The sequence below is a fragment of the Artibeus jamaicensis genome, unplaced genomic scaffold (genome assembly GCF_021234435.1).
Source record: "Artibeus jamaicensis isolate MK-2021 breed Jamaican fruit bat unplaced genomic scaffold, CSHL_Jam_final contig_1028, whole genome shotgun sequence".
NCBI lineage: Eukaryota > Metazoa > Chordata > Mammalia > Chiroptera > Phyllostomidae > Artibeus > Artibeus jamaicensis.
Genome location: NW_026521201.1, coordinates 1,477,208 through 1,549,296, shown reverse-complemented (window position 1 = coordinate 1,549,296; position 72,089 = coordinate 1,477,208). Strand labels below are relative to the sequence as shown.

At 38.6% G+C, this 72,089-nt stretch overlaps 1 protein-coding gene across 4 annotated transcripts; it reads right to left on the bottom strand.

Annotated features, from left to right (window-relative positions):
* Window positions 1-39,630: 39,630 nt before the first annotated feature.
* MRPL42 (mitochondrial ribosomal protein L42) lies at window positions 39,631-71,859 on the bottom strand. 4 transcript variants are annotated; one of them, XM_053662149.1, is made up of 6 exons: window positions 71,774-71,859; window positions 69,674-69,757; window positions 64,416-64,479; window positions 62,686-62,770; window positions 52,729-52,892; window positions 39,631-39,881 (listed from the first exon to the last, which is right to left on the bottom strand). In XM_053662149.1, the coding sequence occupies exons 2-6, from the start codon at window positions 69,741-69,743 to the stop codon at window positions 39,836-39,838; spliced, it is 429 nt and encodes a 142-aa protein (XP_053518124.1). In that variant the 5' UTR covers window positions 69,744-69,757; window positions 71,774-71,859; the 3' UTR covers window positions 39,631-39,835. The 4 variants fall into 4 exon arrangements, with proteins under 4 accessions (XP_053518124.1, XP_053518113.1, XP_053518132.1 ...); XM_053662138.1 differs by having other exon boundaries at window positions 69,674-69,839; window positions 71,774-71,852; XM_053662157.1 differs by lacking the exon at window positions 71,774-71,859 and adding an exon at window positions 71,569-71,745.
* Between the last annotated feature and the right edge of the window lie 230 nt (window positions 71,860-72,089).

Below are 72,089 nucleotides of genomic sequence, written 5' to 3'. Positions count from 1 at the left end.
AGAGGGGGTGTACAGGATAGAGGGAAGTGAAGGGGGGAGATGGGGCAACTGCAATAGCATAATCAATAAAACATATTAAAAAACTGGGCACCATAGCCTAGTCAAGTTGACATATGAAATGAATCATCACACTAATTTTAAAAAGCAAGTATTAAAAAAGCAAATATAATGGACATAAGCTACTTTTCACCCAGCAGGCATGCAAAGACTGAAAAGAGCCACATCCAGTTCTGTAACGAGGTAACAGAACACTCATACACCTTTGGTGAGGGCACAGGTACCAAAAATTTTTCTATAGGGCAATTTGGCAGTATCAAAATGTCAAATGTGCATACTCTTTGACCCCACATTTCTAATTCCAAGAGCTCACCCTAAGGGGATATTCAAACAAAGGAAAACTGTGATTATATACGTAGGCGTTCCAGCGATGTTGTGCACAATGAAAACTGGAAGCAGCTTCAGTACCCCCTGCTGGGGGCAGGCTCAGTATGGCAAAGCTGGGAGGCACCGTGGGTTTGGTTCCGGACCACTGCAACGAAGCGAGGATGGCAATAAAGCAAGCCCTAACCTTTTTGCTGGTGCAGGGTCTTACCTTTAATTTCTGCAAAACAACAACTGTGAAGCTCAGTAAAGGGAAGTGTAATAAAATGAGGTGTGTCTGTACATCTGTCCAGTGGAATACATTCTGATGTTAGAACAAGTGAGGATGGTCTATGTTCCTAGATGTGAAATGATCTTTACAATATCATGTTGTGTGAAAAAAAGCAGGTTTCAGACACTAGTAGAATTTGATCTCATGTATGCACAATTGAATAAGTAAATTGATCTGTTTCTTAGAAAGTACATTTACCAAAATCTTTTTTTTTATACTTTAATTAAATTTATTTATTTTTTTGAATTGATTATGCTGTTACAGTTGTTCTATTCCCCCCTCCATTTCCCTCCACCCTGCCCCCCCAACCCCACCATTACCCCCCTTTAGTTTATGTCCATGTGTCTCAAGTCCTTTAGGTTCTATATTTCCCAAACTATTCTTGCCCCCCCCATCTATTTTCTATCTACTGTCTATGCTACCTGTTTTCTGTACCTTCTCCCCCCCTCTCCTCCTCCCATTCCCCTGTTGCTAACCCTCCTTGAGATCTTCATTTCTGTTTCCACTCCTGCTCTAGCTGTCCTTTTAGTTTGCTTTCGTTTTAGGTGTGGTTGTTAATAACTGTGGGTTTGTTGTCCTTTCACTGTTCATGTTTCTTTATCTTCTTTTCTTAGATAAGTCCCTTTAACATTTCATATAATAAGGGCTTGGTGATGATGAACTCCTTGAATTTGGTCTTATCTGAGAAGCACCTTATCTGTCCTTCCGTTCTAAATGAAAGTTTTGCTGGGTAGAGCAATCTTGGTTGTAGGTTTTTAGATTTCATGACTTGGAATATTTCTTTCCAGCCCCTTCTTGCCTGTAAGGTCTCTTTTGAGAAATCTGCTGACAGCCTGATGGGGACTCCTTTGTAGGTGACTGTCCCCTTAGCTCTTGCTGCTTCCAGGATTCTTTCCTTCATTTTAATTTTGGCTAATGTAATTATAATATGCCTTGGTGTGTTTCTTCTTGAGTCCAACTTTTTTGGTACTCTCTGGGCTTCTTGGATTTCTTGGAAGTCTATTTCCTTTGCCAGATTGGGGAAATTTTCTTTTATTATTTGTTCAAATAGTTTTTCCACTGGTGGTTGTGTCTTTCCCCCTTCTGGTACCCCTATAATTCGGATATTGGAGCGTTTAAAGATGTCCTGGAGGTTCCTAAGACTCTCCCTCATTTCTTTGAATTCTTGCTCCTTGACTCTTTTCTGCTTGTCCATTATTAGCTTTCTTCTGGACCCTTGCATTGATTTGAGTCCCAGTTTCCTTTTCATCTCTATGGGATTCCTGTGGAATTCCATTCATTTCCCTTAATTTAGCCTCCATATGTTTCTCTAATTCGAGCAGCCCACCGGGGGAGCGACACAGTGGGGAGGCGGTGGCAACGAATTGACTCTGGTTGCGCGCGAGTGAGGGAGTAAGCGGTTGGACCAGCCCGGCGGCGGCAGCGGCGGCGGCAGCGGCAGCGACGGGGGCGGAGGCGGCGGCGGCGGCCATTTCCCGCTCTGACCACACCCCCACATACAGCGTCACAACCCAGCGACCTGGGACTCCAAGGCGCCGCTTGTCCCACTTAAAGGGCCAGAACAGACCAAAAATGTCGCAGGCAGAACTCAAAGCCCCAGAGATAAATCTAAATGACGAAGAAATAGCAAAACTCTCAGATGCACAGTTTAAAACACTGGTCATCACCTTTCTCACAGATTTGGTGGATTACATTTACCAAAATCTTAATGTTGGTTATCTTTGGGTGGTAAAATTTCAGGGTTTTTTTTTTACATTTATTGAGGGATTGTTTTGTGTCACGCATTCTTTTAAGTACTTTACACAGATTAAATTCATGTAATAATGTATACTATCTGCATTTTTTAAAGAACAAAAGCATGTATCATCCACCCCCAAACTGCAAAGCTGTTTGTAAGCTCTCCTTTCTTTTCTCATCTGAGGGCAGCCCTTGTTCCCTAAAGCCCCACAATCTGGGGACCACTGAGAGTGTGGAACTGCCCTACACAGGTCCCACCCAGCATTATTATTGGGAACCTCCCTGTTTCACAAAAAGTGGACATTCCCCCTTTGCTGTTGGAGTGCTTTGGTTGTTTGTTTTCATGGCCCCTCTCTTGTTTATCACTTACATCAGCGAGTAATGTGTTCTCTTCTAGCTCATTCTTACTCCTAACCCTATCTCATAGACAGCCCTTCTACTGTATTCAATTTGTCTCCTTTTGTTACAATGCATTCTTATACAATATGCAATGTTTAATAAGCTTGTATGTTTAATTTACCTAAAAGGTTTGATCTTGTATTTCATTCAAGGGTTCTCCCTACCTCCCCTTTACCCAGCCTGTGCCACTTAATGCTCTCACTGGTTCTGTTGTTGCTGACCCGGGATTCCCACAGCAGGAAGAGTGTCCTCTACCAGCCCTCCACCAGCCACTCGCTCCCAGTCATGTGGCTTGCCCCAGTGCCTAAGGTTCATTAAACCACCCAGAAGACAACCTTGGCTCTCGTTTCTGTTTGTCATACATGCAGCCCTCTCTACTGAGAAACTTGGGACAAGTTCCCCATTTGCCAGCTGGGAGGAACTGCAAAGCTAGCAATGAGTGCCCAGTCGAAAGCATTCCTTGTAGATCCCAAACTTAGGTGCCTGGAGAAGGCTCTGTCTTCCAGTTCTCTCACTTCTGAGCAATTCCGCTGCCCTCCTCAGTCACGTCCTCTTCTCTACTGGGTTCCCAGTTTGTGCCAATGTTTACATCGGAAGGCCTGATCTTCAGCCCAAGGCTCTTTTATTTTCTGGAAGACCTAACATGTCCTTGGTCATCTCCCAGTTGAGAACTCAACATTTGCAAAAGGGATAGGAATGTACAATGTGTGATGAGTCCCCAGTGTGACCTTTAGAATGTTTCCAATCCCACTGGCTGCCTTTAGCTTTAGTTTGATTTAATCTGCAGAAAAATGGTAGCGAGGGGCATGGTCAGAGCAGGGTTTATCTTAAAGTTGACAAAGCTTACGTTTCAAGGCCCCTAACTGGTAAAGGCCTTAGGAGAAGTCTTAACAATGTGTGCACAAGAACACGTTTTTGTTAAATTTGCAAAACGAAGACATTTTGGCCACGATCAGTTAAGACCTCTGTTTCTGCTCTCTGAGTTTCCTTCCATCACCGTCTCCCTCATGCCAGCCAGCTTTGGAGGAGCCTTGAATGGTGTGGGGTCTGGCCAAAGCCAAGTTTGCTCAGGGATGCACATACTGGGGGATAGTGGACACATTCACATGTTTTTAACCACTAATGTGTTTTCTTGTTATTGCATTTTTATCCTAAAATTATATTGTTTTCTTACAGAGTGTTTTCCAAAATTATAACACTTCCCTCGAACTCCCAAAGCTGGGTCTTCCCATACAAAGAAGCGGTGGTGTTTGCTTCAGAGCCCACAGATCCCGAGGGCCAGCCGGACCTCCCCGGCTCTGTCCTGGCTGCAGTTTGGGAGCCCTCCTACTGTAGGTGGACTCCTAGCATCTACTTATCACATGAGCTCAGAGTATGGCTTCCAACCCACAGCTCTTTGTTGGTTTTCTCTCTATGCCTCTTCCTGCTGTTCCCCCCACTGCCCACCCCCCGCTCCTGTATCTGGTTCAGTTGAATTTTCTATTTATGTACAAGAAGCTGAAGTGAAGATGGGCGAGAAGCCAGTTTTTAAAAATGAGCTCAAATGTACCAGGCCAATACTTTCAAGGGTGCCTGCAGTTGCCAGTCTTCAGAGCACAAGGGCAGGGATGGGGACTATGTGGCGGGTGTTCTGTCTGGGTCTTTGGAACTGATGCTGTTTAATTAGGTAGAAATATTTCCAACTCTTCACCTAACAAAAGAGTAAAAGGACAAAATTCCTTTAAGTGAGAAAGGGCTCACAAACCGACATCTCAGTAAAAATTTTAGCACACAAAAACAGTGCTGGAGAATTCTTACATTAACAGGATCTCATTTTAGAGGGAAGCACTCCATACTGCTCATGGACTCTGAGTTCATCTAAAATATCCTGAAAAAGAGGTCTTCCATTGGCCTTTGTTCGAGATCGAATTCGTAAAGTTTTTTAGGGGGCGGGTGGGGTGGGAGTGAATTGTTTTCATTTCCTTTCCCCCTGTAAATTACCTTTCCAGAAGTATTAACTCTTTCAAAAAAATGTTATCCTTTATCTTTCCGGCAGATTGTTAAATCATTTTTTCTAGTTATAAAAGTAATCTATTCATGTATTGATTGAACAAATATTTACTGAGTGCTTACAATATTTCAGAACCTATTCTAGGTGCTTTGTTCACTAGGAAAATTTTTCATGTTATTAAGTAATTTTGGAAACATTTTTAATATGTTTTATGACAAGCAGGCTCAAGAATTTATTAGGCATTCATTCTCTTTTGTTAAATGTTGAGACCATTTCCAATTTCTTCCTCTTATAAATAATGTAGCAGTGACCTTCTTTGTAATAGACTCTTGTGTAGATCCATGATTCATTTCTCAGGACAAACATCTAGGAGTGAATTACTAAATCAAAGTGTATGAACACTTTTAAGTGTCTTAATAAATATTCTGGCAAACTTTCTAACACATATTATGACCTGGACCTCCTCAAATCCTCATCAAGCGAAGAATCACTCACTCCCATTTAAAGACTATATTCCTTCTACAGAGGTTTGCTGAGCCCTAAAAATAACTTCATTTTCTGATGGCAATAAAAGTAACCTGGTGGTGATAAAATGAACATTGTTTTCTTGAACATTATGTACGCACGACACTCCCCTTATGAGGACAACATTTCTGCATTCTTTCTGCAAAGGCAAAACGCTTAAAGAAGAAGGAACATCTACACACTCATCTGCACATCATTACTGCTCCCAGCAGACAAGAAGCCAACCTAGGAAGGAAATTACCCATGAAGATACAAAGTATTTGCAGGGTCATGTGAAGGTATGCAAGAGCATAGTAATCACCTTCACTGTACTGTGGGGACGGGGGGCGGGAGGAGGGTGTGTAGCCAAACACGTTCCCAAACAGTCTCACTCAGAATAAGAGCACAGTGAGTAAATGAGCCTTCCTAGCTCATCGGCACCTCTGCTCCGGCCAGTCAGTGGGAAAAATGCTTCACGGAGGTGCATTTCAACATAGAAGCAGGCTTTACTGCATAGCATTTTATCCTCTTTTTTTTTTTTCCTGGAACTTCATTCCCTGACTCTCTACTAAGAAAAAAATTCTGTTTTCCAAGAAAACCAGTGCACCTTGAGGATGCCCCAAGGTCTTGTTGCTCAAGAAGAAAAATAAAGAAAAACAAACAAAACCAGGAGCCAGTCTTGGCCTAGTCCAAGGTGGACTATATGCTAACTTCATTGCCTCATTGTCCTATTTGAATCTGAAGCACTTTCAGTGAGAATTTTGTTCATATAATGATCTTCTTAGGACAAGACCTATTAAGATTGAAATTCAGCTTTTTTCCTTTCCTGGAAGCAAGGCAGCCTGAGAATAACTGCTGGCCTGGCGTTTTTTTCTTCCAGCTGAGTCCAGGCCCCAGAGAAACCCATGGTAAGAACAGAGTTTATTCTTTGGAAAGAGATTTTACTCTAGTGGAGAACAGAATCTGTGGAGGGGCCAAGAATAGCCATTGTTTATCTATCCAACAACGACATACTGCGTGCTTAGTATCTGCCAGAAGCCAGGCTCGCCACCGTGTAGATAAAACAGACACATAACCTGCCCACATGGAGCTTGCTGCTGAGTGAGAGGCAAACATTAAACCAGTCCTTGTGCCCATAAATATAAAAGTGCAGTCTTGGTCTGTGCTGGGGCATAGGAAACACAGCTGTGCAAGCCTGTTATAAGGAATTTTACCTTCATAGGCAAGGCAGGCATAGGCCGGTGGTTAGGTGTGAGAAGGGAGCTGCAAAGGAGGGTTCTGGCAGAGGGAAGAACACTTACAGAAGGGCTGGAGTTCAGAGAGTGAGGGTAAAGGGGGGAGTGTGCGGGACCACCCCAGAGATGTGCATCCTCCGTGGGTGTGTAGGCTGTGAAAGCTGCTATTGCTTGACAAGTCCACTCTTAGGTATTTACCCCAGAGAAATGAAAGCATACGCCCCACAAGAAGTAATATGAACATTCACAATAGCCTTAAAATAGCCTAAAGCTGGAAACTATGAAAACATTCATCAATAAGAAAATGTATAAATAAATCATGGTATATTTGTACTCAACTGAAAGGAATGAATACACTTCAACATGGAATACTCTCAGATTATGTTGAGTACAAATAGCTGGTCACCAAAAGATTCCTGCCATGTGACGGTATTTGCCTCAAATGCAAAAACAGGTGAAACTAATCCATGGTAATAAAAATCAGAAAGTGGGTGCTCACCCTCCAGCGGGCACGCCTGCGCCTTTCCCTCCCCCCTCTCCTTCCCTCTCAAGCACGAACTTTCTCCTAAACTCTAAGGGTCCCCACGAGACTTGCAACAAGGGAACAACGGGCAGCAGCAGCTCGTCCTGTACTACCACCCCCCCAACCTGTCCCCAAACCCCCCCCGACTCTCCAGTGAGCTTGCAGCAGCCCCACTGTGCCCCACTTCTTTCCCACAGCACTTCGAGAGCCAGAGCAGCCCACCCCGGCTCTCTCCCGTTGCTCCTTCTGTCCTAGGCCCTTCCCTGTCCCACTGTCCCAGCTTTAATAAAAGGACTCTCAAAATTAAAAAAGAAAAGGAAAGTGGCTGCCTCCAGGTATGGGAGCCAGGCAGGGCACAAAGTGACTGCAAAAGGACAGCAGGGAGCTTTCCGAGGTGACAGAAATCTTCTCTGTCTTGTTTGGGGTTGTGGTTTCACAGGCATACCCACTCACCCAAACTCCTCCAACGGTCCTGAAGATACGTGCGTTGTACTATTTGTATAACTATATCAAAGTTTTGTTTAAAACCACACTACACACAGTAAAGTGTGTTAAACATGGGAATGACACCAGATTTGCAATGCGAAAAGAGCCGCCTGACTGTGGCGTGGAGGGTAAAAGGCCAGATGGAAGTAGGTGTACAGGTTCCACCACTGTTTGTCGGTGGCTCGGAAGCCGGAATACCCCTGAGCATCAGTGCATGTGAGCCCCTCACCTGCCCAAACTATAGGAGAATGCAGACCTCACCTTGGCCAGCCTGCCCGAGGAACTGTGCAAAAACAGTTGGCGATGGACTGTAAAGGGAATTTAACTGGAGAAAAAAAAAAGCCAGGAAACTGTGGTAAAGGAACCAAGGAACCCACAGACAAAGGGGACAGATTGCCACACTTCTACAAGGGAGAATCTTTCAAGGCAGGATTAAAGTGGTCATGTTTGTTTTTAGTATTTTAAATCTGTCAAATGCCTTCTTAGGTTCTCTTCCCCACACCTACAGTTTTCTTCTGAAATTGAGAAATCTAACAGGCTGGACTGGTAGAGGCAAGAGGGGGGCAAAAATTATCTTTTACCCAACTGAAATGAATAGAATTAAAATGAGGTAAGATAGAGTCAGGTTATGTCTCAAGAAGAATGTGGGCAATATATTACAGTAATGAAAAAGGTTCTGGGACGAGAGGATTGGTTTGCAGACTCAGCTGTAGGATCCTAGAGGATTTGACTTAGACACTAACACAAAGTTGGAAAGGTACTTGCCTGCTGAACATTTAAAAAAACCACAGAATTGAAGTGTTTTAGAGCCAGAAAGGATTCTTGGAGGCCATTTTAGCATACACATTTCATGGATTAAATATGGAGGTAAAGGGACCATATTACCCAGGCATATTCCTAACTAACATTTGATTAGCTCTTTACCAAGTACTTTCATGTTTATTGCCTCATTAAGTTTTTATAAAGTACCGGCACGTAGCAATTATTAATTCTATTCAGAAGAAGAAATTGGACCTAAAAAGTAAAGCAGAAGAAGCTAATTCTCTCCAGTGCTGGAGTTTCTCTCCTTGAGGCATGCCATAGACCACAGCTCCTAGCTCTCTTGCAGTTGAAGGGCGGGGGGTGGGGGGGTGGGGGCAGAGTCCTGGCCAATGGAATGTGGCCACTCTAAACTTGCATATGCAATCCATTGTTTGCCAGATTTCTCTCTTCTCCTTTACCTGTTTTCCAGACAAACAGAATCCAGTGTATGAGTCCAAAGTCCCAGAGATAGTGAAGCCACCATTTTGCAGGAGCCTGGATGCCTGAATGACTTTGTACAGCAGAGATGGTCTTTCCCTATTCACTGACCTGAGTTAAACTGCAACAGGAGTGAGAAATAAACCTTTATTGTGTCCAGGCACTTTGGTGGTTCTAGTATCATTCAGCCTAACTAACTTAAAAAGGTTAAGGAAGTCATGCAAAATCCATGTATTCACTTATTTAACAGAAATCTATTAGGCACATCGCGTTTGTGCCAGAGGCACGGTGTGCCAGTGTACTTGGCATTGAGTATATGTCAACAAATTAAGATAGATCTGGGCCAATGCCCTCAAGGAGCTGACATCTCGTAGCTCACAGTTATGAACAAAGCTAGGATCCAAATGGAAATCTGCTAACTCTCAAGTTCTTCTATCTCCTACTCTGCATGCTTCCTTCCAACTATCTGAATAAAAATGTACGACTTTCCTCAAAGGTTACTTTGGAAAAAAAAAGATCCGTCCCTCCATACGAGTTATAGGATAGAGAGAAATAGGTAGGGATTCTTTGTTAAGTTTCTATGTTCCTCAAGACTAGGAAGGCCAACCCATGGTAAAATTCCCCTGTATTATAGAATCTCTGTTAATAAAAAGAATTGGAAAACCAGTTTTCATGTATTTTAGTTTCTAATTAAGGATTAACCTAAAACATGTTATTTCAACTTATTGTTGAAAATGGCTGTATTAGTGAGCATGGTAGGTGATTTTTAACTCCTGCAGATCAAAACTTCTATGAGTCTATGAACATTTCTCTCTGAAAACTGGCTTTCTGTCATCTCCTCGTCACCACTCAGAAAAACTATCCTCATTATAGTGCATTGTTAAGGGCCTGGGCTAAATCTCAGACTCAAGATATCCCAAGCAACTTGTCAGATTTTTAGAATAACCAAGAGCCTAGTTTCTTATGCTTTAGTCTCTTTTCTTGACAAGTAACTCTGGCATATAGGACAAGCTGACATGGCCAATAGATTCTGAGTTTTCATTTGTTTCTCAGATCTTGCTCTTTAAAATAGTCAGATATATATGTATGTATACAAGTTTTCATTGTATTCAACTGAATTTCCAGTGATCATTATTACATCAGTTAAAACCCTTTGTTTATAAGTAACAGAAAGATCAGTTCTAATGGGCTTAAGCAAAAAATAAATTTTGGTTCAAGTAACTAGGACCTGGTTCCTCTTTCTTCCTCTCTCAGATCCTCATCATTGGGCTGGCTCCATTCTCACACGGACAAGTATCACCTCATGATGATAAAATGGCTGCAGGAAGGCCAGCCGCATAGTCCCTCAAGTTCATATTAAGTGAAGAGGAAAGACATATCTGCTGGTGGCATTCATAAACATCTCAAAATGTGCTCTGGCTGTACTGTTTGGTCACGGAACCTCAGGACCATGTGTGCAGTTGGCTGGGGGCTGGGTCATGGATCCTCTTGATGTGGAGATTAGAATGCCACTGAGACCTTGCAGAGTGATAGTGGGGAAAGGGTGAAGCCCCAGAAGGAAATGGGAGGCTGATTCTGTCAGGAGGCGGGGCAGAGAAAAACCACAGGATGCAGTGGTCAACACTGCATTGCATGATTATAAACTTTGAACAAAAACCAGATTCTTTTTTAAAGAACAAAGTTAATAACCAGCTTGATTAGCTGTCCTTGAACTGAGCGAATGTCTGGGCACGCACAGGATTAGGATTTCTACTTAGCCTTAAGGGGCAGAAAAGCTAAAAGGGTAAATAGGGACAGTAAAACCTCTTTAAGAAACTCTCACTAAGAGAAGGTGTAAGCTTGAGTAGGCACTTAGGAAATTGTTTGTAACTAAAGGAAGAAAGATAAGAAAGCATACACACTTTGTCTTACAAATGATTTATTTCATGTTGCTTTAGAAAGGAAGCACTGAATAAACAGACAAGATAATACACCTTTGGAGAAGTTGTGTGGTAGGGGAGGTGAGGAATGGAAATATGGTGGGAACTAAGGTTGTTAGAAAGATCCTTGGGAGAGTACCTGGATCGATGTGCTAATATTAGACACAGATAGAAAAAAACATTTTGAACAACTGCTGCTTTTATTAGGAAAAACTGAACAGCCATTTATGTCCACTTTATTTCTTATTATTTTGGGTGAGATATATGAGATGCTTCTCAAAATGAAGTTAGCTTCTGACAACCTAAATTAAAACCAGATGTACATGAAGTCACCATAGGAGTGAGGTCTCTCTCTTTCTGTAAAAGGGACTGAACTGGCCCTGGCTTGTGTAGCTCAGTGGACTGAGTGCAGGCCTGTGAACCAGAGGATCGTGGTTCGATTCCCAGTCAGGACACGTGCCTGGGTTGCAGGCCGGTTCCCAACAGGGGGCATGTGAGAGGCAACCATACATTGATGTTTCTCTCTTTCTCTCCTTCCCTTCCCCTAAGATAAATAAATAAAATCTTTAAAAAAAAAGGACTGAACTGAAACCCAAGTCAAATCAGCGGAGCAAAGAGGATCACTGTTGGAAGGCTCCTGTAGTTCCCAGTAGGCCGGGCAGGCCTGGGCCTCGTGGATAAGGAGTCAGAGGTTCAAACACCACGTGGAGTCTTCTTTCATCTCTTATCTCTGCTTCTCTCCTACTAGCTTTCTTCTTAGGAATTATGCCACAAACAAATCAAATGTCCCACCTCTTCACTTGTCTTACAGAGGGAGTAAGCCTCTTTGCCCAGCTTCACTTTTTCAAGCCATGAGGAAGGATTCTTATTGGCCTAACTTAGGTCATGTGCTCACTCAGGACCGAAACAGTGTGTTTCAATCAGCCCTCGTGTGTTAGTCATCCCTCTAGTCCCATTAACTATGGCCAGGAGTTGGGACTCCCCACAAGATCTGTTTGTAGTAAGAAAATGGGCATTTTCCAGAAGAAAGAAGGTTGAAACGCCAAGTTGACAAAATCAAAAATGTTAACACCAAACATAATAAAGACTATTAAAGCCCATAAATATAACTATCATTTTAATATGCAGAGTTACAATTACAATGCTAAAGCCCTCATGCCAGGATAAAATGCTTGGCACAGGTAGATTATCCCACCCATTTCACAGGCGGCCTCAGGCTTTGCTTAGATTCAGTACAGACGTCTTTTTAAAGCTCCAGAGCCAAAAATCCATACAATTGCCTATTGGGCACGTCCCCTAGTTTGACCCAGACATTTCCTTTCTCTCATCTATTACTCACTGGTCATTTCCAGTACTGGTACTACCACCACAGGACTGTCCAAGCAAGGAACTCGGGGGTCGTTCTTCACATGGATGCCCTTTAGCCCAAGATCCCCAGGAGCACACCTCTAGCTGAAGTTGAGTTTATTACTCATTGCACTGAAGGAGAATGCACAACCCAGGCAGCCATGAGACTCAGTACGAGAGTGTGAGAAAGAATTTAGGGGGTTACAGAATTTGACTGAGTGCTTTGAGAGAGGGACTGAGAAGCAGAGGTGTGGTGTAGATTGGCTGTTGTCAGAAAGGAGCCTTTTGGGATTAAGATCTCAGTACGTCTTATCTACAAGAACAGTTCAGAGCAAGGATAACAGTGTAATTGGCAAGGGAGGTTAGCCACAAGAGGGGGTATTTGACTCTTTGTAGATGGCAGAGTGAACCTGGTTTTGTCTGCACTGAGACAAAATTGTGATGTTCTCAGACAACTGTGTGGCGATAGCCTGAGGAATGGGGGGGGCAAAAGCATCTGTAATAATGTAAACAATAAAAATAAAGTTAAAAACAAGATAAGTTTTATTACATTTGAAAAAATTATGAGGTAAAGTTGTTTTGTGACCTGTTATTATTATAATCGCAGAATAATCTTTTCTGACATTGGCATTCTGTGAGATTTTTATGCCCAATGGGAAAAATAATATGGTCTAACTGTGAATGCTGCATTGGCTTCTGGAAATAAAGAGCTGCTTCCTCCCCCTTTTTCATTCATTAATGTCATTCCCATAAAAATTAGTTATGAAGTCCTATTAATTTTACTTCCTACATATGTCTGAATGTGTTCCCTTCTCTCAATCTTCTGCTTTCTCCAGACCACTGTCATTTGTCATCTGAATGACTACACCTGTCACTTAGCAGTTCACCCACAATCCTCTGCCCTCTGCTCTCCAGCCAGAATGAACTTCTGAATATGACCTGCCTGCTTAGGGTCATCTTGGATTACATTACTGGCCATGTTGCTAATCTTTAAGTGGTAAAATTAAAAATCAGTGAGGTCAGCAACAGAAATAAACTTTTTTTCTTTTTTCCCCCAAAGGAACCAGAAGAGTGGGAGAATGTGTTTACACAAGGATAGACAAGGAATAAGCTAGATTCAGACACCATTTTGATATCCCGATTCCCTCCTGAGGAAGTAGGACTTGATACAAATCAGCTGAGTGACACGACTGCTAAAATACTTCATGCAGTATTTGCGCCATTAGCAGAAGTATATTGTCCAGAACAAGAAACTTATGTTCCGTTCAGCTCAGGGTAACATGTTTTAAGAAAGACATTATTTAAAAACTGTATTCAGAAGAGGGGGACCAGTACAGGGAGGTTGTGGAAACTATGCCATACTGATTATCAGAAAAAGTAGAACTTAAAGAAAAATAAAGAGGGATATGACAATTGTTGGAAAATACCTGACAAGTTGTCATATGTGAGAGGGAGTAAATTTATTTTGTAGAGTTCCAGGGGCAGGATGAAGTCTGAGGATTAAAAACCATAAAAAGATTAATTGCTACTCAATATAAAGAAAAAGTTTAGCCCTGGCTGGTGTAGCTCAGTGAATTGAGCACAGGCCTGCGAACCCAAAGATTGTGGTTCGATTTCCCATCAGGGAACATGCCTGGGGTGCAGGCCAGTTCCCAGCAGGCGACGCACGAGAGGCAACCATACATTGATGTTTCTCTCCCTCTCTCCTTCCCTTTCCTTCCAAAGATAAATAAAGAAAAAAATTTGAAAAAAAAAAAAGTTCATAATAATCAGAACTGCCTAATAATGGAGCTAGCTTCCTGGAAAGCTAATGAACTACTACTTTACTAGAAGGGTTCAAGCCAAAACTGAATAATCATGTGGAAAGTATATTGTAAAACAGAGGTTTTTAAACCATCTGTGATAAAGGGACAGTTCTGTAATCCATCGTGGCCCAATAGTTTTTATAAGTTACAATACATTAAATTAGAATAAAAAGAAAAATATATATAAGCTCAAAATTTTCATTATCTGATTCAATGAACATAAAGTTAAATTTCAATAAATAGCTTTAGAACAAACAGAAAATGGAAGTAGAAAATAATGGTTAAAAACTATTCATTACAAATGTACATTTAACATGAATATGGATCTATAACTCAATTTTTTGTTCTTCAATTGTAATCAACATTGTGAGTGAATTAGTAATTCTCTAGATTAGACCATTTCATATGCATACTTGAAATAAACACCATGCACATTAATATGTTTAAGTTTTTAATGTGATAAATGAGCTTGTTTGTTTCTTACCTATCTAATCCAGATTGGGTTGACAGCAATGCTACTCTCAGGGAATGATGTCTATGTAAACTGCTTCGAGGTTTGGTTTAATGTCATTCACAAGAAAGAACTAGGGCTACAAAGGAATTATTCTGCAAATGGAGATTTTAAAGTAATATTGATGTGCTCAGAATATTCATTTTCTTAAAGTTTTGTCCAAAATAAAGTAATGCGTAGTTTCAAGATTCACTTTAGACTTCCGCCAAGATGGAGGCGTAGGTGGGAACACTTTTCGTCCTCCCACAACCAAATCTAAAAACAACAAAGTCTTAACAACAATAAACATAACCAAACCACACAGAAAATCGAATACGGAGTCTGGAAACAACGCACCACTCAGCTAAACAGGTGAGAGGGGTGAAACCAGCAGCGGAGCCAGTCGGGCAAAAAAGATTCGGACCAGTGCACAGGCAGCTGGGGCGCGGATCCCAGGTGTGGGCTAGCTACGGGCAGAACCCAGGGAAGAGGCGCTGCTGTCTGTCTGCAGTTGGTCGCACATTTGCACGCAGATAAACCAGTGAAGAGGCAAGCGTTGAGACAGATCTCGCAGGCCCAGGGTGGCAGACTCGCATATTTGCACTCGAATAAGCAGGCAGGGGCCAGCGGTGAGGCGGACTAGGCAAGCGGAGAGGACCACCATTGCTCCCTCTCTGGCCTGCCCCCACATACAGCGTCACAAACCTGTGACCTGGGTTGCCCTGCCCTGGTGAACAACTAAGGCTCTGCTCATACGTAACAGGCACGAACAGATCAAGACATGGCTCAAGAACAAGTCAGAGCCCCAGAGCCAATAAATCTAAGCGATGAAGAAATAGCCAAACTTTCAGATGCACAGTTCAAAACACTGCTGATCAGGATGCTCACAGAACTGGCTGATTTTAGTCACAAATTGGAGGAACAAATGAAGGCTAAACTAATTGAAATGAATGGAAATGCACAGGAAACCAATAGTGATGGAAAGGAAACTGGGACTCAAATCAATGGAGTGGACCAGAAAGAGGAAAAAAATGACCAAACAGAAAAGAATGAAAAAACAAGAATTCAAAAAAATGAGGAGAGGCTTAGGAACCTTCAGGACATCTTTAAACGTTCCAACATCCCAATTATATAAGAGGAACAGCCACCAGTGAAAAACTTATTTGAATAAATAATAAAGGAGAATTTCCCCAATCTGGCAAAGGAAATAGACTTCTAGGAAATCCAGGAAGCTCAGAGAGTCCCAAAGAAGTTGGACCCAAGAAGGAACACACCAAGGCACATCATAATTACGTTGGCCAAGATTAAAATGAAAGAGAGAATTCTAGAAGCAGCAAGAGATAAGGGGACAGTCACCTACAAAGGAGTTCCCATCAGACTGTCAGCGGATTTCTCCAAAGAGACCTTACAGGCAAGAAGGGGCTGGAAAGAAGTATTCCAAGTCATGAAATCCAAAGACCCACACCCAAGATTGCTCTATCCAGCAAAGTTTTCATTTAGAATGGAAAGACAGATAAAGGGCTTCTCAGATAAGATCAAATTCAAGGAGTTCATCATCACCAAGCCCTTACTATATGAAATGTTAAAGGGACTTACCTAAGAAAAAGAAGATAAAAAAGATGAACAGTGAAAGGACAGCAAACTCACAGTTATTAACAACCACACCTAAAACAAAAGCAAACTAAGAGGACAGCTAGATCAGGAGCAGAACCATAGAAATGAAGATCACATGGAAGGTTAGCAACAGGGGAGTGGGAGAAGGAGAAGGGGGGAGAAGGTAAAGAAAATATGTAGCATATACAGTAGAGAGAAAATAGTGGGGAGGGTAAGAATAGTAGGGGAAATATAGAATCTAAAGAACTTGAGACACGTGTTCATGAACTAAAGGGGGGAGAATGGTGGGGGAGGGGTGTGCAGGGTGGAGGGGAATGGAGGAGGGGAAATAGAACAAATGTAATGGCATAATCCATTTTTAAAAAGTTAAAAAAAGATTCACTTTAAATTCTTCATTAATTGTTAGTTAGAATAATGTTAAGTTTATATTTAAATTTAAACCATTGTTTGATTAAAACAAGATTCCATATCTAAGAATCTGTTAAATGTGGACATACTTTTAGTAGAAAATAAATTCAAACATTCTATCAAACTCATAATGGTTTGATAACTTTTTGCAAATGTGCAACATCAAAATAATTATCTTACTTCACTGGCGTGTGTTGTTAAGTTGTGGAATGTGAAATAACGGTCTATAGACATCTTGTTCTTTTAAGCATCTAACTTTTGTTTTTGCTCTTCAGTTTTATCTGCCAGGAAAAACAAGTTGCATTCCTGCCTTTCATGGAAACATTCTAAAGATAAAAGTCCTGACTATATAAAAAATCAATAACTCAAACTGGCCAGTGTATATCTTTAAAAAGATGAAGCCAAAGTGGTTTCATGCAGCAATGCTAAGTTCAAATATGCTCAGAAGAACTTTCCCCTAGATAACCATCACATCTCAGCATGTAATCGAAGTTGTCGTTTATCACTATCTTCTGTGATAGCACATAATAGAAAGAACAATATCAAATTACTGCATTAGCCTTTATATAATTTATAACCTTTACTAAGGCACTAAGCACACTGTTTAGATCAGTTGATAGGCTTTTTATATCAAGCCTTTATCAGTGAAAGAAGTAGTATGTTGATTTATGCTCTGGAACAAGGTCCTCAATTTAGGTCACTACTCCAGCATGTTTCATTGTCACTGCAGCTGTTCCTCCAATTTTATTACCACCCAAAACTTCAAACCTCATTCGTTGACAATGTAACTTCTCATAGTTTTCTGTTGTTTAGAGTTGGCTACATTTATAGGCAATGAAGCAGAGATGAAGAGAATTCTTTACATTACTACTATATCCAGATAGCATATGAACTAAGAGAACTGCCATATTAGCAATATGTATATATTCATGCCCATCAGTCAGGTGCAGATGAAAGTGCATTACCTTTACTTATTTCTATGAGTAATCTACTTGCATAGTTCAAGCTGCGTTGTTGGTAAGTGACAACTGTGTTAACTTCTTTGCCACAGATGCTCTCGACTTTCTTAAAACAGAACCTTCTGCGGCTTTCACTGTCTGGACAATTGTGTGTGTATGTGTACACAATATTACATTATATTTTTAAAGACGCATTGTTTTAATAAGAGGTTTCTTGGAGAAAAAACATACTATATTAAATTGTCCATTGATTTTAAGATCCAATCCCGGTTTTACAAACATTAAAATGCCACAGTTGTGCATCTTAGAATCGAAGAAGTACAGCAAGCTACAGCCACTAACGGCTCTGCTTGATTCTTCTACTGGGACTCAGAATGGACCTTCATTTGTACTGGTCCCTTTTGCCTTTCATATGTATTCTTCTGTGAGTCTCCCATACTTTTAAAGATTCACCCATGTGGGCGGTATTGCTACAGTTTGCTCATTTTCACTGTCCATGGTGTGCATCTACCACAACTTATTTACACAGTCTCCCCAGGAAAGCTCTTTACTGAGACTAGGGTGACTTGGTCTGTCCCCACTTCAGGCCTGCCAGAAGTCTACCTGAACGTACACTTAATGTTTTCTTGCACATGTGACTTCATATTTGTTCACAAGAGATTTCTCCTTCCTGAAATATATCCTGAAACATATTCAAGGCACTACTTCTCCAGCCTCATTTCTTCTGCTTCTCATCACATGCTTCATACTCCAGGCATGCTAAATTAGCACAGTTCTGAAAACTGTGCTCACCGTGCTCTTCTGCCTCCACGCTTTTTCTGCCCGGAGCGCCCATTTTCTGACCAACTCTTACCCACGCATCAGGACACAGCTGGTTGGAAAAGCCTTCCCCTGCAACATTCTAGTTTGGGGCTTTTCCTTGAGCTAACAGAGGGGCTTCCTGAAGTCATCTCAGGTTTTGTCAGTTTACTCAGGCTTTTCCAAAGTATCCACTGCATTACCATAGTTGTGCTTGGTGCCTGGAAAGATGGTAAAAAAAGGTCTGTTTTGTGTACTAGTAACTGTAAAGAACAGGAAACATGGAAATAACCTTAGAATGTCAGTACCCAACTTGTTAAATGTCCTTAGGTTAGGGGTAGGGCACAAATCACATCCTTGTTAGTAAAAAAGAGGTGGATATATACATACTATTTTCATTTGCCTTAGGACTTTACCTAGATTCCAGAGGACTTTCTCCAAGAGCAACAAGATAAAAACTCTTTACCCTGAGCTAGTTCTCTGGCATGGAAAATAAAACCTATCATTTGTCTCCCTCTTCATGTTTTTCTTTTCTTTTTATACAATTTATTTAAACTTAAAAAAAACCCAAAACCAAAAACCAGTTTACCCATTTCTTCCACTCCCAACTCCACACTTCTGGCAACCACTAATTTATTCTCTGTATTTGAGTTTGGTTTGTTTGTTTTTTTAGATTCCACATATAAAGGATCATATATTTGTCTTTCTCTGACTTAGTTCACATTTTGTAATGCCCTCAACATTCATCCATGTTGTTGCAAATGGCAAGATTTCATTTTTTAAGACTAATATTTCATTACATATACATGATTTCTTTATCCATTTATTCAGTGACGAACATTTAGGCTGTTGCTATACCTTGGGTTTTGTAAATAATACTGCAATAAACATAGGGGTGCATATATCTTTTCAAGTTATTGTTTTTGTTTTCTTTGAATAAATAACCAGAAGTGGAATTGCTGGGTCATACGGTGGTTCTATTTTTAATTTCTTGGGGAACTTCCACATTGTTCTGCACGCCGGCTGCACCAGCTTCCACTCCCACCAACGGTGCACAAGGGCCCCCTTTTCTCCACATTAGTGTCTTGACAACTGACAAGGTTTAGCAACTCAAAGTTGTTTATTTTATATGGAGCCTGTAAAGCATTAGTGTTTATTTGAGAAATGTTAAACATCTGCTTTTTCCAGTGTTTTTCATTAGTCTTTCTTTAAAAGATGTCTTTGGATTTTGGGCTTATCTTTCTGATTGTTTAGGGCAGTTGTTGGGGAGAACTGATAGCAAAGGGTCATAAGATGATGATTTTGGGAAAGTGATAAAAATATTTTATGTCTTGATTGTGATAGCAGTTATCTGGGTATATATGTTTGTCAAAGCTCATGAAACCATATATTTAAAATGTGTGCGTTTTGTTACATGTAAGTTATACCTTAATAAGGTAGATTTTAAAAATGCTTCTCAATGAAGCAAACTCCTCCAGCTAATCTAATCCCCAGTGAATGCTTTTTCTGAGTGTGAATAGTAGCACACAACTTACCAATTGACTAGTGAACATCTTACTTTGGTCTCTAGTTGCTATGGAGTCCATACTGCCTTTTTGATATGGACTCCCTAACCCCACCCCACGCTTAGCTAACGGGTGTGAGTGGAAAAGAGATGGAATTAAAATATGTGGCTTAAATTGATAAGAAAATTATCAGTTATTGAGCATATCAACGAGTGATCATGAAAAATTGATATTAAAGAGATGCTAGCGGGAGAGATGGTGCAGGGCAGGGGAAGATAAAGGGGAGGAAAAAATGGGACAACCGTAATAGCATAATCAATAAAATTGAGATATTTATAAGTAAAAGTTATGAGTTTCTTTTGGACATTGGGAAAGAAAACTCCAATCAATTTCTGATTGAGAGCCTCTGGTATCATGTGTATTCATCCCAGTCCAAGAGAGACGTGACCATCTAAACCCATAAACAAATCAGTTAAGCTTCAGTGATGCCTATTGTGAAGGAATGGCCACAGAATTTGCTGCTTCTCCCTTCAAAAGGCAAAGTCTACCTCCCACACCTTGAACCTGGACTGCCTTATGGAAATGGTGTTGTGCCAGTTCAGAGACTAGGCCTCAGGTAACCTTGTGGCTTCCAGTGCTGCACCCTGGGAACCCTGAAGCCATGTGAACAAGGCAGAGCTGGCTTGCAGAATGATGGGAAACACACAGTTCCCCTTATTGCCCCAGTTGACAGTCACTCATCACCAGACATCTGAGTAATACAATCCAAGACCAACCAGCCTCACCAACCCATTAATGATCTCAGACGCAAAGGCAAACCCAGTCAGAATCAACCTGGGTCCAATCTAGACCAGAGAATTATCCAGAAGATCTGTGAACTAAATACAGGGTTATTTTAATTTGGGAGTGATGTGTAACTTAGCAATAGGTAACTGATACTCAAGAATTCATCTAAAGTTCCCTTAAAAACCAGACCCTACAAGTAATTTTATTTTACTTTTTTTAAAAGAGGGACAGAAACATGGATATGTGAGAGATACATGGATCTGTTGCCTCTTGCACACCCCCAACTGGGGAACCAGCCCGCAACCCAGGCATGTGCCCTGACTGGGAACCGAACTGGCAACCTTTTGGTTTGCAGGCTGGCACTCAATCCACTGAGCCACACCAGCCAGGGCCCTCTAAATAGATTTAAATACTTATTAACTAGTCATTAAATCCTTAAGAGAAACTGAAAGTGAAGGTTGAAGTTGACATAAAAGGAATAATTTATCTCTCCACAAAAATATTAATAAAAAATAACATAAAGTGCCTCTGAATGGATAACTAGAATGAGTGAAAAAATAAGCTAATGCTTCAATATTAAATGTATAATTTCAGGGGCACATCCAGTGAAATGCTTGTTTGTATACACCAACCTGTGAGATCCAGTTATTAATATCAGGAATTTTGTGAGCCAGTTGTGAAACTGTTTGTATCTTCAGTCAGCTATGATGAGAGTGTCTACACCATGGAAATGGGTAAGCAATACCAATCAGAGCCAGCTTTTAAACCTTTACCAGTATACCATTAGGTACATGTGTTGTTAGAGGTGAATTTCATTGGTGTGTGTACATAAATATACATATGAAAACATCCTTAATATTTAAAGAAGACACTGAGTGGTTCTGCTAATGGGAACTTAAAGTCGATCAGTCTCACTGAATCTCAGTTCTCATATCTATAAAATCAAACTCTGTGCCCCAAAATCTGTTTTTCATCTCAACTATTCTATCTACTATGACCCTACTGATGATAATTATACCTGGGTAGCAAAAACTGAGATCAATGGGATCAATCCCAATTGTCACACTGACCGTATTACTAACCATGAACTGCTCTCATTCAAGACAAATCGAAGTGATATGATAGTAACTCAATGTGCATAGAGTATGGCAGAGTAAGAGGTGAATTCTTTACTAGAGGGGAAAGAAAGGAAGGTTTGAAAAGATATTTTCTCAATCGGGAATGAGGTCTCATTTTTAAATCCACAGTGGTTTGAACGCTATAGGTGCTTAATGAAATTTCCTGAAATGATTAACTGCCTAGAGACAACATAAGAAATATATTCCTGTTAAAATGAAGAGTTCAAAGAAATTAAGATTCTATTGTACTTGCAATTTCCAGATATAATTGTGAGGCTCATCCTCAGTTTTGCCATCTAAAAACAGGTGCTAATTTACAAGCAATATTATAAGAATCCAGGCAATCGTGTTTGTGGAGCATTTTAGACTTCCTGCAGGAAGGTGCTTTATAAATGAGGTAATGTCACTAAATCGAAGTGAATGCCTTGGTGCAGAACGTGTACATTACATGTTCTTCCTGAGCACTTCTTCCCAGTAAATTAAAAATATTAGTTTCAGAAACTGAAACATTAGAAAATAGTAGGTTTGGAAAAATTGGCTGAGCTGTAATTGGGAATATATTTTTTTGGCATGAGAATATTTGCAAATTATTTTGGTAAGAATATTAGCAAGTCATTTTGAACTTCTCAGAAAAAAATCTAAGCAATCAATACCTTTGCCTGTAAGAAATGGAGACATCTATTTATGCCTTCAGTGAAATTATTTATGCCTTCAGAGTTTGTGCACTGATATTCAAATTAACCCATTTCTGGAAATCAAAGAAATACACATCTGAAACTGTAAAAATGTTTGCCTAAAATGCTTGAGCCATCCGAAGCAAAGGCACATGTCTTGTTTTCTTCTTTTCTTAAAAAATAACACATGGACTCTAATTAAAGCTGCTTCTTAGAATACGTGGAAATCACACTTTCTATCTCACATAGCAATATCATTCCTGTACTAATATCATTATGTGCTTAGCTGCAGGCAAATAAGAGCTAGGGCGTGAGGTGGTGACACAGCATTTTATGAACTGATGAAAAACCACAGACCTATCCCCCTAGGAAAACACATAGACACATAACTTCTCAGACTTCAACACAATTCCAGGAGTTTCATAGATACCTCAACCCCAAATCCCAGTTAAAATCCTTTGCACTAGAGCAATTCCTTCCTCTCTCTCTCTACTTCTCCCTCCCTCTCTCCCACCCTTCCCTCCTTCCTTTCTTTTTTTTATTCTTATTTATTCTATCACAGTTGTCACAATTTTCCCTCTTTGCCCTCCTCTGCCTAGCCCACCCCCTGCTCCCACAGTCCATCCCCACATCATTGTTCATGTCCGTGGGTCACTTGCACGTGTTCTTTAACCAATCATTTCCCTCCTTTCCACCAGTCCCCCCTTCCCCTCCCCTCTGGTAGCTCTCAGTCTGTTCCATGTGTCCATGTCTCTGTTCTGTTTTTCTCATTGGTTTATTTTGTGCATTAGATTGCTTTTACAAAATCACATTTAGATGCTTGTGGTACAATGAAGGTTCCAGTCCATATGAGGCACCAGGGACACAGTACTACACTTGATCTAACTACAAACTTTGGTCAAGTGCTGTGGAGATAAGAATTACACCCCACATTTCTTTAAGTGGGGTTTAAGAATGGACTGAGCATTTCTTTAAGAATGGACTGAGCATTTCTTTAAGAATGGACTGAGCAAGAAGAGAATGGACTGAAATAATTAAAAGTTGAGAGCCAAGAAAACACTCACTTAGAATTCAGTACCCTACGAAATTATCCTTCAAAAGTGAAGGAAAAAAATAAAGACTTTCTCAAACAAAAATTGAGGGAATTTGTTGCCAGTAGCCCTGCCTCACAAGAATGTTAAAAGAAGTTCTTTAGAGAGAGGGAAAATGATATAGGTCAAAAATGCAAATCTGCATTTAAAAAAAGAAGAACAGTAGAAGAAATAAGTGAATAAAACCTTTTTCTTATTCTTCATTAATTGAACATACAATATTGTTCAAAATAGCAACAAGCATTTGATTTTACTTATATGTTTATGTGTGTATGGTTATGTTTAAGAGAAATAAATGACAGCAATGATACAAGAGATGAGTATGAGGAATCAGGATGATTTTGCTATTGTCAGGTACTCTGCTAACCACAAAGTGGTTATAGTGTTATTTGAAAGTGAGCTTGGCTTAGTTGCAAAATGTATATTACAAACTCTAGAGCAACCAATAGAAAAAAATTTTGGTATAACAGATATGCTAAGAAAGGAGAGAAAAACAGAATCACATAAGATGATTAATGAAAACCACAAAGGCAGAGGAAGAGAAGACAAAAAAGGTAACAAAAAACAGGGCATAAAATAGAAAACTAACAAATATAGTAGACAGTAAATCTAACTGTTTTAATTATCACTTTGAAGGTCAATGGTCTAAATGCACCAACTAAAAGAAAGTGATTGCACAGTGATCAAAAGACAAGAACACAACTATATGTTGTCTGCAAGAAACCTACTTTAAATATAAAGGCACACACAAATTAAAAATAAAGAAATAGAGAAAGATATACCATATTAATACCACTTCAAAGAAAGCAGGAATAGCTATATTAATTTCGGAGTGTACTTCAGAACAAGAAAGTTATCAGGAAAAAGAAGGGCACTACATAATGATTATAGGGTCAATTCTCCAAGAAGACAAAACAATCCTTAACATGTACACACCCAGCAAAACAATGTCAAAACACATGAGGTAAAAAATGATAGAACTGTAAAGAGAAATAGAAGAATCCACTATGATAAGTGGAGACTTTAACACATCTCTACCAGAAATGTGCAGATCCAGCAGGCAGGAAATCAGACGAAAGGATATAGCTCAACTCAATAACACCATCAGTCGACTAGATATAATTGACATATATAGATTACTTTATTCAACAACAGCAGAATACATATTCCAACCTCACGTGGAACATTCACCAAGATATAGCACATTCTGGGTCATGAAACACACATTAACAAATTTAAAAGAATAGAAATCACATGGTGTCTGCTCTCAGTCCTCAATGGGCTTAAGTTACAGATCAATAAAAGACAGTTGGAAAGTCCCACAATACTAGGAAATTAAACAATATGCTGCTAAATAACACATAGGTCAAAGAAGAAATATCAGGAGAAATTAAACAGCATTTTGAACTAAATAAAAATAACAATTTTTCAAAATTTGTGAGATGTAGTTAAAGGAAATTTTAGCACTGAATGCTTATATCAGAAAAAATGAAAGAATTAAAATCAATTATCTTAAGCTTCCACCTTAGGAACCTAGAAAAAGAAGAAGTTAAATACAAAGTAAACAGAAGAAAAGAGATACGACTTACAGGCGAAACAAATAAAAACAGAAAATGAATAGAAAAAAATATCAACAAAATCGAAAGCTGGTTCATTGTAAATATCAATAAAAATCAGTCCTGGCTGGTGCGACTCAGTGGATTGAGTGCTGGCCTGTGAACCGAAGGGTCACTGGTTCAGTTCCCAGTCAGGGCACATGCCTGGGTTGTGGGCCAGATACCCAATGGGGGCACTGGAGAGGCAACCACATATTGATGTTTTTCTCTCTCTCCCTTCCCCTCTCTCTAAAAAGTAAAATAAAAATCTTTAAAAAATAATCAGTAAAGCAGTAGCCAGGCTAACTAAGAAAAAAGGGAGAGAAGATACAAATTGCTAATATAAGAAATGAAACAGAACATCACTACAGATCTCATTTACATTAAAAGGATAATAAAAAATATATGAACAACTCTATACCCACAAGTTTGGTAACCTAGATGAAATGTATCAAGTCTTTGAAAGACACAATCTGGCAAAACTCACTCAAGAAGTAGACTATTTGAATAGGCCTATATCTATGAAAGAAATAGCATCAATAATTAATATTCTTTAAAAACATTAAGCACCAGGCCTAGATGGGGTCACTGGTGAATTCTACCAAACATTTAAAGAAGAAATAATAGCAATTCTCTACAATCTGTTTCAGAAGACAGAGGTAAAGGAAATACTTCCTAACTTATTCTATGAGGCCAGCATTACCCTAATATAAAAAACCAGCCAAAGTCATTACCAAAAAAAGAAAACTAGAGGCCAGGATCTAAAATGAAACAGATGCCAAAATCCTCAACAAAATATTAGCAAAGCAAATCCAAAAGGGTATGAAGAGAATTATATACCACAACCAAGTGGAATTTACTTCTGGTATGTAAGGCTGGTTCAACACTTGAAAATAAATTAATGTAATCAATTAATATTGAACAAAAGAACAAAGTTAAATGACAGACACTACCCGACTTCAAGACTTCCTATAAAGCTACTGTCATCAAAACAGCATGGTACTGGCAAATGAATAGACAAATAGGTCAATGGAACAGAACAGAGAACCCAGAAAAAGACCTACATAAATATAGTCAACTGCTCTTTGACAAAGGAGTAAAGGCAATACAATGGAACAAAGAAAGTCTTTTCAACAAATGGTACTGGAACAACAGGACATCCACATTAAAAAAAAGGGGGGGAATCTAGAAGCAGCTCTTAAATTTTCCACACAAATTAACTCAAAATAATTTATAACATCAATACATTAAATGTTTTTAAAATTTAAAAATTAACTCAAAATAGATCATAGACCTAAATGTAAAAATACAAAACTTTAAAACTTTTAGAAGTTAACATAGTAGAAAATCTAGATGATCTTGGGTTTGGTGATGACTTTTTAAATATAACACCAAAGACATGATCTGTGAAAGAAATAATTGATAGGCTAGACTTTATTAAAATTAAAAACTTCTCTTATTTGAAAAGACACTATCAGAGAATTAAAAAGGTAAGCCATACACTGGGAGAAATTTGCAAAAGACATCTGATAAAGCACTGTAAACCAAGATATACAAAGAACTGTCAAAACTCAAAAATAACAAACCAGATTTAAAAATGGGCCAAAGGCCTTACCAGACACCTCACCAAAGACATACAGATGGCAAATAAGCATGTAAAAAGATACTCCACATCGTGAGTCATTGGAGAAACACAAATTAAAACAGGACACCATTTCATACGCTTTAGAATGGCCAACATCCGAAACACTGACAGCAGATGCTGAATGAGGAGGATGTGGAACGACAGGAACTCTCATTCACTGCTGTGTGAACGCAAATGGTCCAGCCATTTTGGAAGACAGTCTGACAGTTCCTTACAAAACGAAACATGTTTTTACCATACAACCCAGCAATCATGCTCCTTAGCATTTACTCAAAGGAATTAAAAACTTACGTCCACACAAAAACCTGAACATGGATGTTTATAGCAGCTTTATTCGTAACTGCCAAATTTGGATGCAACGAAGATGCCCTCAGTATACAAGTGGATAAACAAACTATAGCACCTCCATATAATGGCATATTATTCAGCACTAAAAAGAAATGAGTTATTAAGCTACGAAAAGACATTGAGGAATCTTAAACACATATTAATAAGTGAAAGAAGCCAACCTGAAACGTTACATATGCAGCCGTGGCTGGCATAGCTCAGTGGATTGAGTGCGGGCCTGCGAACCAGAGTATCGCGGTTCGATTCCCAGTCAGAGCACATGCCTGGGTTGCAGGCCAGTTCCCTGCAGGGGAAGCAGAGAGGCAACCATACATTGATATTTCTCTCCCACTCTTTCTCCTTCCCTTCCCCTCTCTTGGAAAAATTAATAAATAAAATATTTTTTAAAAAGTTACATATGCATATGCTATGATTCCAACATATAACATAATGGAAAAGGCAAGACCATGAATACAAAAAAGAAAAAAATCAGTGTTTATCAAGAATTAGGAAGGAAAGGGGGATGAAAAGGTAGATCACACAGGAGTTTTAGGGCAGTGGAACTACTCCGTATGATACTCTAATGGTAGATACATGCCATTATACATTTGCCCAAACCCACGGAATATACAACACCAAGAGTGAACCTAATGTAAACTATGGACTCTGGGTGATGATGTGTTAATTAATCAATTGTAACAAATGTATCACTTGAGTGGAAAAGGTTGATAATGAGAGAGGCTATGTATGAGTGGGAGACATGAGAAATCTCTTCCACTCAATTTTGCTATGAAACTAAAACTGCTCTAAAAAATAGTCTGTTTTGGAAAGAAAAAGTATCCACTAGGTTGTTAATAACAGCATTATTTATAATAGTAAACAAACAAAACCAATGATTATGTCTAACAGTAATTTAACTAATTATGACAAGCTAGATGATAAAATAATATACATTCATTAAATCAGAATATACAAAGAAACGGCAAAAAATCATAATAATCAACGAAAAAAGCAAGCTGTGAAACAGCGTGCATAATATATACTATTTTTACTTTTTGAAGCATACTTATATAGTGAAACAAAGTTTAAGAGGTAAGCAAAAATATTAGTGTTATCTTAGTATAGGACAACTGTGGGTAATTTTTATTTTCTATTTAGTCTCCAATTTTAAAAAACAATTATGAATTATATGACGCTCATGGCTAAAAAAGGTCATTAGAAATATTAAGTATCTCAATAGATACTATTTAAGTAGATACTATCGTCCCTAAAGAGGGATTTTTTTTTTACTATTGGCCTACCAAAAAGTATAATACCTCCTCACATGCACTAGGAGTTTAATAAATGTCTGATGACTGGATCAAAAGAATGAATAATGGTCTCCGAATATGTCAACCCTTAATTTTACTTCTACCATTTACTCCACTTGTCAACTTACCTAAAGAACATCAAAATAGTCTTCGCTAATTAAGCTAATTAAAAGTGACTACCTTTGGTTGTGGGATGTTCCAACTGAATTCATGTTAGAGTGCCCTCTGGTGGTTTCACTGACAATGCTCTTTATCAATTGGAGGTGTGCTAATCCACCTCACCAATGGAAACATGAGAACGAGAACTGGGTAGTAAGTTTTTCATGAAACAAAATTCATTCCGTTTAGATGACCACCCCACTTTATGTAATTTTTAATTTTCTTAAAATAACAGAGAAATATGTGGGTCTTTTAAAATGACAAATCATGGTAGTGATGGTGGTAAATAGGAGGACCAGAGGGGTGGTGATGGTGATGAGGGAATATGTACTTATTTAGCAAAATTAAATATCAGCAGCCCAGGAAAACCAAAATCCTAGGGACTACAATGTTAATCTGCATTTCCAGTACAATAAAATCAAAGTTTATTCTCCAAAGCATTGACATATGAGTGTGTAGTTTGGGCAACTTAAAATCAAACAATTTCTATTTAGTACTCTTGGTACTTGAAGAAAAGAAAATGTCACTTAATTATATTTTATTCTCTCTACTATAACGTGGCATAGCTCAATCTGTGTAAAACATTAGATATAAATCATGCTAAAAAATTATTTCTCAAAGATACGTCATCAAACATGCCTGGTAAATATTTCTAATTATCAAGTTCCATCAACTTTTTTCTTTGATCTTTTTCCAAAATTAGTAAGATTAATGAAACAAGTAAATTACTTAAATATTTTTTTTTCAGTAACAGTGGCCATTATTTCTTTCTGTATTCATTATTCCTTACATTTGAACACTTGAACCTCAGCTAGACTTTTATTTAAAGAACTAGCTTAAACAATAGATCTTGAATGTAAAATCACTTCTCACACCAATTTTGAAAACATCACAAGTATTTTAGAAGTTTAAGTAAAGTATCTTTCATCCTTTCGAAAGATTCCTCATGTCCTATACAAAAATCCCAAGGAAGCAATGCTATTAAGGAATGTACACAGGGTGAGGCAATAGTAGGTTTACAGTTGTATGTGAAACACAGGATTTATTCTTGTATTATCATTTATCTTATTTATTATTTTAAAAGACATGTTTTAACATTTCTTAAATTTTTATTTTTTAACATTTTTAAAAGATTTTATTTATTTACTTTTAGAGGGGAAGGGAAGGAGAGAGGGAGAGAAATATCAATGTATGGTTGCTTTCCCTGCTGGGAACTGGCCTGCAACCCAGGCATGTGCCCTGACTGGGGATTGAACCTGCCACTGTATGGTACACAAGCCAGCGCTCAATCCACTGAGCCACACCAGCTGGGGCCGGGGTAAGGATTTATATTTAGACCCACATGCCCATGCTCATGCTCAATCCACATGCCCATGCTCAATCCACCGAGCTACACCAGCCAGGGTCTATTTATTATTTTTTAATGTATTGATTTTGTTTTTAGAGAGAGAAAAAAAGCACTGATTTTTTTTTATTCCACTTATTCATTCAACGGCTGATTCTTGCATGTGCCCTAACTGGATATTGAACCTGCAACCTTGGTGTATCCAGACAACACTCTAACCAACTGAACTACCTGACCAGGTTTTTATTTATTAATTATTGTATTATTTTCCCAAATGAACTATAAACCTACTTTTTCCCATTCCTGTATAAGCTGGTAGTGACAACCACCAGCAGAGCATATCATTAATATTCTCATAACACTAGCTTAGTGATATTGTTTTATCATGGAGTTGCATGTGTTACAAAGCTAGCATAATTCTAAGACAGCTAAAAAACCCCTCAAACAACCTATGTAATATATTCTTTATAGGAAAGTACGTTCCTGGGTGGAAGAAAACACCACTTTGTCATTGTGATGCACTATAAAAAAGCTTTGAAGCCGGGTGGTTTGGATCCTGGCCCTGCCACTTGTCAGGTAGCTAGGTCAGCTTCATCTTATCTGTAAAATGAGGGTGATGCTTTTTCTTCAAAGGATTATTGTGAAAATTTAATAATAATGTATGTAAAGGACCTAGCAGATAATAGTAACTGATTAAAATGTAACAAATTTAGTTGCACACACACAAAACTGCAAAACATCATAACATTTATTTTCTGAGTGGATCTCCTGAGTTTCTTTTCAAAGCAATTTAAAAATCTTCAGAAGGAGGGGATTCCAAGATGCCTGCAGAGTAGGTAGAAGCTCTTCCACTTGCTACTGGCCTCAAACCAGATTTGTAGCTAAATTACAGAGCAGTCACCCTGAACAACCAACTAAGTGAAGGCCAGCTGATATGAAATATTATAACCAAGGAGTAGAGAAGAAACTACAGACTTGTAAGGATTGAGGCAGGGAAAGGAATAGCTCCCACATGCAGGTATTGCGGCAGCTGAGAAGCTGGAGAGGTATCACGGCTGTGGAACTCCTTTTTCCTAGGACTTTGGGTTCTCAACCACATGCAGGGGCCCCCAACCCAGAGCAACAGAGACCATGTAGCATCTGCTGGTGGGCATCAGCCATATTCACTCTGGGAGACTCAGAGAGCACCCTCCCAGGGTAGAGCACTCCAGCTTGTTACAGCAACAACCTGGGAGTCCAACTGCTGGAGAGGCCAAGCTGCCACACTCAGGTCCTGCGGAGGGATCTGCTGGCTATATCCAGCAGTGACTTTAAGGGGGCCTTTATTTTCTGGGGATGCTTTTGGTGGAGACCCAGGCAGTGACTAAACTGTGTGGCTTGGGAAAGAGGACCAATGTCCCCTATCTCTCACATAGCTGCACCCTCCCCCCACCTGTGGAGCCACTTGGCCTGTGCCCAGCTGGAGGCGCAGAAGAGGCATGCTAAGCTGGGACTCTCAGCCCTGACCTGCTGGGTTTGGAGCCCTTGCAGAGTCCAGAGTAGGGACTTTTAGCCCTGCCCTGCTGAGACCCACAGCTTGGAGAGATAGGAGTGCAGCACAGGGTTGGACCCGGCTCCATCATTCGGCTCAGCAGCATGCCAGGGGCCACACAGAGCTGGGATTTCCTGACTGTGTCCGCTGGGGATGCTTCTGTCCAGGAGCCAGTGCTGGGCTGCATGGCTACACTGGGGGAAGGCAAATCCAATCTCCCCTGCAAGTTCAGCCTGCGTTACCCCAGGAAAAAGAAGAAGTGCCCACCCAACTACTACAGGATTGCAGGCACCACCCCCCATGGAACTGCACCCAGAGCGGGTATCTGGGACTTGGCAGGGCTGATCCAGTTTCCCATTGCAGGGGAGCAGCTCAGAGTGGGAACTTTCAAAGTGTGAGACCCTCAGATGCTACTGTCTGGGACCAGAATGAAGAGCTTTGTCTCATCCTGCAGGCTGGGCTGGCATCAGGCCCAATAGGAGGCTCTTTTCATCTAAACCCTTGAGTCAAGGGCTACTGAGCTTGCACCTGCAAAATGGACCTGCTGGCTGTACCCGACGTGAATCTGCAGTGAGTAGGGGACAACCCACAGCCCTATCTCAACTAGCTTGGGGCCTTCCTACAGTCTCTCTTTGGAAGGCTCTGGAGGAAGATGTGGCAACCTTAGGGAGCCTTGGTCCTTTTACAGAGCTACCTGCAGCTCCGAGTGGGAAGAAGCTGACTCTTACACAGGTTGGCCCCTGAGTGCACACACAAGTCCAACAGACGCAGACACAGTGAACAGCATGGTTAATACAGACAGGCAGCCCAAGGCCAGTTACACATGTCTGACAGAATTCTGTACCTGAATCCCACTCAAGTGGACTCAGAACCAACACAACTAGAGAGGGGCTTCAGACACACCAGAGCTCAACACAACTAGCTACACAACCAACAACCTAAAGGGGTGTTCCAGCAGGCACCAGACTCTGCAGGGAAGAACCTTGCCTCAGGGGGCATCCCCTGCACAGAATCTCATACACAATCACTGAGGTTTAACCTTACAGTCACTCAGCCTAAAGGGTTAACTCCATCCATGAAAACAACAGCATTCAAGATTCAACTACAACAGGGATGCACATAACCCACAAGAAACATTCCTGGAGCACAGAACACAGGTGATCTGGAAGCTTATACTGCTGAGCCCAGTGAGACACCTTCACCACAAAAAACCATAACAAGTTTCAGAGACATAGCAGACCTACCTAACACACAAAGACAAAACAGGGAGACAAGAAAAATGCCCCAAACAAAAGAGCAAGAGAAATTCCCAGAAAAAGAAATTGAAGGCAGTGGACGAAATGTAAATAGCCAAAATACCTGATGCAGAGTTTAAAATAATGATTGATTATAAGGAAGCTCAAGGATCTTAGAGGAAGAATGAATGGTCTCAGTGAAAACTTAAATAAAGAGATAGTAAGCATTAAAAAGAACATACAAACCACAGAAAAGAAAGTCAGAAATGAAGAATATCTGAAATTAAGAATTCACTAGAAGGACTCAACAGCAGATCAGATGAAGCAGAGGATCAAATCAGCAAATCAGAGGACAAGATAACTGTATCCATCCAAGGAGACCACGAGAAAGAAAAAAGAAACCAGGAAAGTCTAAGGGACCTCTAGAACAGTATCAAGCATAACAACATCTGTATCATAAGGGTCCCAGAAGGAGAAGAGAGTAAGTAAGGGATAGAGAACCTGCTTGAAGAATGGCAGAAAGCAGAGAAAAACTGGTGAAGGAAAACGTCACAAAAGTTCAGGAACCACAGTGAGTTGCAATCAAGATGAACCCAAAGAGATGCACACCAAAACACATCATAATTAAAATGGCAAAGGTTATGCCCTGGCTCAGTGGACTGAACACTGGCCTGCAAACCAAAGGTTTGTAGGTTTGATTCCCAGTCAGGGCACATGCCTGGGTTTCAAGCCAACTTGGGCCCCCAATAGTGGGCACACGAGAGGCAACCACACATTGATGTTTCTTTCCCTCTTTCTCCTTCCCTTCCCCTCACTCTAAAAATAAATAAATAAAATATTAAAAAATAAAATAGCAAAGGTTAAAGAAAAAGAGAGAATCTTAAAGATAGCAAGAAAAAGACAGTTACTTACCTACAAAGAAGTTCCCATAAGGTTATCAACTAATTTGTCAACAGAAACACTTCAGGCAAGAAGGGACTGACACAAAGTATTCAAAGTGATGTAAGACAAGGACATGCAACCAAGACTATTCTGCCCAGCAAAACTATCATTAAAAATTTAAGGTGAAATAAAGAGCTACCCAGACCAAAAAAAAAAGACTAAAGGAGTTCATTACTACCAAAGTAGCATTGTAAGAAATGTTAAAGGGACTGCTTTAAGAAGAAATAGAGAAAGGAATACAGGTACAAAAAATGGCAATAAAAAGTACCTATAAATAATAACCTTAAAAGTAAACGGATGAAAAGCTCCAATCAAAAGACATAGGGAAGTGAATGGATAAGAAAACATAACCCATGTATACATGTTGTCTACAACAGATGCACCTCAGAACAAAAGATTCACACAGGCTAAAAGTAAAGGGATGGGAGAAAAATATTCTGTGCAAAAGAAAATGAAAAAAAAAAAAAGCTGGGGTAGCAGTATCTTATACCTGACATAACAGACTTCCAAAACAGCCATAACAAGAGATGAATAAGGTTATATATATATATAATCCTGAAGATCCTATATAGGATTATATATATAATCCTATATAATCCTGAAGAGGATATAATCTTTGTAAACATATACACACCTAATACAAGAGCACCTAATTATATAAAGAAAAATCTTGGTGTACTTTAAGAAAGAGATTGACAGCACTACAGTCACACAGTAGGGGAGTTTAACACATCACTGCTGCCAATGGATAGATCTTGCAGACAAAAAACCAACAAAGACAAATACCAACCTTAAATGTCACATTAGATCAGATGGATTTAATTGGTGTTTACAGAACATTTCATTCCAAAGCAACAAAGTATACATCCTTCTCAACTGCATATGGAACATTCTAAGAGATAAACCAGATGTTATAAAACAAATTAAGTCTTAACAAATTCAAGAAGACTGAAATCATATCAAGCATCTTCTCAGATCACAATGGCATAAAAGTAGAAATCAAGTACAGTAAAAAAATTCAAAAACATTCAAACACATGGAGGCTAATTAGCATGTTTTTAAGCAATAAATGGGTCATCAATGAGATCAAGGAAGAAATATGAAACTACCTGGAAACAAATTAAAATAAATATACAATAACCCCAAATCTATGGGAAACAGTGAAATCAGTCCTGAGAGGAAGTTCATTAGCATTACAGGCCTACTTCAAGAAACAAGGAAAATCCCAAGTAAACAATCTAACCCTGAACCTAAAATAACTAGAAAAACAACAACAAAGCCCAGAGTAAGTAGAAGGAAGGAAGTAATAAAGATAAAGCAGAAATAAATGACATAGAAACTAAAAAAAAACACAACAACCCAACAACTAAAGATAAATGAATCCAAAAGCTCATTCTTTGAAAAGATAAACAAGATTGACATACCTTTAACCCGACTCATCAAGAAAAATGGGAGGACCCAAATAAATAAAATCAGAAATGAAAGAAGAGTAACAACTGATATCACAGAAATATAAAGGACTGTCAGAAAATAGTATAAACAACTATATGCCAACAAACTGGACAACCTGGGCAAAATGAATCAATTCCTAGAAACATACAATCATCCAAAGCTGGATTAGAAAGAAGCAGAAAACTTGAATAGACCAATCACAGCTAATAAAATTTAAGCAGTGATTTAAAAAACTCCCAACAAACAAAAGTCCTGGACCAGATGGCTTCACAGGCAAATTTTACCAAACATTCATAAAAGAACTAACACCTATCATTTTCAAACTATTCCAAAAAATTCAAGAGGATGGAAGACTTCTAAGCTCTTTTTACAAAGCTAGCATTACCCTAATTTCAAAATTATATGAAGACACTATAAGAAAGAAAATTACAGGCCAATATCCCTGATAAACATAGATACTAAAATCCTCAACAAAATATTACTAAACCAAATCCAGCAATACATTAAAAAGGTCACACCTCATGATCAAGTGGGATTTATCCTAGGGATGTAAAGTTGGTAAAATACTCACAAATGAATAAATATGTTACATCACATAAACAAAACAAAAGACAAAATCACACGATCATGTCAACAAATACAGAAAAAGCATTCAATAATACAGCACCCATTTATGACAAAAACTCTCAGCAAAGTGGGAACAGAGAGATCATATCTCAACACAATAAAGACAATATATGAAAAACCTACAGCCAATATCATACTCAAAAGGCAAAAACAAAGTGTTTCCCTTAAGATCAGGAACAAGAAAGGGATGTCCACTTTCACCACTCCTATCGAACATATAGCACTGAAGTCATAGCCACTGTGATCAGACGAGAAGAAATAAAAAGTATCCAAATTAGAAAGAAGGAAGTAAAATAGTCATTAATCACAGATTACATGGTATCATATGTAGAAAACCCTAGACTCCACCAAAAAATTACTAGATCTAATAAAAGAATGTGGCAAAGTATCAAGATACAAAATTAATATTCAAAAATTGACGGCATTTTTATACACCAATAATGAACTATCAGAAAGAGAAACTAAGAAAATAATCCCATTTACTATTGCAACAATGACATAAAAATAAGGTGCCTAGAATAAATTTAACCAAGGAGGTAAAAGGCCTCCCCTCAGAAAACTACAGGACACTGAAGAAAGAAACTGAGGAAGATACAAATAAGTGGAAGTATATACCATGTTCATGGATTGAAAGAATTAACATCATTAAGATGTCCATGCTATCCAAAGCAATTTATAGATTTAATACAATTTCTATTAAAATACCAACAGCATATTTCACAGATCTAAAACAAATATTTCAAAAATTTATATGGAACCAAAAAATGACCCCAAATAGCCTTAGCAATCTTGAGAAAGGAAGAACAAAGTTGGAAGTATCACAATACCTGATATGAAACTATACTACAAGGCTGCTATAATCAAAACAGATTGCTACTGGTGTAAGAACAGGCATATAGATCAGTGGAACCAAACAGAGAACCTAGAAATAAACCCATGTCTTCATGGTCAATTAATATTTCACAAAAGAGACAAGAGCATACAATGGAATAAAGATAGTCTCTTCAATAAGTGGTGTTAGGAAAACTGGACAGGTACATGCAAAAAACTGAAACTAGTCCACCAACTTACACCACACACAAGAACAAACTCAAAATGAATGGAAGACTTAAATGTAAGCTGCAAAATAGTAAAAATTCCAGAAGAAGGGGACTTCCGCCAAGATGGAGGCATAGGTGGATGTGCCTTGCCTTCTCACACAACCAAGTTTAGAGACAACTAAATATTAGCAACAGAAAACACAGCCAGAACACGGAAAATTGAACTGTTCGGAAGTCCGTTAACAACAAATTCTTCAGCCTGATCTGTAAGGGGCGAAGCCAGCGGCTGGTGAAGCGGGGTTGCACAGGGGGACTCGGTCAGACGGACTCAGGCGCGCGGAATCCAGGTGCGCAGAATCCAGGCCCAGGGTTGGACCTAGTGAGCGACTGAGCGAGCCACCAGGCGAGCGACCGCGGAGGAGACAGTGGGGAAGCGGTGCTATGTGTTGGCTGTGGTCGCCTATTTGTGCGCGAGCGGACAGGCGAGGGAGTGGGCGGTTGGGCGGTTGGACCGGGCGGCGGGTCCCTGAGGCAAGCGACAGTAGAGGGCGCCGCCATTTCCCCGCTCTGACCACACCCCCACATACAGCATCACAACCCAGCAACCTGAGAGTCCAAGGCTCTGCTCCTCACACTTAAAGGGCCAGAACAGACCAAAAATGGCGCAAGAAGATCTCAAAGCCCCAGAGCCTATAAATCTAAGTGATGAAGAAATAGCAAAACTCTCAGATGCACAGTTTAAAACACTGGTCATCAGGATCCTCACAGAACTGGTTGATTACAGCCACAAATTAGACAAATATATGAAGGCGAAACGAATTGAAATGAATGGAATTGCACAGGACACCAATAGCGATGAAAAGGAAACTGGGACTCAAATCAATGGAGTGGACCAGAAGAAAGCAAATAAAGGCCAAACAGAAAAGAGTGAAGAAGTAAGAATTCAAAGAAATGAGGAGAGGCTTAGGAACCTCCGGGACATCTTTAAACGCTCCAACATCCGAATTATAGGGGTACCAGATGGGGGAAAGGCACAGCCACCAGTAGAAAACTTATTTAAACAAATAATAAAGGAGAATTTCCCCAATCTGGCAAAGGAAATAGACTTCCAGGAAATCCAGGAAGCTCAGAGAGTCCCAAAGAAGTTGGACCCAAGAAGAAACACACCAAGGCACATCATCATTACATTAGCCAAGATTAAAATGAAGGAGAAAATCCTAGAAGCTGCAAGAGATAAGGGGACAGTCACCTACAAAGGAGTCCCCATCAGATTGTCAGCTGATTTCTCAAAAGAGACCTTACAGGCAAGAAGGGGCTGGAAAGAGGTATTCCAAGTCACGAAATCCAAAGACCTACAACCAAGATTGCTCTATCCAGCAAAACTCTCATTTAGAATGGAAGGACAGATAAAGTGCTTCTCAGATAAGATCACATTCAAGGAGTTCATCATCACCAAGCCCTTATTATATGAAATGTTAAAGGGACTTATCTAAGAAAAAGAAGTTAAAGAAACATGAACAGTGAAAGGACAACAAACTCACGGTTATTAACAACCACACCTAAAACGAAAGCAAACTAAAAGGACAGCTAGATCAGGAGTGGAAACACAGAAATGAAGATCTCAAGGAGGGTTAGCAACAGGGGAGTAGGAGGAGGAGAAGGGGGGAAAAGGTACAGAAAATAAGTAGCATAGACAGTAGATAGAAAATAGATGGGGGGGGGGCAAGAATAGCAGGGGAAATATAGAATCTAAAGGACTTGAGACACATGGTCATAAACTAAAGGTGGGGATGGGGGGTAGGGTGGAGGGGAATGAAAGGGGGAATAGAACAACTGTAACAGCATAATCAATAAAAAAACAAAAAAAAGAAAAAAAAATTCCAGAAGAAAACATAGGCAGTAAAATTTTAGACACCTTATAAAGCAATATTTTTGCAGATATATCTCCTAGGTCAAAGGAAACAAAGGAAAAAATAAACAATGGGACAACATCAAATTAAAAAGTTTTTGTACAGCTAAAGAAACCATCAATAAAAGGAAAAGGGAATCCACTGTGTGGAAGAACATATTTGCCAGTGATAACCTGATATGGCGTTAATTTCCAAAACTACATAAAACACATACAACTCAACACCAGGAAAAGAAAAAAATCCAATTTAAAAATGGGCAAAAGACCTGAATAAACACTTCTGCAAAGAGGACACACAGATGGCTGACACACATATGAAAAAATGCTCAGTATCACTAATCATCAGAGAAGTGAAAATTAAAACCACAATGAAGTATCACCTCACACGTCAGAATGGCTAGCCGAAATAAGTAAACAACAAATGATGGCAAGAATACGGAGGAAAGGAAATCCTAAAACTGTTGGTGGGAATGTAGACCATTGCACCCACTGTGAAAAACAGTGGAGTTTCCTCAAAAAATTAAAAACGAAACTTTTTTGACCAGGGATCCCACTTCTGGGAATATATCCTAAAAATCCCAAAACACCAATTTAAAAGAATATATGCACCCCTATGTTCATAGTAACATTATTTACAACAGCCAAGATCTAGAAACAGCCAAGTGCCCATCAGCAGATGAGTGGATAAAAAAGCTGTGATACATTTATACAATGGAATACTACACAGCAGTAAAGAAGGAGGGACTCTTGTCTGTTGCTATGGCATAGATGGATCTGGAGATTATTATGCTAAAGGGAATAAGGGAGTCAGTGAAAGACAAATACCATAAGATCTTGCTTATATGTGGAATCTGATGAACAAAATAGAAATAGAGTCAGGGATATATGGAACAGACTGACAGCTGTCAGAGGGGAGAGGGAAGGGGGGAATAAGATAAAAGATGAGATTAGCCAAAGTACATGTGTGTTTAACTCAAAGACACAGACAACGGTGTGGTGATGGCCTGAGGGAAGGGAGTGTGACGGCTGGATGGAGGTGGGTAAAGTGGGGAAAATAGGGATATCTGCAAAAGTGTAAACAATAAAGTTTAAAAAATAAAAAGTAAATAAACTCTCCAGAAGGAGAATCATGCATATTTCTATTAACCATCTTTACACTACTAAAAATATTTGCCTGATAATGTAAAATACTTAATCATACTAGTCACATGAAAATAAATGGTAGACTAATATCTCAAAGGGAAAATAAAGTAGGTTTATTGAAGGATGTCAAATGCAGAACTACTTAATATACATAAAAGAAATACACATTATAATAGATGAGAAGACATTTTATTATTTTACTATATAGCATAGTAGTGAATATACTTGATTGCATTTCCTCAAATGGCAAGTGAGACACAGAAAACATTTTTCTTTAATTACTGAAAACCTCAATATCATCTGTCTTTTGGAGGATTCGATTTCTTACGACGTCTATGATACCTTGAAAAGAAGAAAATATTTAAGATTACTTATTTTAATAAAAGTTAACTGTTTCAGATAAATTTACCAAATTTGTTTATTTTGCCATTTATTAATATTCAATAAAATCAATCAAACTATATACATAAGCTGTTAAATATATCTCAGTACTTAATAAGCCAAATTTGCCCAGAGTGAAAATTGTTTTCTAGTAATTAAACATTTTGAAAAATCTTCATTGAGATCTTGAGGATAATTTCAATAACGTAACCTGGATGACTGTTAAAAAGTAATAATTGTCCTTTTAATAAAGAAACAGCACATTGTGAATATGCTCTAGTAAAGTTTTATTTTGAAAATCTTTCAGATTTTGAGGAAAATTTCAATTGGTAACATGGATGACTGATCTTTAATTAAAAACCAGTAAATGTGTTTACAATAAACAAGTAGCACATTGTGAACATGTTCAATTAAAGTTTTATTTAAAATGGGATGTTTTTCCCTCAATTGAGGATTCAGCTGCAAAATCATGTTTTAATATACTCTAGAATGAGGTTAATAATAGGTTTATGGAAAAATGTACAGTGTCACCAAAAAATGGAAGAAATGAAAATTAAAACAGTGATGAAACTTACATGTCTTTGCAATTAGAAATATTTATAAAGTCATAATGCCCAATCTAAGCATTGGTGTGGTGAAATAAGCAACATCAGACCTGATTGATTGAAGCATTAATTGGCATAATATTTTTGATAAGCAGTACAGCAAGATATATCAAAAATATTTTTAAATAGTTGTAACTTTTGATCTAGTAATTCCTCTTATGGAACTCTATCCTAAAGCAATATAAAAAATGGTTAAAATTTTAATTGGGGGAAGAGAAGATACAGGATGCAAATTTAAATATACAGCATAATTAAAACCATATAAAAATAAGCAAATTAACACAACTTAGGTATAGATACAAAGAAAAAAACAAATGAACTGCTAGCAGTGATCATCTTTTGAGTAATTTCAACAAGAATTCTTCTTGCCCTGGAAGGTGGGCTCAGTTGGTTGGAGTATCCCATATACCAAAAGATTGAGGGTTTAGTTCCCTGTCAGGGCATATATCTAGCTTGCAAGTTCCACCCCCCTGGGGCACATACAGGAGGCAACCGATCAATGTTTCTCTCTGTCTCTCTTCCTTCCTCTCTCTCTGAAATCAATAAGCATATCCTTGGGTGAAGATTTTTTTTTTATTTCTTTTTTGCTTCTGTGCATTACCTTATTTTCTTTATTGATACAAGAAAATTTCTGCAAAGTACATGTGCTTTTTGATGATGAGTTGTCTTCAAACAATTGCTCTACACCCAGATTTTGGCAAGTTGATCTGAGTTAGATTTTTTAAACTTTTTTGCTAATGTGGAAATACAGTGTAAGGATTTCTATACCACGAATGATAAAAATACATGTATCATACGCTTTTTAGTTGCTATGATTCAGATATCAAAAGCATTTTTCATTTATCTTAAGACTTCATACAGGCAACTTTCCCAGACTTTATTTTTTCTGATGTTGATTTTCTAAAATTTTCCAAAATATAAAAATGAAGTTGAAAAAGTAGTGAGTAGATCTATATATACTAATGTGGAACACTAATTTGTCAAATAATACATTAGCGTATCTGTGAACATTGATGGGCCTAGAGGGTTATTATGCTAAGTAAAATAAGTCAGACAGAGAAAGACAAATACCATATGATTTCACTTATATGTGGAATCTAGAAAACAAACAAACAAATAATGGAAGCACACTCATAGACAGAGAGCAAACTGATGAGTGTTGGGGTGGAGGACTGGAAGCGTAGATGAAAAAGGTGAAAGGAATTAAGTACAAATTGGCAGTTACAAAATAGTCACAGGGATATAAAGTATAACACAGGGAGTATAGTCAATAATACTGTAATAATTAGGTATGGTGCCAGGTGGGTACTAGACTTATCCGGGGGAATCACTTCATAAGTAATATAAATGTCTAACCACTATTTGTACAACAGAAACTAATATAATATTGAATGTCAACTGTAATGAAAAATTAAAAATTAAAAAATACATATAGAAAATCACTTATATGTAAACATTTCTACATGTACTCACAGTGGCATAGAGAAAATTAGTTTTCTTATGGGTTCCAATTATATGACAGATAATCAAAGTTTTACTAGTGCAATAGTATCCCTGGAAGTGTACTCTCAAACGCAGCAGGGTTTTGGGGAGTCATGAACTTTCTGAAATTTATAAAATTTTGATATGTGTTTTTTCTAGGAAATGGATTCACATATTTCGTCAATTTCTTAATGGGTCTGTGGCCCTAAAAATGCTAAAAAGCTATCCTATAAAAATGTGAGTCAGCTTTCACGTTGCTCAACCATTTTCACTATTCAAGAACACCTACAAAATGCTCGAGATCTTGACAGCCCAAAACCTGACAAAGTTCTAAAATATGCTCAATAAAGGTCAAATAGCACTTACAGATGTCCTATCATGCACAAATTTTGTTGGAAAAACTGAATAGACACATTAAAAAAAATTAAACCTGAGGACTTTCGCCAAGATGGAGGTGTAGGTGGAAGCACTGTGCCTTCTCACACAACCAAGTTAAAAAATAACAAAGTTTTAGCAACAAAAAAGCACCCAAACCACGGAAAATTGAACTACACGAAAGTCTGACAACAACAAACCCTTCAGCCAAACTGGTAAGAGGGGCAGAGCCAGCAACAGAGCAGAATCGGGCAGGAAAGATCCACCGGACCTACCCAGGTGCGCGACCCAGGCACGCTGGCAGCCATGGGCAGATCCCAGGTGTGGAGAAGCGGGCAGACCCACTGAGGGCACAAGGCGGTGGACCCACTGAGGGCTGATCATGGTCACATATTGGCGCGCGGATAAACCGGTGAAGGAGCTAGCAGTGAGATGAACCACACACGTCCCAGCGGCAGGAAGCGGCAGAGGGGACCGCCATTGTCCCTCTCTGACCCCACCCCCACATACAGAGTCACAAACCAGCGACCTGGGTGGCCCTGCCCTGGTGAACAACTAAGGCTCTGCTCATACGTAACAGGCATGAACAGATCAAGACATGGCGCAAGAAAAATCTCAGAGCCCCAGAGTCTAAGTGATGAGGAAATAGCAAAACTCTCAGATGCACACTTTAAAATACTGGTGATCAGGATGCTCACAGAACTGGTTGATTTTAGTCACAAATTAGAGAAACATATGAAGGCTAAACTAAGTGAAATGAATGGAAATACACAGGAAACCAATAGTGATGGAAAGGAAACTGGGACTCAAATCAAAGGAGTAGACCAGAAGGAAGCAAAAAATGACCGAACAGAAAAGAATGAAGAAACAAGAATTCAAAAAAATGAGGAGAGTCTCAGGAACCTCCAGGACATCTTTAAACGCTCCAATATCTGAATTATAGGGGAACCAGAAGGGGAAGAGGAACAGCCACGAGTGGAAAACTTATTTGAACAAATAATAAAGGAGAACTTCCCCAATCTGGCAAAGGAAATAGACTTCCAGGAAATCCAGGAAGCTCAGAGAGTCCCAAAGAAGTTGGACCCAAGAAGGAACACACCAAGGCACATCATAATTACATTGGCCAAGATTAAAATGAAGGAGAGAATCCTAGAAGCAGCAAGAGATAAGGGGACAGTCACCTACAAAGGACTTCCCATCAGACTGTCAGCAGATTTCTCAAAAGAGACCTTACAGGCAAGAAGGGGCTGGAAAGAGGTATTCCAAGTCATGAAATCCAAAGACCTACATCCAAGATTGCTCTATCCAGCAAAGCTTTCATTTAGAATGGAAGGACAGATAAAGTGCTTCTCAGATAAGATCACATTCAAGGAGTTCATCATCACCAAGCCCTTATTATATGAAATGTTAAAGGGACTTATCTAAGAAAAAGAAGTTAAAGAAAGATGAACAGTGAAAGGACAGCAAACTCACAGTTATTAACAACCACACCTAAAACAAAAGCAAACTAAGAGGACAGCTAGATCAGGAGCAGAACCATAGAAATGAAGATCACATGGAGGGTTAGCAACAGGGGAGTGGGAGGAGGAAAAGGGGGGAAAAGGTACAGAGAATAAGTAGCATAGATGGTAGGTAGAAAATAGATAGGGGGGCAAGAATAGTATGGGAAATATAGAATCTAAAGAACTTGAGACACGTGGTCATAAACAAAAGGGGGGGAACGGTGGGGGACGGGGTGTGAAGGGTGGAGGGGAATGAAGGGGGAAACAGAAAGGTAATGGCATAATTAATAAAATATATTAAAAAAATTAAACCTAGACCACCTTCTTAAACCATATACAAGAATAAACTCAAAATGGATTAAAGACTTAAATGTAAGACCTGAAACCATAAAATTCCTACAACAAAACACAGGCAGTAAACTCTCTGGAATTGCCCTTAGTAAATATTTTTTCTAATGTAGTTCCTTGGGCAAGAAAAACAAAAGAAAAAAATAAACAGGGGCGAAACCAGCAGCTATCGGAGTGGGGTTGCACAGAAAAACTCGGTCAGACATACTCGGGCACGCGGAACCCAGGCGTAGGGTTGGACCTAGTAAGCGACTCAGCGAGCGACCGCAGGGAAACAGCGAGGGTGCAGGCCTGCGGGTTGACTGTGGTCGCACTTTCCTGCGCAGATGGACAGGCGAGGGAGTGGGCAGTGAGACTACGGGACTGAGTGACTCCACAGCAAGCGGCAGCACAGGGCACCGCCATTTCCCCGCTCTGACCCCGACTCCACATACAGCATCATAACCCAACCACCTGAGTGGCCCCGCCCTGGTGAACCACCTAAGGCTCTGCTCCTCACCCAGCTGCTCGAAAGAGCAGAGGGTGCTGTCATTTCCCCGCTCTGACCACACCCCCACATACAGCATCACAACCCAGCAACCTGAGAGTCCAGGGCTTCGCTCCTCACACTTAAAGGGCCAGAACAGACCAAAAATGGCGCAAGAAGATCTCAAAGCCCCAGAGCCTATAAATCTAAGCGATGAGGAAATAGCAAAACTCTCAGATGCACAGTTTAAAATACTGGTGATCAGGATCCTCACAGAACTGGTTGATTATAGCCAAATTAGAGAAACAAATGAAGGCGAAGCTAATTGAAATGAATGGAATTGCACAGGAAACCAACAGCGATGAAAAGGAAACTGGGACTCAAATCAATGGAGTGGACCAGAAGAAAGCAAATAAAGGCCGAACAGAAAAGAGTGAAGAAACAAGAATTCAAAAAAATAAGGAGAGTCTCAGGAACCTCCAGGACATCTTTAAACGCTCCAACATCCGAATTATAGGGGTACCAGAAGGGGGAAAGGAACAGCCACCAGTGGAAAACTTATTTGAACAAATAATAAAGGAGAATTTCCTCAATCTGGCAAAGGAAATAGACTTCCAGGAAATCCAGGAAGCTCAGAGAGTCCCAAAGAAGTTGGACCCAAGAAGAAACACACCAAGGCACATCATCATTACATTAGCCAAGATTAAAATGAAGGAGAGAATCCTAGAAGCAGCAAGAGGTAAGGGGACAGTCACCTACAAAGGAGTTCCCATCAGACTGTCAGCTGATTTCTCAAAAGAGACCTTACAGGCAAGAAGGGGCTGGAAAGAGGTATTCCAAGTCATGAAATCCAAAGACCTACAACCAAGATTGCTCTATCCAGCAAAACTCTCATTTAGAATGGAAGGACAGATAAAGTGCTTCTCAGATAAGATCAAATTCAAGGAGTTCATCATCACCAAGCCCTTATTATACGAAATGTTAAAGGGACTTATCTAAGAAAAAGAAGTTAAAAAACATGAACAGCGAAAGGACAGCAAACTCACAGTTATTAAGAACCACACCTAAAACAAAAGCAAACTAAAAGGACAGCTAGATCAGGAATGGAAACATAGAAATGAAGATCTCAAGGAGGGTTAGCAACAGGGGAGTGGGAGGAGAGAGGGGAGAAGGTACAGCAAATAAGTAGCATAGACAGTAGATAGAAAATAGATAGGGGGGCAAGAATAGTATGGGAAATATAGAATCTAAAGAACTTGAGACATGTTGTCATAAACTAAAGGGGGGGGTAATGGTGGGGACGGGGGGGTAGGGTGGAGGGGAATGAGGGGGGGAATAGAACCACTGTAATGGCATAATCAATAAAAAATAAATTTAATTAAAAAATAAAATAATAATTTGCATCTCTCTGAAAAATAAAAAAATAAACAAATTGGGCTACATCAAACTAAAAAAACTATGCACAGCATAGAAGACCATCAACAAAACAATAAGATAACCTACTGAACAGGAGGCGATGTTCACCAATGTTACATCTGTTAAGGGGTTAATATTCAAAACCTATAAAGAACTCATACATCTTAACTCCAAAAAACAAACAATCAAATTAAAAAATGCATAGGACCAGGACAGACATTTCACCAAAGAGGACATACAGTTGGCCAATAGACATATAAAAAGATGCTCAACATCACTAATCATCAGAGAGATGTAAGTTAGAACCACAGTGAAATATCACCTCACATCTGTTGGAATGGCTATCATCAATAAATCAACAAACAAGTGATGGCAAGGAGGTGGAGAAAACAAAACCCCCATGCACTGTTGGAGTGCAAATTGGTGCAGCCACTATGAAAAACAGTATGGAGAATCATCAAATAATTAAAAATAGAACTACCCATGGAATTGACCCAGCAATTCTATTTCTAGGCATACCTGAAGAAATCTGAAACACTAATTCAAAAATATATATGCACCCCTGGCTGGTGTACTATGGACGTTGGAGTTGTCTGGGTCTAGAGAGTTCTCCTTTTTCCTAAAGATAAATAAATAAAATCTTGCACTATAATAGCCAAGATATGAAAACAACCCAAGCTCTCATCGATAGACGAATGATAAAAACGTGGTACTTATACAGTGCAATATTACTTGGCCATAAAAAAGAATGAAATGTTATAATTTGCAACAACATGGGTGGACTTAAAGGGTATTATGCTAAGTAAAATAAGTTAGACAGAGAGAGACAACTACCATATTATTTCACTTATATGTAGACTCTAAAAAAAAAAAACAAATAAAAAAAAAACAAAAACAGATTCAGTCCCTGTCCAGGTAGCTCAGGTGATTAGAGCATCATCCTAATAAGCCAAATTTGCGGATTCAATCCCCAGTCAGGGCACATACAAGAATCAACCAATGAATGCGTAAGTAAGTGGAACAACAAATTGATGCTTCTTTCTCTCTCTCTCTCCCCACCTCCCTTCCTTCTTCTCTCTTTCTGAAAATAAGTTTAAAAATTTAAAAAAAAAAGAAAAACAGAAACAGACTCACAGATACAGAGAACAAACTGAGGGTGGTCAGATGGAAGAGAGGTTGGGAGACTGGGTGAAAAATGTGAAGGGACTAAGAAGTACAAATTGGTGGTTACAAAGTAGTCATAGGGATGTAAAGTACTGCATAGGGAATATGGTCAATAATATTGTGATAACTATGTATGGTGCCAGGTGAGTACTACCAGACTTAGTGGGGGGATCGCTTCATACATTATACAAATGTCTAACCACTGCTGTAAATCTAAAACTAATATAAACTATTGGGTTGGCCAAAAAGTTCATTTAGTTTTTTCCTGTATGATGGCTCTAATAGCACTTAGTGGTTTTTGTGCTACTTTGAAACAATTTTGTTAGATTGTACTATGAAACAATTTTGTTTGATTGTACTATGACACTAATGTGACCATTAGTGTGCATTTAAAAAAACCTTATTAAAACTGGGGAATTTTTGTGTATCCATTTTAATATTGAAGATGGAAGAAAATAAGCAAATTTTGGCATATTATACTTTATTATGTCAGGAAAGGTAAAAATGCAATTGAAACACACACACAAAGATTTATGGAGTGTATGGAGAAGGTGCTATGACTGACTGAATGTATCAAAAGTGGTTTGCAAAGTTTCTTGGTACTACTGACTTTGTGGCCAAATGATTCTTGTGGCCAAAGACAGCTGTGGAGCTGTCTTATGCACTGGAAGATGTTTAGCAGCACCCCTGGCCTCTACCTACTAGCCAAGTGGGAGATAGCCAATATACTCAAAGTATTCAAATCAATAAAGTTATTGGTGAAAATAAAAAAATGTCTTTTATTTTATGGAGAAAAGCAAACAGAATTTTTGGCCAACTCAATAACACTGAATGACAACTGTAATTTTTTTAAAAATCTAGAGAAGAAGACACAACCAAAAATGTAGCCACAAATATAACATTAACAAATCTCTAATAAACTACAGTTACGTATACTTGAGCTAACGGAGATACCAGCTAATTCAAAGTAACTAAATCAAATAAAATTTCATGAAGGAAGTGAGTTAGAGCAAATGGCAGAGGAAGAGTGAAAGTACTAAAAATTAAAGGAAGAAAGCACTTCAGGTAGCTCAATACTGAAATGAAAAATCAGATTAGAAAGCAAAACCCAACTATATGTTGCTTCTTATAAGAAGTAACATACAGTTCACCACTTTAAATATGAAGACAGATAGGGTGAGATTAAAAAACGGAAAAAGATGTATCGTGCAATGCTAATCAACAGAACCCTGGAAAGGCTATATGAAAACCAGACAAATTAGATTTCAGACTAAGAAATATTAGCAGTAATAAAAAAGAACACTTCAGCCCTGACCAATGTGGCTCAGTTGGTTGGAGCATTGTCCAGTAAACCAAAGGGTTGTGGGTTGGATTCCCAGGCAGGGCACATGCTTAAGCTGCTGGTTTGGTCCCTGGTTGGGGCATTCAAGAGGCAACCAATTAATGTTTCTCTCTCACATTGATCTTTCTTTCCCTCTCTCTCTCCCTCCCTTCTCCTCTCTCTAAAATCAATAAGCATGGCCTTGGGTGTAGATTAACAACAACAAAAGAACTCTTCATAAAGATACAGGTGTCAATTCAACAAGATGATACAAAAAATAAAAATGTAGATATAACCAATAACAGAGCTTCAAAATATATGAAGACGAACCAGATAAAATTGAGAGGAGAAATAGAAAACTCCACAATTAAAGTGGTAAATTTCAACATTCCTCTTGTAATAACTGATTAAATAAATAGAAAATTATTAAGGATACAGGCAATTTGAACAATATCAGCCAACTGGACCTAGTTAATATTTTTTTGAACACCATTCACAGCAATGGCAGAACATACACTTTCTTTTCAAATGCACATGACACATTCACCAAGACAGACCATAATCTGGGCAATAAAATAAAATTCTAATCAATGTAAAAGGCTGAAATCATACAAAGTATGTTTTGTGATCATAGGTCACAACAGAATTAAACTAGAAATCAGTAACAGAAAGATTTCTGGAAATTTTTGAAATATTTGGAAATTATCACACTGCTTAAGAGTCAAAGAAGAAATCACAGAGAAATTAGAAATAATTTTGAACTAAATAAAATTAAAACAAGTCAAATTTTCTGGGATAGAACTAAAGCAGTGATGAAAGGGAAACTTACAGCGTTAAATGCTTAAGTTAGAAAGGCAGGTTTCTAAACAATGAGTCTTAAAAAACTAGAAAAAAAAACTAATTAAACCTAAAGCAAACAATGTAGGACTTGAACTAAAATATGTGAATAATGACGAGAAAGAAAAGTAAACATGAGAGTCTATAAATCCTGGAAAGAAATCTTAGAATACACTAATGATTTAGAGTTGGGGCTATGAAATAGCTTGCTAATTTTTTTTCACATACCTTAACTTACAATTACTTAGAGAAAAAGCCAGATAGCATGCATAAGCAAAGTGGGTTGGTGCTAAATAAGAAAGAAAAATCAAGAAAGGCGATATATAATAGAAGCAGGAATTGAAGACACCATGGTGGCCAAAGAAATATCAGATTTTTTTCCTTGGGAAATGGATATAGAAATACCACTTTTATTACAGAAAGATTAATATAGGGTTTTTTTTTAAGACAGGAAAAGAGGAGCTATGTTTCATTATAATGAGTTCAAAACTTTGCGCAGATGTCTAGTTTGAAACATTCTAAGGGAATAAGACTAAGGAAATAAAAAATGTATTAAAAAAGCAGGTTGCATGTATCTATATAACAAATGTAATTAAAACTCTCTGAATGAATTTTAGCAAGACATGGAATGTTAGGCACAGACCTGAGGGATCTCTATGAAGACTAAGGATAAGGAAGAAAATAAATACCTTGTAAAGAGAAACAAAAGTGGATATATAGAGGATCGATATATCCACTTGCTTTCAGAATTGCTCCCCAGCAGATGTTCCTCAGACCCTTCAGACTCAACATAACCAACAACGGGTTCATCTTCCTCACTCCCAAACCTGTTTCTCCCCTTGTATGAATGGCAGCACCACACCTGTCAGAAATGTGAGAGTATCTGCTCTCTTCCATCTCCCCCCACCCACACCCCGTTGAGTCACCTACTGCTGTTCATTCAAGTTCCTAAAGGTAGTCCTCTCTTTTATTTCCCTCCATCTAATTCCCACAGCTGGTCCTTCCACACAGATTTTCAATATTTTTTATCTGGACTATTATAGTAGTTTCCTAACAGGTCTCTCTGACTCCAACCTTTCCAAATGTCACCTTATCCCAAATACACAGCCTACTTGATCATCTTCTAATATATAAAAGCCGGGCATGTCAGTTTGCTTCTTAAAATCTGGCAATGAAAATAAGACATAAGCTCCTCAGCACGACATAAAATCCTTCATAAGACACTTCCTAAATTCCCTCCTCATATTCTGGGTCCTATCCAAGCTGAACTATGCAAATTTCTCGGTATATTCTAACACGTGCTGTTGTCTCTGCCTGTGGAGCCTCTTCCCCATTCCCCCCATTGGTTACCACTAACCATCCTTCAAGGCTTAATCATCTGGCTTTTACCCTGTTTCCTCACTGCCTATAAACAACTTCAAAATAAGGATCGTAATTCTGATTATCCAGTACTTCATAAAGCAGCTCAATAAATGTACCCATATTTTGCCATGTATAATGAGTACATCTTTGCCCAAATTTTTGAGGGAAAATAAAGATGTGCATTATATGTGGGTATAGTGATTACATGCCATGGCCCCATGTATAATGTGCACAAAAACACGGGTGTGCATTATACACCAGAGCACATTATGCATGGCAAAATACAGTATATTCATTAGTCCCACAGCATGCCTAGCAGTAAATGTGCCAGGCCATGGCTGTTACCAGGGACACAGTGAATAAAACAACAGGTGCTCAAACAAACATAAACAATGAAAAAAGCCACCTCTCAGTTTTGACAGATGAGAGAGAGAGAGAGAACACGAGAAAGTGAAAGAGAAGAAAACATTAAAGCCAGAGTCAGACAGGTGTTAAAATCAATGTCGTAAAGTGTGAGTATTTACAAAGGGGCAAGTGTAAACTTCTAAAGGGATTGAGAATAATATACCCTGCCCAATTACTTGCTATATACCCTACTTTTTTCCCCTTCTGCAGTAACTCAAAATCATTTAAAGAAGCAGATAAAGGGATGAAATCAAATTTATCAGGAAGATAAAAAACAGTATGTTAAATGAGTATATCACAGAATGAAAAAAATTTTTAAAGAATTGCAAAATTCACTGAAAGCTTTGTTTAAATTCCCTCATTAAATTGGTACAACCATTATGGAAAACAGTATGGAATTTTCTCAGAAAAATAAAAATGGACCTGCCTTTTGACCCAGCAGTTTTACTGCTAGGATTATATCCTAAGAACTCTGAAACACCAATCCAAAACACCCTATGTACCCCAATGTTCAGAGCAGCACAATTTACAATAGCCAAGAGCTGGAAGCAACCTAGGTGCCTGTCAGTAAATGAATGGATCGAAAAATTATGGTACATATACACAATGGAATTCTATGCAGCAGAGAGAAAGAAGGAGCTCCTACCCTTTGCAACAGCATGGATGGAACTGGAAAGCATTATGCTGAGTGAAATAAGCCAGGCATTGAAAGACAAATACCGTATGATCTCACCTTTAACAGGAAGCTAAACAACAAAACAAACAAGCAAGCAGAATAAAAACAAAGACACTGAAATAGAGAACAGGGGGACAGTGACCAGAGGGGAAAGGGGAAGGAATTTCAGGGGAAAAGGGGGAAGCATTTACAGGAACTAGTATAAAGGACACATGGACAACAACTAAGGGGGGTGGAAATGGGAGGGAGGTGGGGAGCATGGGGGGGTGGGGTGGGCTGGGATGAGAGTAAAAGAAAAAAAAGAAAAAAGAAAAGAAAAGTACTACTTCATTTCAGTTACAGTGTATGTAGATCTAAATATATACTGTAATATATTAAGTGATCTGGTGGGAATGTAAATTGGTGCAACCACTATAGAAATCAATATGGCAGTCCTCCAAAAAAAAACAACCTAGAACTACCAAATGATTGAGCAATTCTAATTCTAGGTATTTAGCCAAAGAAAACAAAAACACTAATTCAAAAAGATATATGCACCTCATTATTCACTGTAGCATCTATAGCATTATCTTTGTTTATAATAGCCAAAACTTGGAGATAGCCTAAGTGTCCACTGATGGATGAATGGATAAAGAAAACGTGATATGTATGTATGTCAAATCATGATGCTGTATGCCTGAAACTAATATAATGTTATATGTCAATGATACTGCAATAAAATATATATATTTGGAGTAGGTGATCATACTGGGTATTAATTTCTCCATGCAGAAGTTCATTAATGCAAGATACGTTACATGATCCTTCAGTGTATCTAGTGCAGGTTGAAGAAAAGAAAACAAAACTTACTGTCCACGAGGATACCAACGGTGCTTAGTAGTAAAGAACATTTTGCTAAGTTGTTCTATCATAGGTCCTTGCTCCAAGTGTTCTTGTTTATCTTCTAATCTGGTTTTCAGTACTTGATCTAATGTTTCTTCATAATTATGCACAGGATCTGGCCGAGGGATAGGCTGCAAAATAATTAGTAATAAACAGCACTGAAATGTACAAATGTTAGCCAGCATTTGACTGAATTTATGATGAAACAATTACCATTCTCAAGAATGCATTATAGTACCTCAAAGTGGATAGGTAAGTTATCTGAACAGAGTTTGACTTAGTTATAGTATTCATTAAAGAATAAGAAATAGCCCCGGCTGGTGTGGCTCAGTGGACTGAGTGCTAGCCTGCAAACCAAGGGGTCACCAGTTTGATTCCCAATCAGGGCACATGCCTGGGTTGCAGGCCAGGTCCCCAGTAGGGAGCATGAAAAAGGCAAGCACACATTCAAAGTTCTCTCCCTCTCTTTCTCCCTCCCTTCCCCCCTCTCTAAAAATAAATAAATGATATCTTTTTATTTCTAGAGAGAGGGGAAGGGAGGGAGAAAAAGAGAAAGAAACATCAATGTGTGGTTGCCTCTCACGTGGCCCCCACTGGGTACCAGGCCTGTAATCCAGGCATGTGCCCTAACCGGGAATTGAATTGGTGACCCCTTGGTTCACAGCCCACACTCAATCCACTGAGCTACACCAGCCAGGGCAATAATATCTTTTTTTAAAAAAGAATAAGAAATATTTTTCTTCTCACATCAAGTTTTGGGTTTCTTTTCCAATAATAAATGTCTTATTTAAAGTTCTGCTTCCCCCTCAATAATCAAGACATTACTTTAGTTCCTATTTCTCAAAACTATAAATTGTGCTCATTATTATTTTTTAAATTAAAAGTCTAGTCTCCCCTGGCTGGTGTGGCTCAGTGGATTGAGTGCGGGTTGTGAACCCAAGGGTCACTGGTTCAGTTCCCAGTCAGGGCATATGCCTAGGTTGCAGGTCAGGTCCCCAGTGAGGGCTACGTGAGAAGCAACCACACTATGATGTTTCTCTCCCTCTCTTGCTCCCTCCCTCACCCTTTGTCTAAAAATAAATAAAACCTTTGGAAAATAATAAATAAGTCTCTACTTGTAATAAAATTAAAGTGAGATACAATGATAAATCTGTCACTGTAAAGAACATTTTTGGAGACGACTTGGAGTGGTGACAAACACATAATACAATACAGATGATGTACAATATTACAGAATTATGTACCTGAAATCTATATAATTTTATTAACCAATGTCACCCATATAAATTCAGTGAAAAACACAAAAGAAATGTCAGTAAAAAGAATGGGAAAGGGGTGTGCTAAAGATTGATTTAGTAAAGATTAAATTTCTTAGCTGGGGATAGGCAGTCTGGGCAAGTTGAGTATATAATTGATTTCCTTACATTGAATAAAAAGAAAATTGTGCAATAAAAAGACAAAAGGATATTTCCCATATATAATGGAAGCAGGAAAAATTTCAGTGTTTATTTTAGATGACTGAAATGGCAAAAACTGATGCTTTATGGTAATTTTTTAGTGCATACTTATATTTATTGAGCTTATATACATGAAATGATAAGACCTCTTTAAAATGTAATATATAAGTACATGAAAGTGGCACAAGTGTATCAGAAATGCAAAGTAACAAAAATATCAGTGAGAAGTAGAATGGGAGCCAAGTCAGACACTTGTCAGAGGGCAGAATATATTTTACAAGGGATAACAAATCCTCTGAGTACCTGGCTGGTATAGCTCAGTGGATTGGGCGCGGGCCTGCGAACCATACAATTGCGGTTCGATTCCCAGTCAGGGCACATGCCTGGGTTGTAGGCAAGTTCTCAGCAGGGGGCACATGAGAGGCAACCATACATTGATATTTCTCTCCCTATCTCCTTCCCTTCCCCTCTAAAGATAAATAAATAAAATCTTTTTAAAAAATCCTCTGAGTAAAGGAGTGTAGTAAGAATACAGGACAAACAAGTAATCTTAAGAAATGGAACTTCTGGCCAAGATGGAGGCGTAGGTAGATAAACATTGCCTCCTCCCATAACCAAAAGAAGGATAATGACAAATTTAAAAAAGAAACAATAACCAGAACTGCCAGAAAATTGAGCTATAGGGAAGCCCGACAACCAAGAAATTAAAGAAGACACATTCATCCAGACTGGTAGGAGGGGTGTAGAGGACGCATGGCAAGGCGACAGCTGGAAGACTGGGCAGGGAGGCTGCGGCTGGTGGTTCCACATTTGTGTGCAGGTGAATGGGGAGGAAAAACTGGGGAGCAAGACAAACTGTGCAACCCGGGGTTCTAGCATGGCGAAATAAAGCCTCAAAACCTCTGGCTGTAAAAACTTGTAGGGGGGTTATGGAAGCAGGAGAAACTCTCAGCTTCACAGGAGAGATTGTTGGAAAGACCCACAGGGTCCTGGAACGTGCATAAACCAACCCACCCAGGAATCAGCATCAGAAGGGCCCAATTTCATTGTAGGTACCAGGGGAAGTGACTGAAAGCTGGCCCACAGCCAAGCAAGTGGCATTGTTCCCTCTCTTACCACTCCTCCACATACAGCACTTCATCAAAGCCAAGTGGGTTGCCCTACACTGGCCAATATCTAAGGCTCCACCCCTTACAACCTAAGGTGCACTAAGACAAAGAAATAAAGCCCAAATGAAAGAATAGATCACAGCTCCAAAAATAACAATTAAGCAATGAAGAGGTAGCTAACCTATCAGATGCAGAGTTCAAAACATTACAGAAATGGTGAGTATGGTTGCAAAATGGAAGAAAAGTAAAGGCTATGCAATGTGAAATAAAGAAAAATATACAGAGAACCAAAAGTGAAAGAGAGGAAACTGGTACTCAAATCAACAATTTGGACCAGAAAGAAGAAAGAAACATTCAACCAAAATAGAATAAAAAGACAAGAATTCAAAAAAATGAGAAGAGGCTTAGGAACTTCTGGGACAACTTTAAACATCCCAACATCTAAATCATAGGGATGCCAGAAGGAGAAGAGGAAGAGCAAGAAAGTGAAAACTTATTTCAACAAATAATGAAGGAGAACTTCCCCAATCTAGCAAAGGAAACAGACTTCTAGGAAATCCAGGAAGCTCAAAGAGTCCCAAAGGAGTTAGACCTAAGGAAGGACACACCAAGTCACATCAGAATTACATTAGCCAAGATTAAAGATAAGGAGAGAATCTTAAAAGCAACAAGAGGAAAGGAGACAGTTACCTACGAAGGAGTGCCCATAAGACTCTCAGCTCATTTCTCAAAAGAAACCTTGCAAGCAAGAAGGGCTGGAAAGAAGTATTCAAAAACATGAAAGGCAAGGACCTCCATCCAAGATTACTCTATCTAGCAAAGCTATCATTTGGAACGGAAGGGCAATAAAGTGCTTCCCAGATAAGGTCAACTGAAAGGAGTTCATCAACACCAAGCCCTTATTATATGAAATGTTAAAGGGACTTATCTAAGAAAAAGAAGATCAAAACTATGAACAGTAAAATGACAACATACTCATAACTATCAACAACTGAACCTAAGAAAAACAAAACCAAAAACAAAATGAGCAAACAACTACCACCGAAACAAGAGTCACAGAAATGGAGATCACATGCATGGTTATCAGTAAGCAGAGGAGGGGAGAGAATGGGAGGAGAAGGTATAGGGAATAAAAAGCATAAGTGATAGGTATGAAATAGACAGGGTGAGGTTAAGAATAGTACAGAAAATAGAGAAGCCAAGGAGCTTATATGTACAACACATGGACATGAACTAAGGGGCGGGAGGGGGGGCAATGCTGGTGGGGGGGATGCCGGGTAGAGGGGAATAAAAGGAAGAAAAAAAAATGGGACAACTATAACAGAATAATCAAAATATACTAAAAAAAAGAAAAAAAAAGAAATGGATCTCAAGAAACCAGATTATGAAAGGCCTTCAAAGTAAGATTTAGAAGCAACAATTTGAAATAAATAGAAATAAGGAACCGCTTATGCAGTATGGGAGGGGTAAGGAGAAAGTATAATGAAGAAGAACTTGAGTTTTGGCCTCTGAGTCTATCACTTATTAGCTCTGTCACCTTGGGCAAGTTATTTAAGCTCTTAATTTCCCTTTCTATAAAATCAGAGAAGTAATATCTATCTAATAAGGGTTTAATGAGGCTCAAGTGAAATAATAATATATAGTATGCTTAGCTGTCTCTTATTCTCTCAGAATTCAATAATGGTAGGTAGGTATTAATATTTCTTTTATGTCCTCAAACAGAAAAAAAAAGAGACATAAAAATTTTTTAAATGCTCCATAGACACTTAAAATTATAGTAAACTATTATCTCTTATTTGTATCAGAGCCTTAGCGGTGCTAGGAAATATGGAATTGGAACCTGTATTTTCTGTTTTAGGTCGCTAAATTTGTTGCTTAAGATCAAATGTTTTAAACATTATCAAAATGTTAAGTGATTTTTGAGTGTCAATGAATATTCATGATCTATGGTTCTATTCCCAAGCAGGCTCAGTTCTAATACGTCACAAATTCTCTCTGCTTTTTGTGATTAAAAACAGGTTCCTCCCCCACCCTCCCCAGGCATACAGATAAAAGATATTAAAATTCTAAATTCTTTGAAGTCTACACCAGGAGCCACTGGAAGACTCGGAACTGATTATTAGGTACTATTTGATCTCTTTGATCAACTTCAAAGAAAGAGTGCCTAAATGTTTCATTTAAAAGGAAAAACTAAAATGAAGATGAATCTTAACTTCATAGAACATTCCTAACTATCTTCCTGAATTCCTAGTTTTTCTTAAGAATTTAAAAAACTTGACATTCAAAATTTTCCTTGAATCAACCACCAAAAAGAACTGTCTAGCACTCTTACTTTATTTTTCCAATCATTTTAATTATTATTTTTTGCGTCTGGTAGAATATCTTTATTTTCCTAAACTATAAGTCCTTAATTTGGAAAACATTTTGAGAATATTAGTACTTTTAATAAAACATACACCAAGCAGAAGCAAAAAAGAAAGTTCTTTTTACCTGGATCTACAGAAGATAATCAACATGCTTTAGATTCAGATATAAATGACCAGAAAACCAAAGATGCCAATTACTTTAACTTTATTAAAGCCAGCCTCAGTTGGTATTTCTACACATGGCCAGATTATTCGTACACTCTATGCTTTCCAGGCCCTAGAGAATCAAAGGTCCACTAGAGCTGTAGCCTTACCTCCTGGAGAAAGGAAAATCAAGTCTAAATTTTACGTCAGGTTGGAGGATATTTATTTGATGTTATATATTATCATCATGAGATTTGTAAATCTGGATTCAGAAAGAACATACTGTATTCTAATAATAACATGTTCTTACTTCTAAAACAGAAAACAGTAGATGATATAGTTTAATGACGTGCTTATGCTCACCTAAGAATGGTGAGAGAGAAATAAATTTATTCATTTAAACAACAAATATTCATTGTGAACCTACTGTGATTCCAGGTGCTGAGGATACAGCAGGGAACAAAACAGACAAGGCCTTGTCCTCAAGGAGCTTACATTTCAGTGGTGGGAGATTTGACAGAAAAATAAGAAAAATATCCAGTGTGTCAAAAATGATAAATGCAGTGGACTTCTGCCAAGATGGAGGCATAGGTGGAAGCACTGCGCCTTCTTGCACAACAAAGTTTAAAAACAACAAAGTTTTAGCAACAAAAATGCAGCCAAACCACAGAAAGTTGAACTACATGAAAGTCTGACAACAACAAACCCTTCAGCCAAACTGGTAAGAGGGGCAGAGCCAGCAGCAGAGTGGGGTCGGGCAGGAAAGATCCACTGGACCTACCCAGGTGCGCGACCCAGGCTCGCTGGCAGCCATGGGCAGATCCCAGGTGTGGAGAAGCGGGCAGACCCACTGAGGGCACAAGGCGGTGGACCCACTGAGGGCTGATCATGGTCACACACTGGCGTGCAGATAAACCGGTGAAGGAGCTAGCAGTGAGATGAACCACTCACGTCCCAGCGGCAGGAAGCGGCAGAGGGGACCGCCATTGTCCCTCTCTGACCCCACCCCCACATACAGAGTCACAAACCAGCGACCTGGGTGGCCCTGCCCTGGTGAACAACTAAGGCTCTGCTCATATGTAACAGGCATGAACAGATCAAGACATGGCTCAAGAACAACTCAGAGCCCCAGAGAGTGATGAAGAAATAGCCAAACTTTCAGATGCACACTTCAAAACACTGGTGATCAGGATGCTCACAAAACTGGCTGATTTTAGTCACAAATTAGAGGAACAGATGAAGGCTAAATTAAGTGAAATGAATGGAAATGTACAGGAAACCAATAGTAATGGAAAGGAAACTGGGACTCAAATCAAGGGAGTGGACCAGAAGGAGGAAAAAATGACCAAACAGAAAAGGATGAAGAAACAAGAATTCAAAAAAATGAGGAGAGGCTAAGGAACCTTCAGGACATCTTTAAACATTCAAACATCTGAATTATAGGGGTACCAGAAGGGGAAGAGGAACAGCCATGAGTGGAAAACTTATTTGAACAAATAATAAAGGAGAATTTCCCCAATCTGGCAAAGGAAATAGACTTCCAGGAAATCCAGGAAGCTCAGAGAGTCCCAAAGAAGTTGGACCCAAGAATGAACACACCAAGACACATCATCATTACATTAGCCAAGATTAAAATGAAGGAGAGAATCCTAGAAGCAGCAAGAGATAAGGGGACAGTCACCTACAAAGGAGTTCCCATCGGACTGTCAGCAGATTTCTCAAAAGAGACCTTACAGGCAAGAAGGGGCTGGAAAGAAGTATTCCAAGTCATGAAAACCAAGGACCTACATCCAAGATTGATCTATCCAGCAAAGCTTTCATTTAGAATGGAAGGACAGATACAGTGCTTCTCAGATAAGATCAAATTCAAGGAGTTCATCATCACCAAGCCCTTATTATAGGAAATGTTGAAGGGACTTACCTAAGAAAAAGAAGATGAAAAAGATGAACAGTGAAAGGATAGCAAATTCACAGTTATTAAGAGCCACACCTAAAACAAAAGCAAACTAAGAGGACAGCCAGATCAGGAGCAGACCCATAGAAACGAAGATAACATGCAGGGTTGGCAACAGGGGAGTGGGAGAAGGAGAAGGGGGGAGAAGGTACAGAAAATAAGTAGCATAGATGGTAAGTAGAAAATAGATAGGGGGGAGGGCAAGAATAGTGTGGGAAATATAGAATCTAAAGAACTTGAGACATGTGGTCATAAAAAAAAGGGGGGGAACGGTGGGGGACGGGGTGTGCAGGGTGGAGGGGAATGAAAGGGGGAAATAGAACAACTGCAATGGCATAATTAATAAAATATATTTTAAAAAATGATAAATGCTATTGAAAAAAGTAGAACAAAGGACAACAGAGAGCCCAGAGGTAGGGTACTGCTACTTTAAATGCAGTAGTCAATGAAGGCCAATTCATTGTAGTAGTCAATTCACTAGGTAATGAATAAGAAGATCTAAAGGAAAGGAAATAAACTATGAGGATTTCTGCAGTAAAAGCATTACAGGCAGAGGAAGCAGAAAATACAAAGGCTCTGAGGCAGGAGCTTGCCTAAATATACTTGAAGAACAGCAGGTAGGCCAGTGTAGCAGCAGAGGAGTGATGACATGTAAACTGATTAAGACTGATCTTCCGGATTAGAGAGAGGAATACTTACCAAGGTGGGAGAGGAGACAACTGTTACAACAAAGGGAGTACATCACAAAAAGAGAAAGCAGAGAGTTGAGCATATATGCAAGGGATTATAATGATGGATCATGGAATCTATGCTGGGTAAGGAGAGCAGTTAGAATGTGTGAAATACATGAGGAACTGTAAGAAAGTGGTTCAATCCACTGCTAATGGTTTCAGTGAAGGATAAATAAGTTTTGGAGCTGAAACACTAGGGGCAGTTGGTAGTAAGCTAGCAGAAATCTTGAAAGCAAGATTGGGAAACAGGTGAACCAGTTATTTGTGATTAGACTATCTTAGGGTGCAACCATGGGAGTAGAGGCTGAGGTAGGGAGAAAAGAGCAAGTGAGAGGCCAGGGTATTAGACAGCTTATCTACCTAGATAATGAAATAACTAAGCATTAGGACAGAAACGGTGTTGGAGAGTGTGAAAGTACATCTAAAATCTTCAAGGAAAGATGAGAGGAGAGAAGAAAACTGCAGGTTAGTAGGTAACAGCCACACAGAAAGGTAATAGATGGTATAGTTTAGTGACATAAATGACAAAGCTAGAAATTGTTAGAAGGAAAAATGGTCTGGATATGACAATGAGGTGCTACAGAGACACCTACCTCGCCTCTTGGCCCAGTAAAAAAAAAAAAAGATATAGGAAAGAAAATAGCAACTACTTAAGAAGGCTGGGGAAGCACTGGCCTTAGGTACAGCCAGGTTTCTGTTAAGCCAGAAGATGAAGGCAACATTCTAGAAAAAGCTAAGTTTATGAGAGATTTTGTTGATGACAGTAAGTTCTGAAAGGACTGTGGAAAAGTTCTGAGAGTTGGGAGGGACAGGAGAAGGGTCAGATTCAGGGATGTAAAGAGCCATATATTAACAAGAATATGGATGCTGAGAAATAACCTTGTAGTCTTGGGCTTCTTAATATTACTACTAAAACAAGAAAAGCACTTAACCAAAAATATACCACAAAATAAGAAGGGAAGAAGCCACAAAATAATATAAGCTGGAAGGTTTACAGGCCAAAAGTTACTGACTTAGGCCTATTTTCTGCAAAAGTTACTGACTTAGGCCTGTTTCATTGCCCAAAGAAATGAAACAAAAGAGGTACTGAATTATTACTATGATATGTGGCTAGAATATAAGGCAGGCAGACAAAATGGTGAGGTTAAAAAAAGAATAAAAACTAGCAAAATAACAATCAATTCTGTCAAATCAACCAGTATTCTGCCCCTGATGGTAATCTTTAAAAATAGGTACCACTAGATGCATCACGTGATGACTTGAATTACTTAATGATTTTCTCCTCAAAAAGCAAATCAAACATTACCAAATACAGTAGAAGAATGCTTAAAGAAAGAGAAGAAGGCCTTTCAAATATAAAATAATAAAAAGACCTGGGCCAAGGACAAATTGTACTAAAAATAAAGCAAAACCTCTTTTATCTAGTACTTTGCTTTAAAGAAATATGAAAACAAGTAAACTAAGCCACTTAAAACATATGTCCATGTTGGCCGATTAGAAAGAATTAACATGCCCTGGCTGGTGTAGCTCAGTGGATTGAACATGGGCCCGCGAACCAGAGGATTGAGGTTCGATTTCCAGTCAAGGGCACATGCCTGGGTTGTAGGCCAGTTCCCAGCAGGGGATGCACGAGAGGCAACCATACATTGATATTTCTCTCCCTCTCTCCTTCCCTTCCCCTCTTAAAGATAAATAAATAAAATCTTTTTTAAAAAAAAAAAGAAAAGAAAAAACTAACAAGTAAAAAATTCAGCAAACAGTAAAAGGATTATTAGACCCAATACAATATAGAAGTTATGAAATAGCACTCTAAAATACAAGTTTTTCATAATTTACTAGTTTATAATATAGAGTAGCATGGGACAGTGTATTTATATTAGATGTGTTTGATCACTAGTCGAAAATCTACCAAAGTTTAGATAAGAAGACTGATGCCATAATTGTGTTTTAATAATTCAGTTTCTGTGCTGAAAAAGCCTTTAAAGATGGAAGATGAAATAGAAATCTAAGAAAAATCAAAACAGTACAATAAAAAAGCCAAAAAGTTTAAACCAAACTTTTAAAAAATCAAATAAAAGGAAATCCGTTCTTTTAGATACTGTCAGGAAGTGTGACTATTTCTAACAGCAACTTAAAAATTATAAGAGATTTCCTCATACATACTTTTGTGTGTTCATATGGAATGTCCACAGAAGGATGGTAGCAAACTATTGTCCTGCCATCAGATGTCAAAGCAAGCTCTACTTTGCTAAAAAAAAAAAAAAGGTTTCAGAAATAGAGTTATACTGTATTCAAGGCAGAATGACCATTCTTAGAGCTAAAATTAATTAATCATGAATCCCCGAAGAATAGATGCCAAGTCACTGGACTAGGAAACCTGATATCCATACCATACAGAACTCAGGCCATCCCACCAAATATGTCAGCTTAACAACTACGACAAACCCTTAATGCATTACCCACTATTATATGTAAATTATTCTTGAAATTATTGGTTTTTAGACTACCCAGATCTTTGGAAGAGACTTTCATGTTTGTCACTATTATTAGAACTTCTTTTTCTTATTTTCTTATCTAAAAACTGCCTTCAAAAGTTGTAAGAAAGACATTACCTGGCTGAATTATTAAAGTTGAAAATCAACAAAGTATTAATCTTCAGACAGGTAAAGGATCACCTGACTTTCTAATCATAAAGATTGTAGCTGAACACTTTGTCTAGATCAGCATTTTTCAAAGTGCCTTTGGCAAGGGTACAACAGTAAAGGCTTCCAATAAAAAGGGTCCTATGGTCATATAAATTTGGAAACTACTGAATATTGTCTCCTCCTTCCATTAATAGCCCTCAGAAGAACACATTTTGAGCAATATTCCTCTAAACACTTCCAGGACTGCTCTGACTGGATCTCATTCTTTCAAGTGCCAACTAACCAAGCCTCTTTTTTTAAAGATTGTGGCAATTAATATTGTACTTAGATCCATACACAATCTAAGGAGCACAACTTTCAGCTTTTATAAAACATCTCTCCATGTCTATAAATTTGTTTCTAGGTTTTCAATACCGACCAGATTTGATTACCAGACCAGTAATGATACTACGGTGTTTTTTAGCTAACACAGGATAAGGTGGTTTCACCATGATTTTAAGATGAAATATCATAACATGACTACAATGAACATTTAATCTATCAAATAATTTTTGATGAAGGATGGAGTTTTATGCAATGCCCCATGAGACTCATTCTTTTCAAGTTCAAAAAGTGTTACCTATTACATTGTATAATTTCATCACTATGTTAACACTTACTAAATATACAGTTAAAACTAGATAGTGTCAAGAGAGAAGAAAATATATCTTTAATAAAATTTGAGATAAACCTGCAGCTTAAGAAAATATGTTGCAATTTCTGCATATCAGACTCTGCTAATAGAGACAAAAGACATTTTATTCCTATGCTATTTCTAGTTCTTAGCACAGTGACTAGAATTGAGTAAGTACCAAATAAACTGTGGTCGAATTAAATGTTTGTGACTTAGGATTATTTAATGTGAAACAAAAGACAAGATAAATAACTGCATAAGTAATAGATAGGAACCTTAAAAGAAAATTATAAAAATTAATATTTTCAAGAAGCTAAAGAATCCTCCAGGAATAAAAGAGCATTTCTAACATGTGTGTCTTATAACAAATTAAGTATTTGCTGAAATATGATGATAATGATTTTTATTTAAAACATTTATAAGCCTTGATACTGGGTAAATAAGGTCACTGAAATCATTTTTAAAAACAAAATTAAAGAAAGAATAATTAAAAAACAGAAAACACCCAGACAAGAAATAAAAGTAAATCATTTCAGATACAGCTGTCGTTTTTTCAACTGAATTTTAATACATACCAATTGTAGTCATCTGGAAGAGGAGAATACGTGGACTTATGACAAACACAAAATAAAGCTCCATCTGCAAAACCCCCCCAAAATAAAGTGAATTTAGTTAATTTGAACATATGTTCTCACATAAATGTAAAGCTAGTTTCACTCATTCAACCACTATTTACTGTTTACTATGAAACAGGGATATACTAACGGCCAGGGATTCAACAAGATCCACTCTGTACCCTTGGAAAGGGTACAAGTGTGACGAGAGACAGACAAGTGAACAAACAATTCCAATACAAAAGATAAGCCCTGTTAGAATGGGTAAGTATTGGGAAAGAGAAGGAAACACAGAAAAGGTACAAAACACAACAGTGTAGGTTAAAGAATGCCTTTCCAGTGGAGAGGATGTCTAAGGTACTCTGAAGGATGAGGGAATAAATAGGAGTTAGGGTGAGTATAATGTTCCTTAAAGAGGGAGTAACAAGTACCAAGGACCAGACATAAGAAAGAATATGAAGTATTTGGGAATTCGAAAAATTTTCAGGCGACTGGAGTGAACAGTTCACAAAGCAGAGGGCAGGAGAGGTATTTGAATTTTGATGAAACTCAAAACAAATTGTTCAAAATTATTTTTCCTTAATTGAAATGCTCATATTTTAAAGTACATTTTTCTTTTTTAGAATACCTATAAATTCAAGAGCCATAATCATATTTTTAAAAGTCTGTGAAAGGTTCTCCTGTGTTCAGAGAAAGGGTGCTCTTCAAATATAAAGAAAAATGTGAATGTAGCTCAGTATAGTTAAAAGCAAGTTCTGAAAATAACTTGGCTAAAGTCAAGGAGCAACTTCTCTCAACTGAGCCTCTTGCTCCTCAGTATGAAACACAATTCTCACTTTGTTCAAATATCACTCATCCTTCAAAGTCAATGCTACTCTTCCATAAAGTCCTTTTCCCTTCCCCACCCCATAAGCCCCAGTACAGAGGGCAGGGTTGTCTACTTTACATATCCCACAACCAACATTTTCAATGACACTACTATACCTTCTCTGCAGTATTTTCTGCATCAGTTATTGATGTGCATCAAATACGTGTAAAAAAGATGACTTCATCTTTGTATACCTATTCCTTCCCCAAGGACTGCATACACTTATGGGTCTAAATATAAATCGTTACCCCAGCCCCAGCTGGTGTGGCTCAGTGGATTGAGCGCTGGCTTGTGTACCATGCAGTGGCAGGTTCAATCCCCAGTCAGGGCGCATGCCTGGGTTGCAGGCCGGTTCCCCAGTAGCAGGGGTGAGAGAGGCAACCACACATTGAGGTTTCTCTCCCTCTCTTTCTCCCTCCCTTCCCCTCTCTAAAAATAAATAAATAAAACCTTTTAAATTCTTACCCTAAAGCATAAAAAGTACCTTCATAAAATTCACTATTATCACAAAAGACTGTTCAGCAAAATGTCAAACCCAAGATTCTACCAATATAAAAAATACAAAGAATTAGAAATTTAACCTCATCTCTCAAAGGATTCATTAATTTTCAATTAACTGTGCTAATATAGAAGTATTCAATAAGACAAATCAGAGGATAAAGTAAAAATATTTAAGCATTTTATTTTCTTGTTTTACACTGTTGAGGATTTCCCTAATTATGCCTGGATGAACATGAAAAGAAATTTTACTCTAAATATAAACCAGCTAGGTGATGTGCGTGTTCACTGAAAGAAACAGGAGTGGGTAACAGAGGCAGGGCAGCCAGAACCATGTTCTTAAACAGGCACAAGGGAAAACTCAAAACAGTATTTCAGTTCAACAAGGAACTGTGCAATTTCTACTCTGTACTTACACAGACGTTTGTTCAAACCCTTATGACATATATTACATTCTATCTCATATTCCAGGTACTTCTATTTTCTATAGATACCTGCAAATCTACCATATTTTTTGGACTGTAAGACACACCTAGGTTTTAGAGGAGAAAAATAGGGAAGGAAAAAAATTTTTGAAGCAAAAAATGTGGTAAAATATTTAACATAAATAACATATTTCACTAATGTAAATGTAAACAGAACTCAACGGCAGCATTAACAACTATTATTTCCCCCAAATTTAGGGGGATGGCGCATCTTATAGTCTTAAAAATATGGTAAGTGAGTTCCTTAAGGCCAACAACCACACCAGCAACCACATGTTCATTAATGTGTCCCCTACAGTGGTACTAATAAAGAAGTGATTGTCAGACTGCCTCTAAAATGTTAAATTTCTATACAATTAATACCTGAAAATTCAAATGACATTTTATCAAGAAAAAAATTCTAGTTATGGTTAAGTATCAGAGGTTCTAAATGTATAATTAGAACTGATGCCAAAGTTAACATCAATCAACTAAAGCAAATAAATGTGCCAAAAAAAATTCCAATGAGAGTCAGCTCTCTGTAACTTACAGGCTATTGGTACATATATAGGTTTTTTAAAAATTTTATTTAGTTATTTTTCAAGTACAGTTTTCTATTTCTCCCATCCCAGCCCACCCCGCCCCATGCTCCCCACCTCCCTCCCATTTCCACCCCCCTTAGTTATTGTCCCTGTGTCCTTCATACTTGTTCCTCCAAATCCCTCTCCTTTTTTCCCCTTAAATTCCCTCCCCTCTCTCCTCTGGTCACTGTCCCCTTGTTCTCTATTTCAGTGTCTTTGTTTTTATTCTGCTTGCTTGTTTGTTTTGTTGTTTAGCTTCCTGTTAAAGGTGAGATCATATGGTATTTGTCTTTCAACACCTGGCCTATTTCACTCAGCATAATGCTTTCCAGTTCCATCCATGTTGTTGCAAAGGGTAGTAGGTCCTTCTTTCTCTCTGCTGCATAGAATTCCATTGTGTAGGTACATATGTAGGTTTGACTGCATTTTGATAAGATATATAAAAGCTGATAGCTCCACTTTTTTTTTACAAATTTTCAATATTTTAAGTTATTACAGGAGTGGCAATACAGCAGAAAGCATATTGGACCAAGTAAAATGGAGACACCTAGTTTTTGACCACAGTTCTCAGTTACCACATAAACAACCTTGGGTAAGCCTCTGAAGTCCAGAGAACTCAAGTTCCTTCGTTTTCAGAAAGACGACACATGGCATAAAATATGAAAAAACTGTAAAATATTCCACATTCCATACTGACTGTATATTTTTGGAAGGTTTGGGGAATTCCTTCTAAAATATAGGGAGGTCTTTTTATTTTTGTTTGTTGAATTTTCTCTCCCTTAATCATGGTTCTGCTTTAACTTAATCTTAATGTCCTTTCTTTAAATGTAAAATATCAATAATAACAGTAATAACACTTTACATTCAATGATAATTATAGAAATTATGCAGACTAAGGGGCTTCAGGATGCAAGAAGTTAGGCAGTCACTGAGTACGAGGATGGCTAAGTGATAATGGAATAATTTTCTGGGGGGAATTTAAGTTAATTTTTAGCTAACTAGTTATTTGAAACTCCAATCCATTCAAATCACTTCAACGTTTATTTATCACCTACCATGTATGAGGAGCACTGAGTGAACCAAAATAAATTAGACACTGTACAAATTTATAATCTATTGGGTAGAGTATTCATAGACAATTTTCACTTATCCAAGGGCAGATTAACTTGAGTGAGGACTGACTGCTGTATCAGGACATGTACTAGGTAAAAACTGATTAGGTCTGACTTCCATTAGCCTTGATGCTGGGTTCCTATCAGGGCCAAGGGGTGGTTAGGCTGTAGGGGGTCTTACAATTCTGAACAAAAATTCTTCCAGGTAATCAAGGGCAGACTATTGTTTTGGCTCTGATATTTACATCTTAAATCTCTCAGCAATATACTCTTTTACTTAATTATACTTTTACACACACACACACACACACACACACACACACATTTTTAATCCTCAACAGAGATATATATTTATTGACTTGAAAGAGAGAGAGAGAAACATCAATAGGTTGCCTCCCATACGTGCCCCGACCAGGGAAAGAACCCACAACCTAGGTATGTGCCCTGACTGGGGATCAAACCCACAACCTTCTCTTGTACAGGATGAAATTCCAACCAGCTGAACCACCTAGCCAAGGCACTTTTACTTATACTTTTAATTCTAGTATTCAAACAACTCTTTTCTTCTTAATTCAATAAATAAACATTTAATTGCAAATGGCAGTAAATAGGATACATTAAGAAGACTGAGGTGACGCAGAGATGTGTAAAAAAGTTAGCCAATGTTACTAAACATGCAAAAGCAAACCTCCTGAGGCAGTCTATATCTGCTTTAGAAATGGGAGAACAGCCTTCACACAGTAGAAAAAGAAAGTGAAAGTAAGGCTGGTTGGAAAATAAGACTTTAATAATCTATTTACTTATATGGGTTGATGTTTTAACCATCAAACATGTATTAATAGACTGTGAAGAAATGGCTACATACATTACTTCAGAAAAGGTAGGATGAATCCTGACTGAGGTGGCTCGGCTGATTGGGCACCATCCCACAAGGCAAAAGGTCTCAAGTTCCATTCCTAGTTAGGGCACGTGCCTGGATTTTGGGTTCAGTCTCCAGGTCCCAGCGGTAGAAGAGGCAACTGACTGATATTTCTTTCCATCCCTTTCTCCCTCCCTTCCCCTCTCTCTAAAAATAAATAAATCTTTTAAAAAAGAAATAAAAGGTAGGTAAAAGTTAAATTTTATTGTTAATGACTAAAAACACAGAGAGAATATACCAAAATGTTAACACTGATTATCTCTGGAAATGGAATTGTAATTCTTGTAATTATTTGCTGATGTTAAGTACTACTAAAAAGTAATATATGCAAATATACTACCTATGATTCAAACCTGAGAAAGTTCTTCTTTATCAATCCCTTTCTTGCCCTCTGTTAAAATGCCACTTGTGGTCTATGCAGATAACCCATTTGGCCCATACTTTTTCTCTGCATTATATATAAAAACACACATGCATATGTAGTAGATAATCTTTAAATGCAGAAATGGGAATCACACAATAGATACTGTTCTGTGACAAACTTTTCTCCCCTTCCATTTGGCAATACATACAGTAAAGATATACAATAATTTACCCATTTCCCTTTTGATAGACATTTAGGCTTTCTTCCTTTTTCCTTCTCCCTTTTCCCACTATTGTAAACACTCCTGCTAAAGCATACACAATAAGTAAATGCTTTAAATTTTCTATAATGAATACGTTTCTACAATATTTGAGAAAGTTTAAGACTTTTTAAATATTAAAAAACTCACTTACTTTGAAATGGAAATAAACGTTTCAAGATAGTTCTGTTTGATATTGCCCATTTCACTGCTGCTACTGCCATGGTGAATCAAGATGCTTATCAGGTGGTATGGAAAAAGATGAAGAGAAAAATCTTTCAGAAGTTGCTTCTAGGCATACCTATTTTCATCCTAAGCAACTGATTAAAAAAAAAAAAGAAATCATTGCTACCAATAGTAAATCAAAGTGACACGATATACTGACTGCTACAGGAACGAGATAGGGATCACTAACTAGAACCAGCCACCTAAAGCGAAACTTTTAAACAACTCTCCATTCCAAGTGATATAAGAAAAGAGCAACATGCCCTGGCTGGTGTGGCTCAGTGGATTGAGTGCCAGCATGAGAACCAGAAGGTCCCGGGTTTAACTACCAGTCAGGGAACATGCCTGGGTTACAGGCCGGGTCCCCAGTTGAGACAACCACACATGGATGTTTCTCTCCCGCTCTCTATCCCTTCCCCGACTCTGAAGATAGATAAATAAATAAATAAATAAATAAATAAAATCTTTAAAAATAAAACAGCGACATTATCAAAATGTAAGATCAGAAACCCCAGAACTATGTCCTTTACAATTTCTCTTAAATGCAAATTTCTTAGCACCTAGTGTAGTTCTTACCACTTAATGAGCACCCAGTAAATGTGATTACCCTCAGAATCAGTCACTCACATATGCTACACTGAGCAACCTCCTTGATAATGCTAATGTGTCTGTGTACAACTTCCCACGTACCACAGCAAGATATTATTACATCTCTTAAAGTAGTATTCTTTCCAATTAAATGAAATATTAAATAAGGCCTATCCTTCACTTATTAAATACTGATTTAGAGAAACACCTATTAACACTTCAAAGAGCCAAATATAATTTCACCATGTTAATACACTGGGTAGGGCAAAAGTAGGTTTACAGTAGTGAGTACACAAAATAGAGTTTATTCTTGTATTATTATTAATTACTGTATTCTTTTCCATATGAACAACATAGTTTTGTCCCCTCTTGTATGCATAAGGTTTTTAACTTTCCAAGGTGCTTTCTTTACCATCTCATTTCACTCTCATATTCATGAGGTATCTTTATTTTGATTCATGAAGAAACTAAGTACAAAGTTTAAGAGTCAGTCACAAATTGGGAAACATTTGGCAAGTCATTAACTGGATGACACTCAGTTTCTTCCATGGTAAATATGGAAACAATCACAACCCCCATGGCTGTTGTGGATAAAAGGATATAAGCATTGTTACAGCTCTTGTTTTTAACCAGCCTCCATGACTATTTCTTCCCTTCCCCCATTCTGATAACATGGAATCAGCATGAGCCTTGTTTGCTGAACTTTGCAGGCTGTTTCTCTGCACTGTCAGAACATTAGCACTGCTACCCCTGATTTCGTAGTATGGTTTTTACAGTTTACGACCCACTTTCCTATGCATTATGTACTCTTTCACAAATCTGTGAAGTAGGCATCTTATTTTAGACACTCAGCGGTTCAGAGAGATAGATGTACTCACTCTACCGCTACACTGCTGCTTAATAGGAAGCCAGGGTGGCACATAGACCCTAGCCTTCTGGGCACAAACCGAGGAACAAAACATTTGATGACAGGGGGCGTTAGGTCCCCTCTGCCCGAGATCCAGAGGAAAGCATACCCACAAGTGGATCAGACTGTTCAACCCAGGGAGAATAATTCTGAGGGTAAGTCACTAGGCCCGGAATCCAACACCGAAGCAGAAACTGCAGAGCCTCAGAAGGCCCTAAATTTGAGGAGCAGGTTACCAAAAGCACGGGGACTAACACCCGAGGGCAGGTCCGAAAGACTTGGACCTGGGCGGGATCCCCAAGCAATCGGCAGCGGTACAAGGGGAGTACCCGCTCTTGAAGGGGAGCTGCCACAAGAAGCGCGCTGCCACACGCCGGCTTTTCAGCAAGGTGGACCGAGTCTGGTAACGCCAGAGGCTTTTTGCTGCCGCAAACGGTAGGTAGGAGACCTCGACAACTGCGGAAAAACCTTCTGGGCCTGTCCAGCTTAGCTTCTACAGACTCCTTGACCGGAGGAGGAAAGGACGATGGTTACCTTGACAGCTGCTCACCACGACCCAGCCATCTTGCCTCAATCCGGCTCCCGGAACTACAACTCCACGCGACTTCCTGACCTGCGGGGCGCTCTGGGAAATGTAGTCTTGCGGGAAAGAGCACCTTGACGCGGGAGGGCGGGGATTCACTTACCTTGCTTCCACGTTTAGTTGCAGCCACTTAACCTGCAGGTGTACTCATATCACACAAAAACAAAAATCACTGTCCACCGCACATATCCTTAGAAAGTAATAAGCGCTATTTTTTAAAAGTTTGTATTTGTAACTGGAGGACCTCGAGATCACTTTTTGGTGGAT

Bases quoted from the DNA above. Each gene is read 5' to 3' on its own strand.
- MRPL42 (XM_053662149.1), bottom strand. From the start codon at position 69,743: ATGGCAGTAGCAGCAGTGAAATGGGCAATATCAAACAGAACTATCTTG. The intron at 64,480-69,673 runs GTAAGTGAGTTT...GGGGTTTTGCAG, and splicing joins ACGTTTATTTCCATTTCAAA to ATGGAGCTTTATTTTGTGTT. The intron at 52,893-62,685 runs GTATGTATGAGG...ATTATTTTGCAG, and splicing joins TTCCATATGAACACACAAAA to CCTATCCCTCGGCCAGATCC.